This window comes from Coffea arabica, chromosome 7e, assembly GCF_036785885.1.
Source record: "Coffea arabica cultivar ET-39 chromosome 7e, Coffea Arabica ET-39 HiFi, whole genome shotgun sequence".
Classification (NCBI taxonomy): domain Eukaryota; kingdom Viridiplantae; phylum Streptophyta; class Magnoliopsida; order Gentianales; family Rubiaceae; genus Coffea; species Coffea arabica.
In genome coordinates, this window is record NC_092323.1 from 12,445,479 (window position 1) to 12,514,814 (window position 69,336).

The 69,336-nt window shown below is 35.2% G+C and overlaps 8 protein-coding genes, 1 long non-coding RNA gene and 3 other non-coding genes across 16 annotated transcripts; 7 read left to right on the top strand and 5 right to left on the bottom strand.

The window, feature by feature from the left end:
• Window positions 1-548: 548 nt before the first annotated feature.
• Window positions 549-2,797, top strand: LOC113701603 (uncharacterized). The gene is made up of 4 exons (XM_027222348.2): window positions 549-827; window positions 1,002-1,100; window positions 2,137-2,250; window positions 2,338-2,797. The coding sequence occupies exons 1-4, from the start codon at window positions 728-730 to the stop codon at window positions 2,622-2,624; spliced, it is 600 nt and encodes a 199-aa protein (XP_027078149.1). The 5' UTR covers window positions 549-727; the 3' UTR covers window positions 2,625-2,797.
• A 1,503-nt stretch (window positions 2,798-4,300) lies between these two features.
• On the bottom strand, window positions 4,301-7,253 carry LOC113701356 (uncharacterized). Of its 3 annotated transcripts, XR_011818419.1 has the most exons (7): window positions 6,763-7,251; window positions 6,621-6,662; window positions 6,361-6,476; window positions 6,025-6,130; window positions 5,815-5,868; window positions 5,324-5,571; window positions 4,301-4,650 (listed from the first exon to the last, which is right to left on the bottom strand). XR_011818419.1 is itself a non-coding variant. In XM_072059633.1 (6 exons), the coding sequence occupies exons 1-6, from the start codon at window positions 7,099-7,101 to the stop codon at window positions 5,413-5,415; spliced, it is 816 nt and encodes a 271-aa protein (XP_071915734.1). In that variant the 5' UTR covers window positions 7,102-7,253; the 3' UTR covers window positions 4,301-5,412. The 3 variants fall into 3 exon arrangements, 1 of the variants encoding a protein (XP_071915734.1); XR_003450897.2 differs by lacking the exon at window positions 6,621-6,662 and having other exon boundaries at window positions 6,763-7,252; XM_072059633.1 differs by having other exon boundaries at window positions 4,301-5,571; window positions 6,763-7,253.
• A 1,044-nt stretch (window positions 7,254-8,297) lies between these two features.
• Window positions 8,298-8,379, top strand: TRNAS-GCU (transfer RNA serine (anticodon GCU)). Its single transcript has one exon. It is a non-coding gene; the product is annotated as a tRNA-Ser (tRNA).
• A 4,399-nt stretch (window positions 8,380-12,778) lies between these two features.
• On the top strand, window positions 12,779-14,244 carry LOC113702204 (mitochondrial uncoupling protein 5-like). Its single transcript, XM_027223274.2, has one exon. The coding sequence runs from the start codon at window positions 13,109-13,111 to the stop codon at window positions 14,090-14,092; it is 984 nt and encodes a 327-aa protein (XP_027079075.1). The 5' UTR covers window positions 12,779-13,108; the 3' UTR covers window positions 14,093-14,244.
• Window positions 14,245-19,908: 5,664 nt separating this feature from the next.
• Window positions 19,909-21,049, top strand: LOC140011156 (uncharacterized). The gene is made up of 2 exons (XR_011818418.1): window positions 19,909-20,459; window positions 20,691-21,049. It is a non-coding gene; the product is annotated as an uncharacterized lncRNA (long non-coding RNA).
• A 76-nt stretch (window positions 21,050-21,125) lies between these two features.
• Window positions 21,126-31,495, bottom strand: LOC113701788 (uncharacterized). Of its 3 annotated transcripts, XM_027222587.2 has the most exons (23): window positions 31,254-31,493; window positions 30,460-30,761; window positions 30,227-30,369; window positions 29,753-29,982; window positions 29,570-29,626; window positions 29,310-29,444; window positions 28,715-28,833; window positions 28,321-28,626; window positions 27,274-27,361; window positions 27,090-27,195; window positions 26,895-27,005; window positions 25,971-26,134; window positions 25,753-25,873; window positions 25,172-25,396; window positions 24,914-25,104; window positions 24,496-24,663; window positions 24,316-24,421; window positions 23,321-23,458; window positions 22,799-22,960; window positions 22,509-22,709; window positions 22,040-22,234; window positions 21,855-21,926; window positions 21,126-21,511 (listed from the first exon to the last, which is right to left on the bottom strand). In XM_027222587.2, exons 2-23 carry the CDS (start codon window positions 30,719-30,721, stop codon window positions 21,398-21,400), a joined length of 3,414 nt encoding a protein of 1,137 aa, XP_027078388.1. In that variant the 5' UTR covers window positions 30,722-30,761; window positions 31,254-31,493; the 3' UTR covers window positions 21,126-21,397. The 3 variants fall into 3 exon arrangements, with proteins under 3 accessions (XP_027078388.1, XP_071915732.1, XP_071915733.1); XM_072059631.1 differs by having other exon boundaries at window positions 30,227-30,761; window positions 31,254-31,495; XM_072059632.1 differs by lacking the exon at window positions 31,254-31,493 and adding an exon at window positions 30,848-31,183 and having other exon boundaries at window positions 30,227-30,761.
• Window positions 31,496-33,405: 1,910 nt separating this feature from the next.
• Window positions 33,406-37,373, bottom strand: LOC113702456 (uncharacterized). Its single transcript, XM_027223675.2, has 5 exons — window positions 37,081-37,373; window positions 35,825-36,129; window positions 33,925-34,029; window positions 33,756-33,827; window positions 33,406-33,666 (listed from the first exon to the last, which is right to left on the bottom strand). The coding sequence occupies exons 1-5, from the start codon at window positions 37,223-37,225 to the stop codon at window positions 33,595-33,597; spliced, it is 699 nt and encodes a 232-aa protein (XP_027079476.1). The 5' UTR covers window positions 37,226-37,373; the 3' UTR covers window positions 33,406-33,594.
• LOC113702550 (small nucleolar RNA snoR128) lies at window positions 34,763-34,859 on the bottom strand. Its single transcript, XR_003451188.1, has one exon. It is a non-coding gene; the product is annotated as a small nucleolar RNA snoR128 (small nucleolar RNA).
• On the bottom strand, window positions 35,007-35,092 carry LOC113702548 (small nucleolar RNA snoR128). Its single transcript, XR_003451186.1, has one exon. It is a non-coding gene; the product is annotated as a small nucleolar RNA snoR128 (small nucleolar RNA).
• Window positions 37,374-38,143: 770 nt separating the features above from the next.
• LOC113700526 (14-3-3-like protein G-BOX factor 14 kappa) lies at window positions 38,144-39,976 on the top strand. Its single transcript, XM_027221005.1, has 3 exons — window positions 38,144-38,608; window positions 39,207-39,329; window positions 39,863-39,976. The coding sequence occupies exons 1-3, from the start codon at window positions 38,144-38,146 to the stop codon at window positions 39,974-39,976; spliced, it is 702 nt and encodes a 233-aa protein (XP_027076806.1).
• A 10,276-nt stretch (window positions 39,977-50,252) lies between these two features.
• On the top strand, window positions 50,253-53,172 carry LOC113698310 (cyclin-D4-2). Its single transcript, XM_027218093.2, has 6 exons — window positions 50,253-50,816; window positions 51,386-51,472; window positions 51,582-51,680; window positions 51,790-52,012; window positions 52,115-52,239; window positions 52,387-53,172. Exons 1-6 carry the CDS (start codon window positions 50,526-50,528, stop codon window positions 52,654-52,656), a joined length of 1,095 nt encoding a protein of 364 aa, XP_027073894.2. The 5' UTR covers window positions 50,253-50,525; the 3' UTR covers window positions 52,657-53,172.
• Window positions 53,173-68,680: 15,508 nt separating this feature from the next.
• On the top strand, window positions 68,681-69,256 carry LOC113723462 (uncharacterized). The gene has a single exon (XM_027246542.2). It carries the CDS (start codon window positions 68,681-68,683, stop codon window positions 69,254-69,256), a length of 576 nt encoding a protein of 191 aa, XP_027102343.2.
• The last annotated feature ends 80 nt before the right edge of the window (window positions 69,257-69,336 follow it).

Genomic DNA, 69,336 nt, shown 5'->3' on the forward strand with positions numbered 1-69,336 from the left:
ATGATATGGTATGCATTTACATAAGTTATTGCACTGAATTTCTTAGCAGATGGAGTGCAAAAGAACAAAACGTACAGAAAAAATAAAATATGGCTCGCATGACGTAAATTTGCATCAAAATATGTAACAAATACAATTGTATAGAACTGCACCTACCGCAATGGGACTTGCCTCATTTCCATTTTATCTGCATCAGAAAGGAGCTATAAAAAATGCTAAACTATTATTAGCAAGTTTCGCAACTCATCCAAAGAAATCCAAACGGATGTACATCATCCTTTGAATTTTTGGTCTTAACTTTCCCATTATGGTATGTGTGTGTTTGAAAAGTAAAAGCTGAAAACAAGAGGGGACTTTGAAGCAGCTGACGAGTTCCATGCGATGTACTGTTACCATTGCGAAATCAGTTTCCAGGTGTACACTACTTTTGCTACCTGTCACCATTTCAGCCCCTTCACCATGAAATTTTTCCAGATCACATGTCAAAAACTCATCTAAAACCTGAGAAACCATAAGTCCAGATTGAGAAAATGCCAAGAACCCACCGCACTGCAATTTTCTACTGATAATCTAGACACCAACGTCATACTCTAATCAATGTATCATGCTCTTCAAGCACAAATCATGAAATCCTTCTGGTTTCCTTCACTATAAATAGAGCTTGAATGAACTAGTATTTTCCTAACATCTTCAGTTTCTCTTTTGTAAGCCAGAAAGCACAGGAAAAATGAAGTCCGGAGCGTTTATTTTGGTTGCACTTCTATGTGCTCTATTTCTTCTCGTTTCTTCCACTATGGCTGTTGATTCACCCAAGGATGGAACAAAGGGTAAGAAAATACTAGTACCAAGTAGCTATGTTTATGTTTTTGCAAGATTTCCATCGGTCATTAACTTGATTTTCTTATTTTTCAATAGATATATCATACGATCTCCGTTAATGAATAGTATGGATAATAGGATGAATTACAAAAGTTTGACTGGTTGACAATTTTTGTTTGCAGAGGACAAGGCAAAGGAACCCGAACAATATGGAGGTCGGTGTAGGTTTGGCTGCTGTGGTCGTTTGGGCCCCTATGGTTGTAGTAGGTGTTGCAGAACAGGTAATAGTTGTACCATTTAAAGAAACAGGATTTAAATGGATATAAAATCGCACCTAGCTAACACAATCATACCCAGTCCCATTTGATTGACATCAAAAAAGAGCTATTGAAAAGCCTGAACTATTATTAGCTATTTCACTACTCATCCAAATAAACCCGAACGGATGTACTTTTGTCTCAACTTTTCCCGTTATACGGTTATAGTATGTGTGTGTTTCAAAAGTAAAAGCTGAAAACGAGAGTTGACTTCGAAGCACCTGACAAGTTCCATGCGTGCAGTTGCTAAGACAACCTCGTAATATAGTGTTACCACTGCGAAATCAGTTTCCTGGTGTACGCTACGCTATTCTTGCCACCTGTCGCAATTTAAGCCCTTTAACTATATATTTCTTCCAGATCACATCTTGAAAACTCATCTAAGAACTTAGAAACTGCATTCCAGATTGAGAAAAGTCCAAGAACCCAGCGTACTGCATTTTGTACGCACTGATAATATAGAACAACGTCGTATCCTCATCAAAGTATCTTGCTCTCATGCACGTATCATTATATCCCTCTAGTTTCATTCACTATAAATAGTGCTTAAAATGGACTAGCATTGCCACAACGTCTACAGTTTCTCTTGTGTAAACCAGAAGCTTAAAAAAAATGAAGTCCAGAGCGTTTATATTAGTTGCTCTTCTATGTGCTCTATCTCTTCTTGTTTTTGCTACTATGGTCTGCTGATAACCCAAAAGATGAAACAAAGGGGTAAGTGCATCCCAATATTTAGTAGCTATTGCATGTGGCCTTGCTATGCCTGTATATACTTCTGTTGTATTTCCTTAAACTTTTGCCTATACTATCATTTCAATCATTAAATGTTACTTGATTTTCTTATTTTAGAACCACGATTCAATTATTTATATTCACTTTTAATTACAAAATTGAATTTTATTGTCTTTCAATGGAATTATCATCTGATATATGTAAGTTATTAGTGTAAATTATGGGATGAATTACAAAAATTTGTGTGGTTGACGGCCGTTGTTTGCAGAGAACGACGCGAAGGAGAACGAGGCTAAGGAACCCGAACAATATGGAGGTCCGTGTAGATATGGCTGCTGTGGTCGTCGGGGCCCCTATGGTTGTAGTAGGTGTTGCAGAACAGGTAATAGTTGCACCATTCAAAGAAACAGGATTTAAATGCATGAACAGTACTTGTAACTTAAAAAGTTGTGTTGTCCACTCCATGTAGCTAATGAAGCTGAAGCAACCCAAGTAAACGCTGACATCAATAGCAATGAAGGCGGTGGACATGGTGGTGGCGGCGGCTATGGAGGTGGTGGTGGCGGCCATGGAGGTGGCTATGGAGGCGGCGGCGGTGGTGGCTATGGAGGTGGTCATGGTGGGGGAGGTGGTCATGGTGGTGGAGGTGGATATGGTGGGCACTGCAGCTACGGCTGTTGTGGTGGCTATGGCAAATATTGCAGGTGCTGCTACAACCCTGAAGAAGCTCAAGCTTTGGTACAAAATGAGAACTGAGCCAAGCCATAAATCAAGGAAACTTCCATGTACAACTTAGTTTGCATGAATAACTACATGGTTGAATGTTGATCTTATGACAAAAATAAAATACTTAGTACATGTGCTTCTGTACTTAGCACATATGCAAGGAATAAAAAGTTTCAGTCATCATTTGATGATGTGAATTTCAAGTGTCCTTCAATCCCATGCCTGGATTTCTTTTCTTTTTTTTTAATTTGACATCTGCTACTTGTCATGTTCGTCTTTGCTCTTAACATTTGCACTTTGCACTTGAATGCTCCAATCAAAATTTAAGTAACTTTGCGAAATAAATAAAACAATTCATAAAATTATGCCAAAAGAACTAACTTAAGAAGGCACATCAAGAAGAGAATGTTTTGAGTTCCAAACACACAGTTAGTTATAGACAAACATTTTCACAAATCCATGCACAATTTAAAGTTTAAATTGCTCAACATCTCAATTATGTGTCAGTTAGGGATAGGAAGGGCATTGTGTAGAATAATCTCTTTTGACTCTGTTAACAAAATAAATGGCTTGATTTGCATGACAAATCATGTTCATATGCAATACAAAACACTACTACAAATTGGCCATTAAGATTATTTTATTAACAACAGCAAACCATTCAAAAACCAAACCTATTATTAGGAAGCTTCATAAAGTCATCCCAAGGAAAAACAACCAAACGAGTCTACTTCATCTAATGGAATTTTTTGTTTTGTTTTGTTTTGGGTGACATTTCTCGATTTAGTATGTTGAGCATGCAAAACAGAGTGTACCGTTCAAGGATTGACTTCCAAGCAGCTGACACAAGTCCCATGCATGCATTACACGGAAACCCTCGTAACACAAGCCTACCAGAATTTATTTCTAGGTGTTGATTACTCAAGAACCCTGCCAAATTGATATATGCTAGCTGCCACGAATTCAGCCTCTTCTGAATCAAATTGTTTACAAATAGGCCAAATTGATATATATGCTAGCATCAGCATCATCCGGGTTAGTTTTTAGATGGGGGTAGCGAGAAGGAAAGAAATCTTGGCAATTACATGGAATGGTTGGTAAGGAATGGAAAGAATAGCGGTCGGGATGTTAGGCACTTTAGGCAGACAGCAAGGGAGGCAGTGTCAATTTCACAGTTGCAGGCACGTTAGGCATGGATGGCAATGTGCTGGAAAATGCTGGCTCTGTGGGCTTTGGCAGGGTACGTATTCATGCCACTGATGGAGGCAATGTAGTTGCAGGAATTGCGGGCTTTGTGGGCTATAACCATATAGAGTTGTAAGTAATTTCTCACAGTAAATGTTCTGCTTGTTCGTGGAAACAAGAGAACTAAAGCATCATCAGGTTTGACAAATGCAAGTGCACATCTTTGGACTTGGGAGTTGGGAGGACTCGGGAGCTAATACCTACATAGAAAATGGGCGATGGATGAAGAAAGGTGCAACGGACTTTTTATGTCCTCCAATGTGGGTGGCAGAATACACTTTCCTTGAAGTTGATCAGCGAGATTACTTTTGTGATTGCTGAAATTCATGACAAAACGGTTCAACATCTTCAATCACAAATTCGTCGAACTGCAATTATAATCTCATTGGACCAAACTCGAGTAAGCAAATCAAATCAAATCGCTAATGTCACTTCTTCCAAGTAGCGCTGACATTCTAAGATTGACAAGGAAATGCAGGCTTTGACTCATCATTTACTTAAAGCAGGATACAACAGCAAAAGAAATCCAGAAGCAAAGAATATGAAACTAACCTGAAAACAAAGATTTAGTATTTCACATTTAGAACAGTTACACGCAAATCAAAAACATTTTTGCTGCATTGGGTCGGTGAACATCCGTACAAGCATGTGTTACAACAAGATATATACAGTCTCAGGAGTAATGCTACTAAAGTTTGATGCCCGATGCTGTCAGAAGATAAAATGGAACTCAGACACGTCGCTGAAGACTGGAGAGTCACTCATCACTCAAACGGTGGTCTTCTTAGACAAAGAAACACCATTATCACAGCTGTTTAAGTAAAATCCAACAGTCAAAGGCAACCAAAAATAGTTAAAATGAGGCATAAAATAAATAGATTTCACATCAGACTTCAACGACACTACTTGTAAGCTTACATTTCTGCAAAAGTGACTTAAGAAAGGGTGCCGGATGATATGTTTGAGAAACCAAAGATTGCATTAGTTAAATCCACATTCAAATGCACATTATATACTTAGCCAGTCGTATTGACCATCCCAATTAGTCATGAGATACAACTCAAGGCTGATTATCAAATCAAAAGGAGTGGTTTGAAAACACAAAATTTGGAAAAGATGGCCAATGGAAATGTGGTTACAAGTACAATTGAATATGAGAAACATAACGAACTTGATAGATCTTCCTGCTGAAGTTATTTGCTTTTCTTTTAATTAGTTCATAAAATGTTATTCGACTATAATAGTCAGCAGAAAGACATCCAGAAATTTTCTCACTCCATAATTGAATTTAAGAAAAGAAATTTATACTATAAGTTAAGTCTACGCCAATGAACAAGTTGCACAAAAATAGTTCTTAAATAACTGAAACACGGCAAGATATGAAATACACCGGACTTGCAAGTAAGCTTAGTCAAATTTAAACAAGAAGAAGCATCAGATAAACAAAATTGTTTAATAGTAAGAGGCAAAGGAAAGAATATTACCCATGATACGAGCCTTAAGGGTGATAAGGTTGCAGTCTCTTCAGAAAAAGGGTCATACTAAAGAACCAGAAGAGTTCTTAAGCCTTGTCTTAGCGCTTGAAGAAAACAATATCTCTGCTGCAGCTAACTTTGATAGCTTCCTCCAAACTCTCCATCTGATCAAAATCAACTTTAAAAGTTACCATGGTAACACCATCTTTTCCAGTGTCATAATCTTGCTTAATGTCTTCAGCCCGAAATGATTGTAACTGCAAGATACACAAATGGTGTATTTGTGAGACAACTTTTACGATGTTGAGATGCACAAATCACAACCTCATCAAGCAAGTAAATGCATTGATGACATTTAGCAAAATGGTAATACATGAAAAACTGACGTATGCTCCACATGTCAAAATGACAATCGAAACTTGATTCGTCATGATAATATTTGACAGCTAATTAGCCAGCAACACAACCAGAAGAGAACTTATAAATCCTCTGAATCTTACCTGATGGTAGAGAACCCCCAAAAGGTCATATGGAATCTCCAAGCCCATTGGAACCTACAAATCAAGATCCTTGTCACAATATTTAATTCATGAAGCAGATTTCAGTGTGCAAAGTACGAAGTGGAAAAGAAACTTATAGAATTAGACTACTATTGATTCAATAGGCACATGTTTTAGAGAATGTAAAAGCCAGCAAGGATGAGTTGTTACTTTGGACTTGACAAGACAAGTGGGGGCATTTCTCAAACAATCAGCGGCAACCCCTCCATAAGCCCTGACTAAACCTCCAGTGCCAAGTTTAATACCTCCGAAGTACCTAAATTATGAAATGCAAAAAGATGAACATCTTGAATAGCTTCTCTCCCTAGATAGAAAAGCCAAATGACAGATTAATGAATGTCAAAAACTTAATGCATGTATCAAACAATGAAAATGGTTACGTAAAAAACAACATTCTCTACATTTCATTCACAAAAGAAACATTTGAATCAGAACCAAAGGGAAAAAAGCAATAGCATGGCCCCAAAAATGTGCAACATTGTCTACCTGATCACGACTACCATAACTCTATCAATCCCAGAAGATTCAATTGCAGAAAGTATTGGCTTGCCAGCAGTACCAGATGGTTCACCGTCATCATTACTCCGAAACTGATCCCCAACCTAGAATTCACAAATAACTGCATTTGCATCGAAAACAACCAAAAAAAAAAATGGGGCAAAAAGAAATAAAAGCCTCATAATTGATTCAAAGTACTCCAAGAATCACTAATAACTATCATACCGGAAAAATATCAAATTTTGTACCTTATATGCCCAACAATTATGTGTAGCCTTGGGGTCACGAACCTTATTTCCAAACAAAACAAAAAATCAGTCTTTAATGGCAAAAAAAAAAAAACAGAAGCAAAATGCAAGAAAGAAGAGGGACAGGAGTGATTATTAATACCTCAGTGAGGAAGGCCTGAGCAGAGCGTTCATTAGAGATGGTGCCAGCAATGGCGATAAATTTACTCTTCTTTATCTCTTTCTGAAATGTGACCCTTTCTTTAATTGTGGTAAAGGCACCACCTTTATGATTATTATTGGGATTAGAATCAGAAGCAGTGATGCTATTGCTGCTAATGGTGGCCATTGGCGTCAGATAAATACAGGGTTTTGTCAGAATTACGGAGAATGAGGGAAGAAAAGGGTGATACTTATTATGGAGATTGTGATGGAGAAGAAGGGATTTGTTCAGATTTTTCAAAGGGGTTGAGAGAATCAGCATAGAAGCAGCCACCTGCATCAGCAAAAACCTTCCATCTAAAACGTTGTCGTGAATGGTGGAATTCGATTAAGGTTTCGTTCTTTGTTTTTTATGCTCAATTTTGAGGACAGAAAAATATGCGAGCAACAAAATAGTCTTTAGGATTATATAGCACACTTTTAAAATATGCAAGCAACAAAATATTCCTTAGAAACATTGGAGGCGTGGAACTCTAGGGTATTATATAGCACGCTTTAGAGGGTGCAAAAAGATGGGAGCCTTTCAACTGAACAGAAAGACAAAAGAAAAGGGGAAAAAAAAAAAAAGTTACCCCACATTTGTGATTTGGTACAAAAAATGACTCCAGTAGACAAATTTTGGAAAATGCATTTCCATCCATTAAAAAGTAATTTTAAGAAGTTAGCCTAGAGTGACATTTGCATAATTTGGCTTAAATACCTACATTTTGAGAAAAAGTATAACATATTTTCCTTGAAAAATGTTGTTCGCACCATAATATCTATTAATTACACTCCTATTATTATTTTAATCATATAATTTTTCGATTGTTAGAGTATATAATAAAATAAATTATGATAGTGCAAGTAACAAAAAAAGAAGTACAAATAACATTTCTCTTCTCCTTTTGCTCAAGTTATGCAAGTAGTACTATTTCCTCTGTCAACGAGCAATTCTTAGGTTTTTTAATGAAGGACAACAAAAGTATGAAAATACATATTCAAATGATGTCCATGCCAAAATAAGAAGACCACCATGCAAAGAAATATGTTATTGTGAAATTTAATATTAAATTATCAAGGTTACTGCAAAATAAAATGTAAAAGATCAATATGATGTTAAGAGATGTGATTCGCTAACTAAGGTTTTTTCATGATTAAATTGGATTGGCACTCCTCAAAAATGCCCTTTTTCAATCCAAAAGTCTCATACTAAATATGAAAATCAAATAAACAAACTAAGATGGCCTTTTCATTCGAACCTTCATTTTGTACTAAACATAGAACTAGAAATAAGTTATAAAAACATGATCTATTCAAGTTTATGTGAAAAAAGTAAATTTTTCACAAAAAAGATTTGCACGTACTGATGAGCAAATATAAGCAAAATACCACACTTTCCTAGTAAATCAAGCACAAATGCAAGGAATTGTTTTTGCTTTCTAATACTATGGAAAACTATAATTTTTTATTCGCTTCGCTTTCACCATCCCCAACGTCGCTTTGGCCGAGTGGTTAAGGCGTGTGCCTGCTAAGTACATGGGGTTTCCCCGCGAGAGTTCGAATCTCTCAGGCGACGACTTTTACCTTTTCGGCACAGAACTTCCGTTTGCTCTTACAATCTCACCTACTACTTTCTAGTAGTTCTTCACTTTTGACTGTTAAACAGTTGTTCTTTCTCCGGCTTTCAAGTCTAGACAACTTTTCGTCCACATTAATCGGAGAACCTGAAATGGGAACTGGAAGGGGACCTCACCGGAGAAAGTCAATGACCTCCTCTCCCTCTGTCCCCCTCCCCCATATATATGCCTCTTCTGACTTTTGAATTGTCTCAAGACCGACCCTAACGCGGTGACTCGGTCGTCCCTCCGACCAGTTTGGTGAACTGGGCAATCCAGCCAACAACAACTCACCAAACAATAAGTCCAATGCATTAGGTCCACCTCTTGACACGTAGCATTTTCTTTTTTTTTTTTTTCTAGAAAAATGTTTGGGTAGATTCAGCTCCAATCAACACTGGTGTGTACCTCCGCGACCATAGATCGCTTACAGAAATTCTTACAGATAGCCCACCAACACAGTTTTCACATTGGCGGCGGGATTCGCATACATAATCTTTTGTAAAAAAGTGATTCATTCTTATTAATTGAACAACTTGTGTTGACATAGCCTTTGTTGTTCATGAAAAAGGTTGCATTTCCTTTCCAGTCTGGAGTAGTGACTTATGGGAATTGGAAAATAAGGGTGCATTTAATAAAATTGAAATTTGAGATTTGAAATCTAAAATCTAAATTTAGCAAATTACTAAATTATTAAGTACCAAAATTAATAGTACATTTGAGTGTATGCCACCACATTAAGTGATAAGTGAATAGTTTATCACTTATTTTTTTATACAAATTTTGTCTTAAAAAATTCAGTGTCATTTAATTAGTTCAAATATTTTATTTTTAATTATCAAACGTGTCGGAATAAGTTAAAATTTGAATACACTGAATTTAAGTGATGAATTAGATTACCAAACACGGTTGAGTCAAGCTTAACATTTGGCTGCAATCAAAGGGTTAACGGCCCCGTCAGTCTATGACCATATTTAATTTCAATGATAATGTGAACGACTAATATATTTTATCAGCCTCATTTTTTCTCAAACTTTTTGACAGTTGCTATTAGCCTCATCTACCTGATGGAATTGGTGTCCTTTAACGTGGTCAAGTGACGTTTTCTTCTTCCATGGGCCAATACTTGGAATTTTTTCCTTTAATTATATGATTAAAATTAACACACAATAATGACAACAATACTGAACACACGCAGATTAAAACTGATCAACAACATTACAACTAATAACATTAGAAAATGTGGGATGGTAACTAATAAATTCACATTCAGTGAGATTTAAACCCAAGATTTGTTTATTTACATGATTTATAAACCGTCTCTATTAAATTACCCTTATTAAGTTAGCATGGCAAATAATCAATCATCAAGCGATCTGTTATCTACATGAGCAGAAATTTTACAAAACCCTTATTTGAATTACTCTATATGCATATGTTTTGATGCCCTCAAATTGTTCAGAATACTTCAATAAACAACCTATTCAGTCGACACATTTTCATGTTCGTGAACTATTTTTCAGTATTCAGTATTTCCAATCCTTGTGATAAAGTGGTTAACTGAAGGGTAGATATTAAAGTTCTCTTGATTACTATTGATTAAGTGCATAAGCATATTATTCTTTCATCAAATCCAATAAAATTCCTTAATCACGCACGCGTTATAGTGACATTAGGGTACAAAACAAAAAAAAAAAATCGAATATTGAAGCTGTTGATTTGCAGCATGGACTCCTTGAGGTTAGGTCGGAGGTTTGCTTAAGGGAGGTAATATCTTAGCCTTAGGTAGTGGTTGGAGGACCGGGCGCATCATCTAGATGCAAGAGTTGAGAAACTTTAAATCAGTGATGGAAATTTGATGCTTGATCATGCCAAATAATGGCCTTAGTCCTCTTCATGGTGCTCAGTATATTTTTCATCCATAACGAACATATTCACATGCCTGAATTTAATTATGATGCGACTTTAGGCAGTCTTTCATGGATTGCCTGCTATCATAAATAGTGTAATTAGTTATTGAACAGGAATTGGACTAGGACTTTTACATCCGAAACTTGTACTATTTTTTTTTTTTTTGGTCGACACAGGGGTGTCCAGGCGGGTCAATCCTTACAGGATCCGACTAATCCCCTGCGGCCCGGGCTCGACGCCCCAATCCGGCCCGAACACGTTAAGTGCGCGGAGGAATCCAGTGGAGTGGAGACTCGAATTTGGGACCTCAAGGGTCACCGGTGAGAGGCGCTACCGCTGGACCATTCACGCGGGGGCTCCGAAACTTGTACTAGAGAAATGCTTTTAAGACGTTATTGTTTTCAGGTTCAGATATATATTGTAGAGAAGATTACTTGACGAAAAGAAAATTCACTATCTAGTAATTAACTGATTTTAAGAAAAAAAATTAAAAAAAAAAAAGATCAGCTAGCTACTATAAATGGTGAAATTTAAAAAGCACGGAGAAAAAAGAAAAATTTAAATTCAATAACTCTAAATCCTGAAATCTCAACTTTAATCATTAAAATGATACTTGCTCAGCATTGAAAATAATTGTCCGAGAAATTATTACGCGTAAAACATACATTCAAAAGTCAGAAACTCGATCGTGTTGGTCATGCAAATAATCTCAACTGGTCAAAAATATATGTTACAACTTTTGAAAGGCAAAAGATTGGGTCTCAATTTGAAATCGTTTCTAGTTGCAATGCTTGGTAATAGGGCCATCTTTAGGGCAGGTCAGAAGAACATGCTGTTGACTCTTGGCTTTTCTATTTTGATTGAGCCAAAGTGGGAATCCGATATTATTCCGCTCTCTGTTCTTTCCTTTTGGCAAAGAATCATATGATATGCATGATAACCGAGTATGCAGGCTTTTTTGGGTCTGGGGAGGAAAGAAAAGGTGAAAAATATAAGAAGAATGCGTCACGCTGGACACCATAGCTCTGACTTGGTTCCCAAAGGCATCCATTCAATTGGAACTCTGGTCAAATTTGCGCTGTGTAGACTACGCAGTATTGTTCCAACTATTCCAAGTCGTAATAAGGCAACTTGTTGGACAACAATTTCTATTTTGTGGACGTAATTCATCATGTAATCATTAGCAACCTTTCCACAATACGGAGAGCCCAGGTTGGTTTGCTAAACTAATTTAAAACTACTCTGAAACTCAGCAAAGAAGTGTTTCATTGGGTTTGTTTATATATTAACTTATTAATAAAAAATTATTTAGTTATATCAAAAATACATATTTCAATTACCTTTTTATCTTTCAAACTATTATTTTTTATTTCACATGCCTTACATAATAATACAACATGTGCTACAACATTTTTTAAAAAAAAAAACATTTCAAATAATCTCCTATCCAAAATTATTAATTTGGATAGAAGAGGGATTTAAAGGTAAGAATGTGCGACACTTTATTCTTTTTTATTCTGGTGTTTAGGAGAGAAATTGAGAATTATATTTACTTTGCTTGGAAGTTAGGATAAGAAAGAGAAATGAAGCATCCAAATTATTCTGACTTTCTCTACCTGTTAAGCAAGAGGTTTACTTATTTTTTTTTCTCTACTTTTTTCAAGTTGACAAACTTGTACATGTCCATAATTATTCGCAAAACTTGCAAGGAAACTATCTTAAAGAAAAAGAGCCAAAATAGGTAAGTTGCCAAAGCAAATGGTGCAAATATTTGCTAATTACCTTTCTAGCTCTCGTTGTATCCACAATTCATGAGTTCCAATAATAATAAAAAAAAATAAAACAACAAAAATTTAAAAAAAAAATGAATACAAAAATGAAGTTTTCTAACCGACATTCATTGAATACTCGATAACACATCTAAATTTCATCTAACATATCGTGTGTGTGTGTATATATATATATTAATAATTATTGCCTTCCCTCCTATTTATATACTTTTTCTAATTAATTTTATTTTTCAAAAAATTTAGCACCTGAATTATATTTTAAAACGTGTCTATTGAGCACCCCTTAGATATATCCTTAAAAAATTGCAAAAAGCAAAAGTTACAAAAGTATTAAAGAAATTAAAGAAAAAACTTTGTTGGCCACAGCCCGCAACAATACAAATTCATGAATTCTCATACAGACCCCCTTATTCTTCTTTAACAGTAACCAATAACCTTAGAACTGCGCCAGTTGGCCAATTTGCAAAGCGCAAGATGTGGTAGCGTTCTACTAGGTCATTAGACAATTAGTCTCTGACCCCATAACCGCGTAAACAAATTTAACCTAAATTCTACCACTACGTAAGAAACTTCCTTCATTTCCCATTTTCATTTTCCTTTCGTTTCCTTTTTCCTAAAAATAGTTCCAATTTCCCCCACTATATATATAAACCTTTCTCCTCCCTTCTCCCTCAAACCATCAATCACTTCAATTTTCTTTCCCCTTTTACCAGCATATGTCTCAGAGACCCAACGTCCCACACTTCTCCTCCGTCGCCTTCGGCCTCCATTCCCATCTCCTGGTTTCCAGTGAGATGTCCTCTAATTCCAACTGGTCTTCTTCTACTTGTACCTTGTAGCTATTCCACCACCTAGTCTTTTTCCTTAAATACCCCACAAAATAAAAATTAAAAAACACACACACACACTAAACCCAAACAAACAAAGAGAAGAAAGGAATCAAGAAAAACGCTACTCATTTTTTCTGAGTTCAACAAAAGAAGAAAATATGGGTTTGAAAGGCTTTCTTGAAGGAGGCATAGCTTCAATAGTGGCTGGATGCTCCACCCACCCGCTGGACCTCATCAAGGTCCGAATGCAACTTCAGGGAGAATCCCCCGTCCCCAAACCGGCTGCTCAAGCGCTCCGACCAGCTCTAGCCTTCCACCCTGCAGCTGGTCAGGTTTCTCATCATCACATTCACGTCCCTTCTCCATCTCTTCCTCCGCCGCCGCCCCGCGTGGGACCCATTGCCGTGGGAGTCAAGATTGTCCAGCAAGAAGGGGTCGCCGCGCTGTTTTCCGGCGTCTCCGCCACCGTCCTCCGCCAGACTCTTTACTCCACCACCCGCATGGGACTTTATGATGTTCTGAAGCAAAAATGGACCGACCCACATACCAACAAGATGCCTCTGGAAAGAAAAATCGCTGCTGGGCTCATCGCCGGCGCGGTTGGAGCGGCCGTCGGGAACCCCGCTGACGTGGCCATGGTCCGCATGCAAGCCGATGGTCGGCTCCCGGTGGATCTGCGGCGCAATTACAAGAGCGTGGTTGACGCGATTGGTCAAATGGCTAAAACCGAGGGAGTTGGCAGCCTGTGGCGCGGTTCATCCCTTACGGTGAACCGCGCTATGGTGGTGACGGCATCACAGCTGGCATCATATGATCAGATCAAGGAATCGATATTGGAAACGGGTCTGATGAAGGATGGGCTTGGGACCCACGTGACTGCCAGCTTCGCCGCGGGGTTCGTGGCGGCGGTGGCGTCGAATCCGGTGGACGTGATCAAGACTAGGGTGATGAACATGAAGGTTGAACCGGGGATGGCCCCACCTTACAGTGGAGCCCTGGATTGTGCTATGAAAACTATCAGGGCTGAGGGCCCACTGGCCCTTTACAAGGGGTTTATTCCCACAATCTCAAGGCAGGGACCATTTACTGTGGTGCTCTTTGTAACACTGGAACAAGTCCGGAAATTGTTCAAGGAATTTTGATTTTTGAGGATGATGACGAAGAAATTAGAATAAAAAGAAAATTATGTTTCTTCTTTTATGTTCCTGAGATCTGGGAGTTTGAATAGCAAGAAATCTGTCAGATGCTCAGGTCCTTTGATTTATATTAAATGGTTAATTTTTTTTTATTTGAATTATAAGCTTGAAACCAACGCAATTAAAGTATTCTATAATGTTTCATTATTATTTTCAAAGGTGGCAGGAGAACACGTAAATCAATGCAAACTTATTTGTTTCTTGGACGAACGAATTAACTTTTACTTTTGGCCTAATATCGAACAAAGTCGATGCAATTTGTCAAAAGGTGAATTTGAGTGGCTGCAATTAGTACAAATTGTTTATTCATATGAGCTAGGGGCTCTAGCTTCTACTTACCCTTTTTTTCCTTTTTCTAAATGAGCGGTATTAGTCTCATGTTCTTGTTTTTGTACTCGCATAATTACATATAATATCAGCAAAAAGTTATATCCCAAGCTTGATTTTGGTTTCTTTGTTAAGCAAAATTCAGTTCTAAATTAGTAATAGTAGTCTTGTTGAACTCAGTTAAACTTTGCACTCAAGTGGAATATTCGAAGCTCATATGCGATGCTAAAAAGTGCTGGTATATTCTTACAAGATATGTATATATTCTTTAGTAATGGTTAAAGTTGAGACGCCTAGGAATTAAACATTCTGAGTTCTAATTTTCCTTCTCTTCGTCCATTTTTTGAATCCCACCTCTTTCCTGTCAGAGAAAAAAATTCTTTAAGGATCTATATTTTCTCAAGCTAAGAAGTTACTTGAGAATCTATAATTATTCTTTTAAGTTTTCAAACAAACTTTATGAAAAGCGAATGCATTTAACTTAAGGTAATTTCTTTCTCAATAAATGAAGAAGAAAATAACCAAAAAAAGTATTAAAAAAAAGGGGGGGGGTTACATGATCTTCACATGCAATGAAGGTATTATCAAACAGAGACGTTAAATGGAACTTTTTTTACATGAATATTTGGCGTTTACGTAGGACAACATGAAAGGTTGTGGACATGGTTTTTTTTGGCATGTGACTATGTAGGATGTTATGCAATTTCTAGTCAAGATGAGAATGTGAATGGCCAATAGGCCAAACGATGAATGTCGAAATGCTGCCGACCTGTCAAGATGAGATAATCATATGAACCATGGAATTATTTCTTTTTATTGTTTATGAAAGTGGAGATGTGGAACCTAGCACCTTCAACGGGCAGCAACTCCTGGAATTGGCTGTAATCGTGACTGTGACAAACCATGTTGGAGGATCAATTGGTCCAGCACTGGAAGTAATTCAATTCTCACTTTGGGTGGTGTTAAATTGAAGGTATTATTCTTATATATAAGAATTTGGTAAATAGTAGCTATGTTAAGTTTTCCTGGACTTGTCACTCACAAAAAGTAATACGTACTAATTTTGAGGAGAAGAATGAGTTCCATCGTACGGAAGAAGAAGACGGTGTAAGTGAGAGGTTTCGAGTTTCGAGACTTCCCACTTAAACTTTGAAAATATAAAGAAAAAGCAATAGGAAATCAAACCAATGAAATTCCGGCCCTCAGGAATCAAACCTTCATTCCAATGAAATTCCGAGGGGTGCCATAGGAAATTTCTGAGATAATTTTTGGTTATTTGGGATAATTTTTTGAATGATGTGATATATGTGAGATAAAAGGGTGGTTGAAAATGTGTTAATGATACAAGCAAATAAATGTTAATAAATAATTGGCTATCCAAACATGTTAGGAGAGGGCTGGCCAAAGGTGTTCAATAATTACATTTTGTATTAAGGTTTAAAATAACTTTGTAATTGGGCACTATAAGAGCGAATGAGTAACATTCTGTGCAACAATACATACAAACTATTTGTGAAAGTGAAAATTTTCAAATGTATGTGTTATACCAAATTAACATATCAATGCACATGCTGATATGTATTGTGTTGCCTTATATTTAAATAATTTTCCTATTTAACTTTAATTGTTTACAAAATCGATATTGATCTCTCTTAATTAGTACTCGTTAGACACTTGTCAAACAGACCATTTATATATTAAAAAAAAAATTTTGAGCTTCACATTTAATATATAGTTTACTATTTTTGGGAAATTTTTTTTATAGTTATTTTCTTTGTCTTAACGGCACATCGAATCTAACTTAACCTACTCCTACAGTCCTACTCCTACTTTGGGGAAGGGGGAACCTACTCTAGGAGGTGGCCCAACTGAATCGAGGGAACCTGATGAGAACTGAACCACCATCAGTCCAGACGGGTGCACCACGCACCCGTATGAATTTAAAGCAATTTTCGTATAGAGGCGCATTGATGGGAGATAAGGTTCTCCCACCTCACAATTATTGTGGTGGCTAACTTTTTTTAGAGGGAGTTGGTTTTTTATAATTGTTCTTTAATAGGAATTCTATGCTGTTCAAAAGTAGTTTGGACAAGTAACATGAAATGAGCGTAGGGATTGTAGCGGACGGAGCGCAGAGGATTTATTCTATGGAAATGGAACTTTTGTGCATAAGACAGCCCCATGAATTCATGGAGGAAATGGCTCCCGGGAGCTGCCTTAATTCCCAGAGCAATCATTCACCTAAGAATACATGTCATGCACGATATTAGATGCATGTACCTGCCTGGATCCTGAAAACTAACATTCAAAGAATTCCTTTGTCTTTTTCCTTTTATAATTTCAACCAGTCAAATGATTGTCCCATCATCTTTTTCTGTCTAGAAAAAAAATTGTATGCTGTTATCGGATGTTTGGTTTGTACCCAGAAACTAGAATGAAAACCAAATTCCACTTAGAAAGGTTGTCAACTAGCTAGGAGCCACCAAGCCACTAGCAGTCTAATGCCTAAAATAGGCTACTATTCAACTGCAACATTTTAGTTTAACACCAATGCTTCAACTCAAAAGGAAATTTTATATACGAAATGAGGAAATAAAACCAAGGTGATTTTGAGCAAAATAAAAAATTTCAATTAATGTAATACAATCTTGTGGTTACACTTAACAAAATTGTAAACCATGAAAGCACTTCATGGAGATCATCAAAGGTCAAGAGGTGGCCTAAAAGCAACAGCGAAGTTGCTACAACAGGCATTGATTCTTTTAAACAAAACATCATGGTTACTGATTGTTAAGAGACACAAAACAAAAAATGCTATAATACTTTTTTCACAAAATTATCTCAAATAATTTACGATCCAAACACAATAGTTTCATTAGAGAAAACATTTGCTCCAGGTTGATAAACACCATTTACGGCATTCCTTTCTTAGTTGGAAAACATTTAGCGTATCCATTTAATGGAGTAATTTCATAAACCTCCCTTGAGGTTTTTGATAATTTCACTTAGCACCCTTAAAATTTTAAAAATATCATTTACTTCTCTTATTTTCAAATTTTGTAGCATTCTCAAACCAATTCAAACTATATGATTAAAATACTCATCTTAGGAAAGAGAAAATAATTTCTTTCCAATAATGCCCTTTCATTTTTTAATTTTTTTAATTGTAAGTATAATAATCATATGTTAAAATTAAGGACAAAAAATGAAAATGTTCTTTTTTTTAAAGGAACAACATATAATAATTGCAACCATAAAAAATATACTTTTTTAAAGTACAAACAAATAATAAAATTTTGTTTAATATGTTTTCAAATTATAAAGTAATTTTTTTTCCTTTAATGTTTGTCTATTTGGTATTCTAAAGTCACATGGTAAGAAATATGATCCATTTGGATTAGCTATTTTTAGAAGTGTTTTTGAAATATTTTACTGTAACAATGTAGTTGAAAAAACATTTATTATAGATGTTTTTAATGGTGTTTTTGAAAATATATTTTGAAATATTTTTAAAATTTAAATTTTTAATGGGATATTTATAAAATTTTATAATCACCCACCACTATTCCACCACCCCTTCTCTTCTCCCTTATCCTCCTTCTCCTTCTCCCTCCTTCCTCCTTCTCCCTCTTCCCCTCCTCTTTTTCATCTCTTTCTTTCTCCTCCCTTCTCCTTCCTCTTTCTCCTCTACCCCTCCCCTCCTCCCTCCTCCCCACCCTCTCCCACCACCCCCCTCTCTAGTCATGAGTTGCGACTAGAAAATGGACGCTGCTTGCGACCAAATTTGGTTGCAATTGGAAGGGGGAAGGGGGCAATGAGAGAGACGTGGGGAGGAAGGAGGAGGAAGGAGGAGGAAGAAGGCAGGGGAGGGAGAAGGAAGAAAGGGGAAGGGAAGAGGGAGGATAAGGAAAAAGGAGAGAGATAAGAGAAGGAGAAGGGACAGCGGGTGGTGGTGTGTTTTTATTAATTGTTGTTGTTGGTGGTGGTAGTGGTAGTGGTAGTGGTATATATATATATATATATATGTGTGTGTGTGTGTGTATATATTTGAAATTGTTTTTGATATATTGTTATTTTTGTTTGTGTATTATTATAACATAGTATATGAAAAACTTGTTTTTGAAAAAATGAGGAATCCAAATGGAGTTATTGTTATTGTTTTTTTGACAAAAATATAGATTTCTTCTACAAAAGTGTTGTAATTTAGGAGACTATTTATAATTTTAAAACTTCAGTGCTTGTTCAACCTTATTTATCCATATGTTTATCACATGCTCTTAGGTTATCGAATGAGAAAAATCTTTCTTTTTATGTAAAATGGTTTGATTGAATCTAATAAATTTTATGAACTATTTAGAATCTTTAATTTTTATTTATTTGAATCAATGGCTTGAAAATTTACAAAAGGGAAAAATTTTTAAATTACATTTAGAATTTATTTGAGTTGTTTAGAAGATAAAAAAAAGTTATTTTTCACATATTTACAATATTTCAAATAATTTTTACATACTTTGTTAATTATTTATGATTTTTCAATTTAAAATTTTGCCTCCAAATTGTTGATAAGATTTGTTAAAGATTTCTCAACTCTAAACTTATAATTTTTTTTACTAAAAAACACATCCATCAAGTTTTCAAATATAAAAGGATTTTAAATTGATTTGTCATTACAGCTAAGGGATCACAATAAAAGAGCAACTTTAGAATAAAATAACTTTCTCTTTCCTAAACATAGTATTTTAATGATATAATTAGAACTGGGTTGAGAATGTGATAAAAATTTCAAAATAAGGGGGAAAAGTGATATTTTTAAAACTTTAAGGGTACTCAGTGAAACTATAAAAAACTTCAAGGGAAATTTCTGAAATTATCCCCCATTTGATCCTCTTGTTTGCGGCTGATATTTACTTGAAGAAATTAGAGGCGTCAAAATGGTTGATTTGGACGGGTTTGGACGAGTTGAAATGGATAATGGGTATAAGTGAGTTAATCCATTTATACCCATTTAATTAGATAGGTATAAATGGATAAGTCAAAAATGAATTGGGTAATTCAATTACCATTTATAACTCATTTATTTTAACTTTTTGTAAACTCATTTAAATTCATTTTTGCAAACTAAATTATCAATTGATACCACTCTTTGCATCCATCATTATCAATAAGCCTAATTACTAAAAGAAAATAAAAATTTGAACTAACTACCATGAAAGTTAATATAAAAACTTAATCTAAAAACTTTGAACCCCTTACAATTTTTTCGTGTGTAAATTTAAAATTTCATTTTAGAATGGTAGGAAAGGAGACTAAAACTTGTCATAAATTGGTAATGCTAAAAAATGAACAAATTAACAATCTATAAAAAAAAAAAAAAGGTAAGATAAAACCAACAAATCTTTACATATATAAAACGGGAATCTTTACCTATGGTCCGGTTATGCTGTGATTTTTGTGAGCCTGATGGGTGTTATGGTCTTTTGGAGTCGAGTGGGAGTGGTTTTGCTGGAAATTCACCGTTCCCCACGTGTTGTTCTCGGACGGCAACAAGTGTAGCGGTGAGTTGAGCTGGATGCAACAAGCACTGCTTCAAAGTTTTGCAATCTTCATTACTTTTTCTTATTGTTTTCTTAGCCTTGTCTCCGTTACTTTCTCTTGTTCTTTTCTTGACTTTCTCTACCCAGCGTTTTTTCCGTTCCTCATTCTCCTATCTTTTTTCTCTATATTCTTTTCTTAGCTTCTCTGCCCAGTGTTTTGTCCTTTCCTCGTTTTCCTATTGAGTTCTCTACTAGACCGCAAATAATTGCGCATCAGAGCATAGGTGCTTTGCAGATGTTTAATGTCAGTTATGCTCTATTTTATTGGTTTGCATAGCCATTCATGCAGAGCAACAAATCAAAGTAAGGCTCATGTATCCACGCTCTTGATGTCTGACTCAGAAGTTTGGCAATGAATATATGAGAAGGAGCTGTTGATTGTGTTGGGTAGGGTGAGTTAGTCTTTTTTTTTCGCTTTGTTTTTTTTTTTTTATTGTGTTGGGCCAGGTGAGTTGAGATTTGTTTATTGTTTGCATGTATGGATGAATGACGACAATTATTCCTGATAGTTAGTCTTGCTGTAATTGCGTCTTCTGTTGCTGCCATTTCTTTGCTTTTGTCAATGCAGTATCTTCTGCAGTGTAAATAAGTTCCAGCAAAACTAACAAACTAACCCATTGCAGAAACAATGTCTGGGCAACCTTAAGCGAAGGGCGAGGCGCACATCAACTAGTAGTTAACAAGAAGTTGAAAAAAAAAATTATATAGGATATCTATTTACGTCAGAAATGCATCAAATATTTGTATGTAGATATGCCGTGGAGACGCCGTCGCCTCGATCGTGGCGGGGGCAGCGCGCGCCATCGGCGTGCTTCGGCATCTGCGCGCTCCCGGTGCTGGCCTGCGGGCACCCCATTCGGCCCGTCTTGAAACACGGACCAAGGAGTCTGACATGTGTGCGAGTCAACGGACGAGTAAACCCGTAAGACGCAAGGAAGCTTGAAAAATAAAACATTCCAATATATACAAGGTTTCAGCAATATTAATGCATGAAAGTCTCCAACAATAAGTTCAATAATTAAAAGCAGGCTCAAATTTCTTCTAAATGGGTGGGAGGCTTGAAAAAGATAATTCTAAATGAATTAATTGGATTTAATAATAAAGGGATATTATTACCATTTATACCCAAATGCCAAAATTTAAAGATACCCATATATAACTATTCATAGGTGGGTGTGGGTAAATTTAGCTAAATGCGTTTGTTTGTTTGCCACCTATAGCTGCAACGAAGCAGCCATTCCTCAATTCTTCTATCGTTATCGGTGTATGAGAACTCCAAGTTTTCCCTCTATGTCTATGTGTGTTTCTTTACAATTCTAGTAGAAGCATCCTAGGATAGCATCGACCGCACTTCCATAATCGATCCGGGAGGTTCCACGTCTTTTTGTTGTAGTGCATTCCCGAGCAATTGTTGCATCCGTGAGGCAAAAATATCATCTAAAACCTGCAAATCAGAATCTTTGTTGTCATGGTAGTATTTATCATATTACTGGATCTTATTAAAGACGATTTGGCCAGCCAAAGTTTAACTCGAGCCAAGTTACCAAGTCAGCCTGCATTTTTCACTCCCTTGCAAACATCTCTAACTATTTCAAGGATGAAAGACTTACATCACATAGAAGATTCAAAGGATGATCAGATTATCCCTCTTTCCTTCTTTAACACTCTACTTCGTATAAGGTGAATTTCAGTTAAAAACGTCATGCTTTTAATCTTTTCAACATTTGCAAATAATGGCTGCTGCTTAAAGTGACTATCTGAATCCTGGAAGAATTAGCTCAACTTACAGATACTGCAACCCGTGAAGCTTTGTACCATGACCGATTTTCCTTCCTCTCTGCCAGAAATCTAAGCACATCCTGTCACAAAACATCAAACAATAATAAGGAAAAAAAAGAAGAAGAAAATAAAAGATACGTAATGAAAAAATAATTATGAGACATTTTGCTGAACATTCTACCAAGAAACTTACCTGTGCCATCCTATCCCAAATACCTCTTGATACGATTATGAACACCTGAGGGTCCAATAAATTGTAAAGTTGATCAATCATTTTTTCAAGCAAATCCTTCAAGGGCTGCATCCTACTTCGAACATCAGATTCTACAACATTTTCCTTTGCATCCTGAATTATTTTCTTCAACTTTGTAGAGGGTTGCAATCTTGTCTGAATCCAGAAAAGCAGTATAAAAAACGAAATCAATACTTGATAGTGCATATCCAAATGTCATTAAGAACACCACAAAGTATAGTTGTAATGGTGATCATAATGACTTTTTCTGCAACTTGTAACCTTGCATTAATAAATGACCAAGAGATGAAAAAAAAAGCATGCTTTCCATCCAAATGCATCTTGCTGGATAATCAGCACAACACAATGCAGGAAGAATTTTTTTTTTTTAAAAGGACCAAATTCATAACCTAAATGTTAGTACACCTACATTTTCCACAAGCTTTTCTGTAACTCCTTGCAAATAAGTTCTCAATTTGGCTCTGAGCATAACCGTTACTTCACTCAGATGCTCGCCTGGGATGGTACTCCCACCATCAGGGATGCAAGAACCCCATACCTTTATCTGTGCTTCTATTGGGGGCCGCAAAACATCAAGAATCCTTTTCACGGAATTAAGAAAAATTCCCAACTGAAAAATTAGAGCAAAAATATTAATTTATGGTCAAAAGAAGGGAGATACCAAGTTCACAAAAATCCAAAGATAGCAAACAATCTGACCTCTCTGCAAACGGAATAGGCAGATACAGTGCCCTTAGCAAATTTCTGAACATACTTGAGGCCCAATTTAATTGGAATTGAGTTCTCCTTCAGTGCATATAAAACATCTGCATAATGTTTTTCCATAGTCTCTATAACTGTCTTTTCCACATCTGTTATGGCCTGTATCCAAACAAGAATTAGATGTCAAGCATTGTGTGTATTACTCCATAAAGTTAGAAAATACACTAGCTACCATGATCCGTTGGGTCCTACTGTGTCACCAAGAAGTACCATTATCACACAAACTAATCATTAAATGTCTATCCATTGATGCAGTAATACCAAATGAAGACCTTCTAATCGAATCATAGCAGAAGATTGGGATTCTATACCCCACTTAGCTAAAACCTTTCCCAAATGCATACAAGGAAAATTTCAAACTGGAAAGTAACATATAGAATACTAGCCGGTTTCTGCCAACCCCAATAAGAGTTAAAATGATGAAGGCAATAGAAATTAAAAAATTCAGACTTTACTTACACTTTCCAACTGGATGGTATACTCTGGCCAATGACTTATAATGACATCATATTCCTTTAGTGTCTCCTTCAGTTGATCGTATATATCATCCACGAAAGGGGTTGTGAGATCCAGTGCTTGGAAGCTGGACCATTTTACCTGGAGGCATGTAAATTCTACTAATCAGCAATAGGGAAATTATAAACACACCAGCAAATGCTGACAAATTCATCCAAAGCATCAGTTTTTGGCCAAACATAAAATGAAGCAAGAAGAACAGATATGTCAAATCATATTAATTATGTATATATGTACTACAAACAAACAGTAAAACCTACACAGATGACTAACCTGATGTTTTTTGAAATAAGAGTTTCTTGTTCCCTATTTTAATTCCATAGGAACAATTTTACCTTTCTATATCAATATAAGATGCCTTAAGAGCCAGTTATTTTATCAGCCTCCAATGCAACCCACTCTTATCAAGTAATGTCTAAGATGCAAGTGCCACATTATAAAAGGTTCAATGGTCCATAGATATATTATTGAAACAAAGAAAAAACTTAAGGTAAAGTATCTCTTTCTATTGCTTTGCTCAGCGTTTAAGCTGCGGTTGAGCAGACAAATAAGGTGAAATCTTGTTGAACCTAAAGCTTCTATTTAGAAAAGTAAGGATCAGGCTTCTCATCTACAAAGGTAAGGGTAGTAAAACTGGGACAGATCAGATATTAGTCGCAGAAAAGCTACGACCTACGTTGTATTTTGAAGTCAAATAAACTTTCTTCCCATTGGAATGATCTCCTCAAGAGATCAACTGAGGCAACTACCAAATAAGTTATCATGTGCACATAACCAGTTCAGCCTAATAGCTCAGAAGAATTCAGACCAGGTAATTTTATGTGCATATCCAACACAAGATGGTGTTGACTTCCAGTGAACAATGCTTGATGGAAATTGAAGAAATATAACATAGGCCATGAACTTGACCCAGTGAGTCCATGTAGACAAAAGAGTACCTTATCAGGTTTGCATAGTTCCAGCAAGGTAAGACGCTTTTCCTGGATCCAGAAGGTTATATATGAGTGGAACAATTGTTTTGAATCAACTCCACCTTTAACAGCTCTGCAAAAGGTCATGATATGATTAAGGCATGCTAGAAAAGACTAAAGTGTAAACTAAGCACATATCAGACTTACTTAATATTCCAGGAGGCAAGATCCCTTTGAAAATCAGCTGTTGCAACAACGAGTTCTGTCACAGGTGGCAATGGACTAGGAGGTGGACAAGCAACAAGAAATGTCTGCAATCTACTGTTGAGTTCGGTGCTATATATGGATGAGGATAGATTTGGAAGGTCTATGAAACTATGCAAAGACAGATAAGAGAAAAACCAGAGTTAGAGACTTCTATGAACAAAAATCCTATCCTTGGAAGAGATCATGCTCAGATAAATAACAGAGAAGCCATTGCATGAAATGAATGCAAATAAGACTTGAATAAATCAGATTATAGGAACTACAAACATCTCTAATTATCTAATATGGCAGAATCAAGCTATCTACACTTCAGCAAAAATGGGTCCTTTTTTTTTCATTTTCTTCCTTTCCTTTTTACCTGGGGAGTACATGCTGATCGTGAATTTCTATGTCTGTGAAGATTTCTCGTCTGATGTTCAAACAAAGAGATTTTATTTTCTGATATGCTGCAGAAATAGTTACTGGGTCCATTAGTACGTTCCCATTATTGTTAGAAACAATCTCATCTGTTTCTGACATATGCCTCTTGGATCTCTTCTTCACTGCAGTCTGCCAAAAAGAAATGGTTAATGAAATGGAGTGCAGCAGGGAAAGAAAGTATGTATGCGTTCAATACCTGAAAATATCTGCAAAGCTTCAACTGTGCCTCAGAAGAGAGAATATCATGCAAAAGTTTGTACAGCTTTAGGGCTGGTACCAGAGCAGAAGCAGCAAATCCAGTAGCTGGTGTAAACACATCAGCGACCCCTGATGGAGATGACTCATCAAGTGACTTGTAATTCTCAAAAACCACCGCAATGGTCTGCTCAATTTGATCAGAAACATCTCCCAGCATACGATTCTGGTGGGGAATGCATAAGAAAGAACATTATGTTAGTTGAAAATTTGGTATAAAAACTTCAAAGAATCGTAACAGAAGAAAGCACTAAATGCATATGAAGCTAATGGAAGATGCTAGATGAAAAGGCGCAAGATGTGTACAACACGACCTCAGCATAACTGAAAAAGTCAAAAAAAAGTCCATGAAACATGGTATCATTGAATATAACTGCTGAAGGACAAGTGCAGATAAATCAAATAAGATTCTCCATGTTAAAGGTGGGATACTTTTACTGTCTCATTTTTATGCATAAGATACTGTGTAAAATTGAGCAGGACAATAACTGTTCACGTTTTTTTAAGTTAAATCCCTCCTACCTCTTGGTGACTCAATGCCTCTTTACTTTTGCCTTTCATCACAACAGGAAAGAGCAGATCATGCACCAAATCTAGACAATCTGCAGTTGGTGTAGCAACATCCATAACATAGGAAAGATATCTGCAAAGTAATCAAACATTATAGACCTACACAGTAATTTCACACCACATCTTGAAACAATTTATCTGTAAATAGGCATTTAAACGAATTTGAATACCTCAGCTTAGTGTATGCATCTGAAACTCCATAGTATGAAGCAAATTGAGTCACTAGCCACTTCCATGAACCATGCAGCAAAAGCTTTCTCTGTTGAAACTGTTGAGCTTTCATTGCAGTCTCCAAAACGAAGTCATATGCAACAGTCTCAGCAACAGAACCATACTGAAATAAAGAACAAAATAAGGATACACCTTACCATGAAACTACCTCATTTTAACATTTAAATGGATAAATGTTACATAGAAATGAAAAGTAGAACTAAAGTCATTCAATAAACCGATGAAGTCTGAATTCACAATGCATAGCAGAGTTCATATGATAGTCAAAATAATATAAAATCCCTTTTTTTCCTTTGTTCACCATTATTGTATTGCACATCTACTGAACCACAAAGAACAACATTTTCCTTAAGCTTACATGATAGCTGAAAATACCATCAGATGATCTTTAGAAAGAAAGCGAGACATTAAATATGTAGCTAAAACTACTCATCCCTTTTCTGATTCTACATCAAAGGACAATTAATGTGGGGAAAAAATGAAGAAAATGGAGAAGAAAGAACCGATAACAATTCAAATCATAAAACATTAAAAGATTCAAATAGTATCACTTAAACATCTATTGAAAGCTAGTGAACAGCCAAAAAACCAGTTATGGCAAACTGGCTGCTCTCACATTTGAACATAGAACCTTAAGATTGTAATTTCTAACACTATGACAATGCACGCCTGCAACTTAGAGTTAAGTTGTGGACATGAAAAATTAAAAGACATGTCACAACTAAACAACAGAGTTCAACCATTTCAGTCAAAATTAAAATAAAAAAAATCTTTTGCCGGACTAAGACTGCACCAGAATGTTGGTGTATCAACAGTGAGATAACAAAAATTTAGAAAAGATCTATTGCAAGGATCTTACTGACCTTAAGATGACTATTCTCTTCTTGATTTGAATAATTGATATACAATTGTATTCTCCCCACAAGTTCATGCTCTGGCTCTTGATATATAGACCACCAGCGAAGCTTGTCAGCCTGCATCCAACCAATACTTCATGTATCTAGCAAAGAAATCTGTATCTAGAATTTGAGAAACAAGTAGTAATCTGAATATCCTACCGGATTATCAGCAATTTCAGCCACCTGAGCCATTGCCCTCCCACAATACTTCCCCTTTGAATCATGGACTTCAATAATTAGATCATCTCCTAACCCATCCGGCAAGCTATACTCCAGAAGCAATAGAATCAGTTTATTCTTCTATTCGATAGGAGACTGAGAAAAGAAGAACACAAAAACTTACAACACATGAGTCTCTCCAGATCCAGGCTGCATTTTAACTGTGTCCTCTTCAGATGAATTTTTCAATCTCAATGAACAAGAATATGTTTCTGTAGATGGATAATGAATCATTTCAGTAATATGTCTGAACAGAATGTTTCAATGTATCTACTGCAGTCTGAGGATGCAATCACTGACAAAAAGTTTACCTTAGCAAGCAAACTAAATACACTTATAAACACTGAAACTAAAGTATCCAAAAGGGTATTGTACCATGTTTGCTAGAGTTCAACTTTTCTAGCTTAATTTTCACTATCTAATGGAAAAACTAAATGTAGTGAGAACATAGCAACATTAAGATCTCTCAAAGATTTTAGTGATGGGTAATGTGGTTGCTTTTCAGTTATAAGTGGTTTTTCAAGTTTCGGAGCTCCACTTTTTAGCTATCACTAAAAGTATTTACAGCCGAGAATTTCACAACCATCAAAGTTGCTATTTCAGTTTAGACCAAACATCTTCAGAAGAACTTCCAAGAGAATTTCCTACTAACTTATTCCTTGAATAGGATCACAGTCTAAAACAGAACACACTAAGCAATTAGCATTTTAAGACCTTGAGGTGCTAGAAGCTTCCTATGGGTGTCTTAGCTATGCCTAGCCAAGCACCTGTGGTAAGTTGTATCCTCTTGCACAAAGGTTACAAAACAACCTGATTAATAATGTGGTTAGTGACAAAAGACAAAATAAGTACGAGGACCAGAAAGAAGTTGCAGTGTGCTAAAAATGAGTTTCAGGTACTGGATTCAATTTGGTAAATGTGGTGTCATGTTTCTTTTACGATTCCTAGCAAATAATTAACAATAAAAGGTTCAACAACCTTTAACATTCTTATATGTGTCCGTTCAAGTATCTTGATGAACAGTATAAGTGACATGTAGTATGCATGACACTATAATGAGGAACTGATTTTGGTAAATTAAGGGAAAGAATATGCAAAATTAAGAAGGTAAACCAAATGTACAACTTTTGATTTTAACATTTTTTTTAAAACACTGTGAGGGCATACATACCTTGCACCATTTCATAGGATGTCGAATGGTTGCGCAAAGCAGTAATGCCAATTTTTACCAATTCAGGCAATTCTTTTACATACTGAGTTCCAGCATTAACATAAGCCAAGCTCTGGCGTGAAAGAGATCCATTTGATGGCATACGTGGGCTCACACGTACTTTTTTGTAAGTTTCCCACTCAGACGAGAGAGCTGATTTTATGCTGGACAACCGTACTCGAAAAGGCTCCAGCTTCTTTAGGGGTGGTTTCAAAGATGAAAGGCTACAGCCTGTTGGTGGCTCCAGAACCATTTTTACTTTACGAACTGTAATTGGAAAAATCTAGGTAGATTTAATATTCAAACATATTTCTGAGATAGAGAACCTACTGTGGACAAGGATCAAGAAGAATACCTTGCACTTTCATCTTGCCAATAATTTTCTTAGGTTTTACACAAGCTCCCTCGCTGATTAGTTCTGCTGACCTTTTCCTCAAGAGCTCTTCTTCCGATTGTAACAGCACATGCTTCAATCTACAACAAAACAGTGGTCATGTCATACGTGGTTTGTTGCATAATAAACAAAAATCATTAGTCAACAGGTCACTGCATTGGGCATACTCACAATAAAAGGACAGTAATCACATTATTACACTAATTTTGATTGAATTGTGTGTTAATGCTTCTGCAAAACCACCAGGACACAATTCAGTTCACTAAAACAGCCATGAACTTCTCTTGCTTGCTGATCTAATTAAAAACTTGTTTCTGATCATTACCACGCCACGTGGAGACTAAATATGTAGTTGCCCACAAAATATACACTCTTTTAGCATCAATTAAATTACTCCTCATACATTTGTTTTTCGTGAACAACGAATTAGAAAAAAATTACACACGTCCACATAAAGTCCTCAATTTTGGATGTAAAATGTATCAGAATGCATGGAACTAACACAACAGAGATACAACTACATGCATAAAGGGAAAGGAGTTTTACAATATCTTACCCAAAAGCATCTCTCAGAACTGCACACTCATTCTCTAGGAAGATGGGAGCTTCCATGCATTCGCTGGCCCAAGCGTGAAGGCATAGCCGAATACATGCATCATAAGAAATGAAAGCATTCCAAGAGCCTAGACCACTGTATTGTTTCAGATAACAGACCGAAAAGGTTCAATGGTGTTACAATTTTTATTGTCACCACAAGAGTTATAAACATAGATGTATCAGGGAAAATAAATGTAAAAACTTGCAGATTTCAGCTACCTTGCATGGAAAGTAGGGATTTTTGCAGGTAAGGAATGCAAAGACACACCAGCAGCCCTGTCATCAATTACATATATAACCATCACACTTGAAATTCTCCCATGAATTTACATAGAGATAATTTAAAACACATGCAGTTGCACAAACAGCTCACCAAAAACAAAACTTGCCAAAATAATATACCTAAGAGATGCATCACAAGCTGTCTTGGCAGTAGAGTTTAATGGGGTTCCATTGCCAGTATTTGGCATATCTGCGGTTGCAGAACCATCCAATTTTGTAGAGTGAGGGAAAAAATCTGCTCTAGGTTGCCCCGAAACTTGGTTTGTTTCTGAGACAGAACCAGCCAGTGGTGGTGCACTTGGAACATCATCCGGTAACTTATAATTCTGGACTCCTGCACCTTGAAGAACCTGTAAGAGAAAAATAGTAGCATATAAAATTTGATTCATAAAAGGAAAATAACAATCGCAGCACATAGCAGCACTAAAAGCAGTTTTGTGCACTACTACCACTAGATAGACATCAATTATTGCAGGTGCCTCTTGAGCATGGAGGAGGAAAAGGCAACGTAGGTAGCTGACTGCGCTAGGACTTAATTTAGCAGCCATCCAACGGCTTTAATGTAGCATACAGAGGTAAGTTCAGACGAAAAACCTGTCTTGGTGTCTTAGCATTTGGTTGTAGATTTCCATTGAAGTAGTAAACCTCTGAAGTTTCATTCCTGAGGTCTGGCACACTAGCATCGATACTTCTGATACCTTGTGCTCCTAAACTTCGAAAATTACTCTGACGTTTGCCTGCAAAATGTACAATATTCAGAATGAAAGCACCAACAGTTACATTATCTTCTCCGTAAAAAGAATTCACTGCTTTTGAAAACAACACACCGTTCACAAATTTATCATCTTGGGGCGATGTTTCAACCGAATAACGTCCACCGTAAGCCTCACTATCCGAGTCAGAGCTGGTATCCATGTCTGACTCTGAACCGATTCCAGCGCCATTTTTGACAGGCATGCCTCTGGACACCGGGATAATCCCAGATGGCAGGTGTCCACTTTGAAATCTAGTTGCAGAAGGCAATCCAAAGCCTCGACCTCCCCGGCTTTGGTTCCTCAAACCGACAACATGATCAGCCTGAGTCGGCATTGATGAAATCAACTCTTCCCCTTCCTTGCAGTATAATATCCTAATCCATCAAAAAAAAAAAAAATCAGAACATCAGTTGCCTAAAAACCAACAAGAAAAATTAAGGGAAAAAAAAAAGAACCTTACTTGAATTCAATGGTGTGAGAGATTAATATAGCAGAAGGCCCACTATTAATACACAATGCAGCAGGAAGATAGCAAATGAAACACCCTTTTCCTTATTGGGATTAATTTGGAAATCAAATTAGAAAGATTCCACTTTTATTTTCTTTCAATATTTTCCTAAATTGTCTTTTTTCAAGAATCTGAGAAATCAAAGATTGTAATCAGCTTCAATTTTTTTTCCATCCCAATTCAATGCAACCAGAAAGATACGATTTTGATCCAATAATTCGTTAAAGAGAACAAAAAAAGATCACTTTCCATATACATTGAACCCACAAATGAAACAAGGAAAAAGAAAAGGAATTCTTGGCAACTTTTGCTATGCAACAGTAGTGACACACGCTACCAAATGTAAAAATGCACTTACCAGTGTGTGAGAAGAAGCTGTAGAGGCTGCACTTTTTCTGCAGTCTTCTCAATGGGTTTTCACAGTTACTTGGCTTAAACTAGCCTTAGTTTCCTTAATCTGGATTATAGTCCCAAACATGCTAGTTAACAAATGTGGTTTAGCATTTTGGGGAAATTAATATAGTATGGAGTTCTTGAATTCGGGTTTGGAGGTTTTTTTTTTTTTTTTAAGGTTTAATGAGCAAAGGATGGATTAGCACTAAAAAGGAGACGTTAAAAATCAAATGTTCGCATGGCAGAAATTAACGGAGACGTGGGGGTAAATTAACGCGAGGGGATGACGTGGCACCCGCATGTTCTGTCTTTTGATAACGGCCGGTCGTTAGTGGCGCGTCTTTGGGGCGTTTCTTTTTGGATTACCAGTTGGTGCACACTCATTTTGTTGCCTCCTTTCTGCCTTTGCTTCGTTGCTTGTAGTTGTAGGGAGCCTCTCTCTCTCTCACACACACACACTAGACACGTTTGTATGTGAGTGAGAAAATTGTTTGTGTGCCATCTTGGAAATCTAACCTAAGTGGGAGCCTGCTGTGTTCTTTGTTAATTGCACTGCTTAATCACTGAGAAAGTGATGTGTAAGGTGCAAAAAAGGGGCAAAAAATATGTTAATCTTGAAATGGAAAGATTTGGTATTGTACTATAATATATATTCACTTCCATCCTTGATTTGGTTAAACAAGATTTTGGTGTGCAAAAGCCTTTCTCAGAGAATATTGATATCAGAGTCGCATGTCATTCATTCAACCGTGATATGATAGTGTATATACTGACAATAATATATATAAGATTTATTCGTACTTTAATTGCTTCATTTTGATTTTGTATTTTACTTCTGTATATGAGCAATTTATAGCTTGAGGGCTAAGTTAATGATCAAAGCAGATTCTTTGAATTTCTTCTCACTTGACAATCTAATCTTCTAAACAATACCGAGTAAAAGTTTTGATACCTGGGATGAAATTGCCTTTTTAAAGTAAACAATTGATGAAGTGCATGAACTTCTATTAAATGTAAGCCTTCCTTAAAAATTTTCATAATTACTTAGTAGTGTTTTTGGTCAAATGACGATGTCAAAATCTAATCGGCTTTGCTTTTGGCCCAGTAGCCGGTCTCCGAGGTGCTAGTTAACACTTTTTGACCGTGATAGTTCCCAAAAGTGCACCATATCATATGACTTTGACAACATTGAAAAAGGGTTTATTTTCTTGTCTTTGGGGGTCTAAAGTAGAACCCCTAGAATTCTAAAGCGTTAGCTGTTAAGTAGTAGACTGGTAGTTGTTTACAACTAGCATCTCTTTCCACTGGCTGACAAAATTGTCCACCGCCATCTTCCAAATGAACATGTTGAAGGGTACTCGAAGCAAAGCAAAAGCAAAAGCAAACACAACAAAACAGAGGAGCATGTGAAAATAATTCAAGAAACAGATCATTATTAGTATAATAAATAACAGTAATCTATCACCATCCAAGCAGGCAAATGCTTAACACAATTAGCAAATGTGGGCCACTCCCACTTGAACAAGAAGACAGGATAATTGATTCAATTAGCTTGTCTACCGTGTGCACCTATGGGGCGAGTTTTGCATCGCCGCAGAGAAATTAGTCTGACATAATTCAGGAATATGACATAATTCAGGATATTCCTTGCGTGAACCCAAAAAAAAAAGACAGGGATCATCATGAGGGTAATTGATTCAATTGAGGACTACAAAAAGATTTGGTTAACAGTTTATGATAGTAAACTATATTGGTTAAAAAGATACTTGGGCGCATCATCCTTCAATTAGAGGACAAAAAAAATCTCGGGGGAATTATGCTAAAAGATGTTAAACAGTCTCCTTTCTCATTGGAATCATTTCACTGGAGCAGCTGTACACGGCTGCCAAACAGCACGCACCATGCTGGTCTTCGGACACAAAACAGTTCTTCAGGAATGAATCCTTTTGTGAATATAAAACCGTGCGAGAAACCAAATCAGGCTTAAAGGGTATCTTCAATATTCTGTTGGAAGAGCGCCAACAGCTTCTATATTGCTTTCTTTAGTTAAGTTTCAAAAGGGCAGATTCATCTAGGCCACATCTGCTTAAACAAATGAAAGTCCAAAAACTAGCAAGTAGGAAAATATTATCAGTAAATAAAGATTTTGATCTTCTATTTCAGATTATACATCGACCTAAGATCCTACTATCCACATATTGACAACCAAAACTGAGTCATTAAACTTTGACCATCTCTTCTGACAAACCTTACTCAATTTATATATCTAATTGCAACAAAATCATAGCGATATCCTTGAGTCCACATCAATCATCATCTGAACCAAGGACTTGTTGCTTAATATCTTCAATTTTAGCAGCCAACTGCTCCCTGCTTTTCTGCAGAAACCAAGGTAAACAAAAATAATTTATGATTGCTAACTAGGAAGGTAATGAATAATGGGGCGCCAATTTGACAGGGAAACTACCTTGAAAAGTAGATAGCGGGTACCGAACCATACTGTGTAGGAAAGTCCCACGACTTGCATCAACTTTGGAACCTGAAATGATAGAGAGTCCCTTGTGTCAGTAATAAAGCCCCAAACGATTCCCAAAACATGACTAAATGAGTTTGAGAAAATTAACGCTCGTACATACCAAAGGAATCGAATCAATTGCGCCAACCACTGCAGTTGCTATATAGACAGCAACCAGGGCACCACCGCCTAATAAGAGGATTGGGTATTTATCGTCCGAATCAAACTGCAAAATAATCAACAAACAATTCCAATAAGAAAGAACTACATCTGGAGAATTCATTCTTAATTTCTTGTTACCTTTCATTCACGAGACTTTGTTCCCTTTTTTATTTTTGTATTGACCTCTTTTAGCATATTTAAGCTTTTTTGTTTTTTTCAGGTGGGCGAAGAACTCTTCTGATAAAAGTGCTCGCCACGTTCAAAAGAAACAGTACATATTAATCAGTTCACTCTTCTTCCTCGCAGATGAACACAAGTAACTTTTTGACAGGCCACCCCACTTAATTACCAGTGTCAACAAATCACGAAACAAGAAATCAGGAACAAAAATTAGATCACCATCAGCACACAAACCTTCAGTGAGAAAAAAAAAAAAAAGTAAACAGAGAAAGTTCTTCAAAACGAATACAGCAAAAAGACGGAGCAAAAGGAAAAGGAACCAAAATAATGCAGAAACTTTATTTTATCATGATAACAAAAGTTTCTGACTCGGTCAAAACCACTGACACAACAATTCTACCTCTCACCTCTTTCAAAACTGCATTACTACCCCCATACACCCAGCTACCTTGGACTACACTAAAGCTTGAAACTTAAACCAAAGGCACGGAAAGGCCACAGAAAGGAAAATTAGCAAAGAGAACTTCAATTGGAGCATCATAAGATATACCATGGGATTCATAAGATAGAGACAGTGAGAAAGTAGAAGAATGCAAATCAAAGTTACAAGATTGAGGTTGCTCAGGTAACCGCTCAGGATCGACGTAATTGCCGACGTATCATCAAGCATCTATAACTTTCCAAATATCATAACAAAAAAAGTCATCATAGCAACCTGCTTAGTTATTGATTGTTCCTTGATGAAAAAGAAAAATGCACAGAAAAAATTAGGAAGAGTTGGAAAACAGAATATTCACAAAAACATTTACTAAGAACAGGAAAATACGGGTGTTGGACAAAATTGATTTAAAAGATGAAAGGCTGCTCAGGTAACCGCTCAGGATCGACACAAATTGTCGAAGTCTCATCAAGAAACTTTCAATAAGTTTTGATTTTCATCATAGCAACCAAGTTATTCTTGCAAAATAAAAGATGTAAGATAATTACAAAAAGCAAGTTCATACTGCTGATGCGTATAAAACTTGGCTGAGCACCAAGGAAGATGGATCATCCATAAAGGAAAGGAAAAAGTTTGCAGCTGGTGTCACATGAAGAAGAAACCACCTGTTTCAGTCCTCTGTATTCAGGTCTAGAAGAATAAAAAATGCTAAGGTAAAAAAATTCAAACTAATAAAGGTGGAAATTTGTCAACATTTGGACAGAAATTTCCAATTCACGCAGACCACGAGTTATTAGATCAAAAGAATGGACAAAATTAGGTGAATCCTCATTTAAACAAAAAGGGTCCTTTATTCTCCAAACGGAAATGGCTTAAAATAGGATGACACTCCAAGCAATCAGCATCCTATCTTTCAAACTGACCAAGTAAAAAATTTGTAAATAGCCTTCTGACATGGCTTCAGCCTCTAAACTACAGATAAACAGTTTGGCAGAATTTGTCCTGAAAAAGAATTAAGACTAAAAGAGAGGGCAACACTAAAAATGTAAGCTGCTAGGAGCAAAACTATCTATGGAGTCATAGTGGAGTTCTTCACTTTCAATTGAGTTCATTAAAGATAGTTATTTGTGCAACAAAGACCACATAATATTATTGTTTACAAGAACATCCTAAAAGGAAAATGAGGATGATCAAAAGCAGCTCAAACACAATAAGCAAATACAAAGAACTAGACACAAACCTTTATGTTGAGCTTCTCTAAAAACTCAAATGCCAGCACTTGATTTTCTTCAGGAGAATCTTCTTTTGGTTCTTCGTTTGGAAATTTTTCTCCATACTCAAATGCCTGCACTTGTTTTTCTTCAGGAGAATCTTCTTTTGGTGCTTCGTTCGGAAATTTTTCTCCATACACATTCTTTTCAACTGACCTGGACTCTTCCAACGTCACCACACCATCTGGTCCATCTTTGGTATATTTACTAGCCCCAGTTGAAATTTCATCAGAGAGTGATGATCTGAGAGACAAGTTGGTGCAATATCGCAATCCTGAGGCGAACACATATAAAAATCAGTCGCAACTGTTCCTGAATTTCTTTCTTTCTCTTTCTTTAACCCTTACAAAAAATTTCTAAATAAGTTTCCTAATGCTACTATAGGAAGTGTTTACAAAAACACATTCCATTTAACTATTCACGTTATAATAAAAGGGTAAACAGACATCACATAGGTGTTATTTTCAACACCATTTCTAATCAACTTATTGAATCTTTAAAGCAACCAATCACAGTTCAGCTAAACCATATCCGTACTGACCAAACCAGAAAAAACAACGGGGTTATTTACATAAATATTGAAGGTTTTTTTCACGATATTAAATAAATTTTAATACTTTAATTTGGATTCAAAGCATAGAAAATCAATTTCTTGACTTCTTCTTTATTTTCTCGCCTCTTGTCAAGGTTCCTGCTCTTCCTACGTTCTTCCATATGAAAGTTACTGTACCCTTCTCTCCTCCAGTCTTGTAGTGGTCACGCTCACAAGTCAGTGGGGAGAAGGTGGTCACTAATATTTATAAGGTGATGGCGGCAGTACTTTCAGGCCTACCATGAATTTTGCTGCTGCAAATCGCCTCCCTATTTTTTTTAAGGATTCAATTTCTCGATTTTTCAAATTCCCATTAAATCATCAATGTTGTGTATTTTTTATGAAAAAGTTTAATAATTTTATTATCAGTAACCCATAAACAATGAACTCAACCTGCCCAAATCCCCTGATAACATGGTTTATAATCTCATTTCTTATTCTAAATCCAACCCCATGCCATTGCACAACAACAAAACAAACAAAATCTCCTCATTGCTGAGAAACCCATTGCACCAAGCTAATCCCAATAATCCCATTGTTCCACTCACAAAAAACGCCTGATAAATTCACAATAAACATCGAGAAATGATCCACGGATTAACAATAAATAAGACTTGGGATTGAAACAATTACCTGAAGGGTTGAAATGGGACGGAGAGATTCTTGAAGCAGGGAATTTGGGATTAAGTTTCTGAAATCGACTTATTGGGGAAGCACCGGCAGTGAAGAGCCTACAATATGGATGATTCGAGATTGATCGAGCTGTGCAAAGCTCCATTTTTTTCCCTTTTTCAGCTAATTTAACTCGATTAAGCCCTAGAAATGACTAGGGATTTCAGACTGAGGGAATTTATGGAGGAATGTTAGTGAAAATGTGAAACGCTAGGGTTTAGCGGCGGGGAAGAACATATCAACACGTGTTACCTAATTGGTGGACTGTTGGTTTACTAGATAATAAAGAGGGGAGAATAAAATAATAAATGGTGTGGGTTTTTTTTTTTTTTTTTTAAAAGTAAGTTTGTCGTTAAAGGAAAACAAAAACGAAAATGAGTTGGATTTGAAAGATATTACTATATGTTTTCTTCCATAATTCTGAGGACAAAAAAAAAAAGGAAAAAGGGACCATGGAAGGGAGTCCTTCAAAAAGATTGAAAATATCTATTTTTGTGGTTTTGAAAATTCATTGATTCTCAAATTTCAATCACTAACTCCCTTCAACCCCTTGTGTATATATATATATATATATATATATATATATATATATATGTGTATGTGTAGAGGCTTCTAATTGAAGAGAGTGAATAGATCAATAGATACTTGGATTCTCAACAATTTTTTGAATTAAATATGAATAAATATGTAAAAGTGTCATATTGATATTTCTTTCTTGGAATATATATATCCCCTGGCTTATAACTAATCCAAATTTTGAAAAAAAAAAAAAAAATCATGTACTAATGCACGGGCTAAAAGCCCAAAACCAATAATTAATCACTTTGTGAATTCTTTTTCTAAATTTCAAAGCCCAAAAGTTTTGCAATAGACCTCCTTCCGTAACAAATTCCAAACTTCCAAATTTCAATCCAAATACGACAACTGTCAACCCTCAAAAACCTTGTTAATTTATACCCTGCATACCTGAAACTCTCGAGACAATTTTTGTGTACGAGCTTAGCTTACTTTAATTGCAACAAAAATGGCTGATTCCCAAATTTTAACTCGAAAGCAAAACCTGTACATGGCAAAACTAGCCCATGAATCCGAGCGTTACAATGATATGATGAATTACATGAAAAATCTTGCATGTACAGAGGTTTCTCCATCTTCCGATTTAACCCTGGAGGAGCGAAGGCTACTTTTCGTGGCTTGCACGAAGGTGATTGGCTCCCTTCGTTCTGCATGGCGATCTGTGGCTTCCGTAGAAGAGAAGGAACTGGTTGAACAGTATCGAGTCAGCATTGAAGCCGAAATTTCGAAGTTTTGTGATGGGATTTTGGAGTTGTTGGATAAATCCTTGATTCCTTCAGCCTCCTCGAGTGAGTCGCAGGTTTTTTACCTCACAAAGAAGGGAGATTACGAGAGGTACTTGGCTGAAATTAAGGATGGTGATGATTTTAACTTGGCTTCTGAAAAAGCCATGGAATCTTACAATGCTGCAGAGGTGGTTTTCACAAACTTATGCATGCAAAAATTACTTATGTCCGAATTAATTAAGAACTCGCAAAGTTGTCTAATTTTTCATACATACATATCTTTTTTGGTAATATTAAAAGGCAAGCTAAATAGTGCAGGTCCCTTTTTCTTGATGTTTTTGTTTAGGGAATGAGATTATTAGGGTTTGACTTGTGTCCCCTAGTAACTTTTTCTTATTATTAAGAGAATTAGAATTGGCATCCCTTCCCTATATAGATTTTTTTTTCGCTAGAGAAAAAAAAAAAAAGATTATTAGGGTTGCATGCCTTTTCATGGCAGACTTGATTGCTCGCCGGAGTCCAAATTACTGGGCTTAAGTTTTAAACAAGTAAATTATCTCCCAATCGATCAAGACAATGTGGAGGCTGACATGCACAATGTTGCTCATATGGATGTTTCTTATGTTTATGTTCTGCACTATTTTCAATTAGAGTAGTAAAAGAGGGCAAATTGTATGAAAAGATTTAAGCATTTAATGTATCATTTTTATGGGCCTAATTATTGTTTATAATAATATTTTCAAGTTGATGAATTGCTTTATTCACTTTTTTCGTTCTTTGGAACAGAGAACTGCGTTGGCTGGCATTCGTCCATCGCATCCTGTAAGGTTGGGTCTGGCTATCAACTTGTCGGTTTTCTACTATGATGTCCTGGAGTCATCGCAAGCTGCTCTTGGCACGGCCAGTTTGGTAAGTTTATTCCCCACTGTTCCAATAATATGCAGCCATTGGAAGTACCATAAAAGAGTTACTTAAGACCTTTTTTTCGATAAAAGTTTGCTTTAGTTTTTAGAGCTAAATATGCAATCCGATCCAAAAACATATAACATTGCAATCTTTTAAATTTACTGTTTATAAATTGTTGCTCAAAAAAATTTCTGAAAAATAAAGGTCAGTTTAATCTCAGTGTTTGTGATGGAAGCGTCCAAGAGGTCTTGATTATAACCATATGCAGTCGATGAAATTGCTGGATATCTGTATTTGATCTCTTCTTGAACAAACTAATATCATAACTCTACCTGCAGGTAATCATACATAGCAAAATATCAAATATGCACAAGTAACTGGTAGAAAATAAGCCGTGTCTTCTTAAATGCAATAATACACACTTGAGTTTTGAGAATGTGACATGCATTTACTTGCTCTTTTTAGGCTTCTATACATATTGAACGTACTTGCTTCTTCACATGAGCTAGTTGAATTTGTTCGCTCTTTTTATGCAGGCCTTAAGGGATGCTCTTGCAGACATAAATTCATTGCCTGAAGAACTCTACCAGGAAAGCACACATATGATGCAACAACTCCAAGATAATCTCGATCTTTGGAAGGAGCCTTGAACTTCTTCTTAGATATTGAGGATTGTGAGTTATTGTTATTCAGTTTTTTTAATAGGAAGAGTTAACAACAAAGCTTTTTTTCTTTCATTTTCACACTTTTTTCTTTATTTTTTCCTTTTGAGACAAGGCAGTTCAATTGCAGTAACGAATTTCTCAGCAATGGTATATGCTGCCATGAAGGAAATTAAACCAAGTTATTTTAGTATTTAGTTTCCTAATTCTTTTAATTTCTTGTTTTGGTATCTTCTTTGTTTAGTTTCCATATTAATTTAAGAAATTTTAAATCAATTTCAAGTAAGTTTTGATTTACAATTGTTTCTATTTAGGAAGTTTTGCAATCTATAAATATTAGGAGTCTAGTACATTATTTTTTGAAGAGTTGAGTGGAGTTTCCAAGAATTGAGTTGAGTCTTGTTAAGTTGAGTTGAGAGAAAAGTCTCTAAGTTGAGAGTTGTGAATTGTCTTAAACGAAATTGTCTTAAGCGAAAGGTAACGACTTGATATTATTATTATTGAGTTTTGAGTTAATAAAATTATTAAGTACTTGTTTGTGTGTTTATTCTCCTCCTCTTCTCACATATTTTTATATGTGTTAGAATTGTTTTCACTATGCATGTTTTTTTGAGCCAACAAGTGATATCAATATTCTAGACTTTGGTCCTAATGTTTGTTCATGAAATTAAAGTATGGGTTCGTATTATTTACAATGTTCTGACGTTTTTATCTTTAATAATAAAATGATTTTGATGTTTGGGGTTGAATGATGAAGATGTTTTTTCAAACTATTGGACTTTGTGATATTATCCAAAAAGGGATTCATGGAACCTGTAGAAAGCACTTTGAAAGGAATAGACAGTTGGATTACAAAACATTTCACTATCTCAGCACCCAAGTCCAGTTGCATATGATGAAAAAAATTCATGCATGCAAAGACGGCAAAGAAGGCTTGAAAATTTTTGATAAATTATTATTGTGGTCATGATAGGAAGAAATTTGTAATGAGGAAGAAGAAAATGAATTTTTTGATGAGTCAAAGAAAGAAAAAAAATAAAAAATTGTAGGTGCACATGAAGATGAGAAATTTGTTCAAAAAAAAATTTGCAAGTAAATGAGGAAGAAACAAATTTACTCGTGAAATTGAAATTGTGAGAAGATCGTGGCAAGGTAAAAAAATATTGACTGGAATTGATAATTTGTTTGAAAAGACAAATCAAACATTGGAGTTGGTTGAGATTAATTGTAGAGTGGATAAATCAATTGAAAATTGTGACACTACTTTAAGTGATAGGATTGTTCATGTCAACAAGTTTGGGAATTTTAAAAATATTAGTGGTGGCAATTATGATTTTGTGATTTTGGGAGATTTTATTAGTGATATGGATCAATTGAATTATAGAGAATTGGATGAAGAAAGGGTGGATATGTTTGAATTTTTCGACAGAAGTGATCAATCCAAGAATTGTTTGAGAACTATAAGTTTCGTCTATTGCCACGTGTGAAGATGAAGTTGAAGACCAATCATAAGTTCATATTGAATATTGTGTTTACTGTGATAGATTCAAACTTGATATGATATTGGAAGTGACCATAATAACGATCTTGATTTAAAGGAGATAATAAAGGAAATTAAACCAATCTATCTTAATATTTAGTTTCCAAATTCTTTTAATTTCTTGTTTTGGTCTTGTTTATTTAGTTTCTATATTAGTTTAGGAAATTTCAAATCAATTTCAAGAAAGTTTCGATTTACAATTGTGTCTATTTAGAAAGTTTTGTAATCTATAAATACTATTAGTCTAGTACATTATTTTTGGAAAGAGTTGAGTGGAGTTTTGAAGAGTTGAATCAAGTTTTAGAGAGTTGAGCTGAGTCGACTCTTGTTGAGTTGAGGAAAAGTCTCTAAGTTGAGTGTTGTGAGTTACCGTATGTGAAAGGTTACAATTTGAAATTATTATTGTTCAGTTTTGTATTAATAAAATTGTTGAGTATTTATTTGTATGTTTATTTTCCTTCTCTTTGCATACATTTTTATATATGTTGGAATTGCTTCTGTTGTGCATGATTTTCGTGCCAAGATTGCATAAATTGGTATTTGAAGGGATGACAAGTTACAACAAACAATATTTGCATGAAAAAAGTTTCCGCCAACAATTTCTGTAGCACTACTAAGTAAACAAGTACAATAGACAGATGGAAATTGAATAAAACCAGCAGCAGATAAACACAAGCTTGAATTCCAACAAAGAGAACAAATTCCACAGACTAGATTTTGGCAATCTACAGAAAATATTTAAGCAAGTATTGTGGGCTATAAAAGAGAAGGTTACCATTCTGACTATCATGGAGTCGTCGATAGGGGTGGGCACGGGTCGGGTACCCGCCCCTAACATGATTTGGCTGACCCGACCCTAATATATCGGATCAACCATTTTGCGACCCTAACCCGCTCCTAATATTTTCGGGTACCCGAATAGCGGGTACCCGAAAAAAAGGGGCGGGTCATAGGGTACCCGCCCCTAAAAAAAACTATTTTTCAATAAAAAAAATTTATTTTCTACTTAATATCAACATGTTTTTCAATAAAAAAACATGCTTTTCCAATTAATATTGGTAGAGATATTGTAATTAAAGTCCATACATCACCATTTTCACACATTTCATCCAATAATCAAATCAATCTCATAAATTTAGTACATATTAGAATATCTAATGGACAAAACGAAGTTTCATAATAATTTTGAGTACATCACCATTTTCACACATTTCATACTTCTACAACACAACAAACACAAGGATAATAAGTATTTGGTAACTTCCCCAAGGATATTATGGTACAAGACCGCATCTCAAATAAGTCAATTGTGAAATCAAGTTCGGAAAAGAATTGAATAGAACTAATTATTTTTGAAAAAAATATAACCAAAATAATGTTAAAAATCTTCCCCAACTTCTTTACATCTTTGGAATAGACCTTATGGTATTAAGGTGATGAAAAAGAAAAATAAATTTCTTACACTAAATAAAAGAGACAAATTTAAGACATATAATTGCAAACGAATGACACAAATATTTTAATTATCTAGCTAACAGAAAATTGAGACTCCAAACAAAAATCTTTGATTGAATTGATGCAAGATTTGCAGGAAAGATCGATGGAGGTAGAATAAAAATAAAAAAGATGAAAGGGATGAACAATTTTTATAACAGAGTTTCACAAATTTTTTTTTTCATTTTGTTCATGTTTCACCGAGAATATTCACTTTCTTCAAAAAAAATGAGAAGAGTAGATCATATAGGATTAGAATATGAGGCTGCGAGCCACTTCACTTGCACTTAGGATTAAAAATTACAAAATTATAAAATGATCCCTACTTTTTTAATATTTATAAAATATACCCTGCGGGTCGGGTACCCGCGGGTTTTTATTTTTCTGATCCGTATCCGTACCCGATTTTTCGGGTACCCGACCCTCATCTGCCCCGCTAAGAAAAATCGGATCGGGTATCCTATTTTTCGGATCGGATCGGATCGGGTTCATCGGATTTTCGGATCGGCGGATTTTTTTGCCCACCCCTAGTCGTCGATGGAAGCTCCATGATCTAGTTTTACAAAAATGGCTGTGCAATGACATTTCAGGTCGACGCATCTCTTGATCTTGATGACAAAAGATCTTAATTGCCAATGTCACTTTATATTTGAAACAATGTCACCCTAGTATTCATGGCAGTGACTTGTCAAAATATGACAATTTGATCTATGTATGGATGCAGGCTTTTGGCGGTTGGGGAATTTCAAAGTGCTTTTTAACACACCCCTACTATCCAAGGAGTTAACGACGAACATATCACAGGAATTCAAGTCAATGGCACAGCAATAGGTTAGAGAGGTCCTCATCAAAGTGATTACAGGATGGAGCTGATACGATCACGAATCTGTGCAGTTCGATTCAATTATTGTTCATGATAGACATATAGTTGCATTGTTTTATTGCATTCGTAAAAAAAAAATAATGTATATAAGTAAAATATTTCACATATACTCAATACAAGATTAAAATGTAATTGTATATAAAAAATTTGAACACTTAAAATAATCGGACTGAGCCACACGCAGCACAGACTGTATCAGTAGCCAGTCTGTGATTATTAAATTAGATGGCCTCAACAGAGGGAAAAGCACGACCGTATCAGCAGTAGCCAGTCTGTGATTACCAAATTAGATGGCCTCAACAGAGGGAGGGAGGGGAATGGGATATGATCTCTCCTAGCAAGGTCTTCTCTCTACAGCTTTGCATGAGTCCTTACAAAGTACATATAATTTCCCTTACTTCAGCCACGTAGCAAGGAGGTTGAGAAGTCACGGAATGCTTAACTAAGAGTACATTGTACCTTAGGGATGGGAAATTGTTGCAGAGGACAAGCGGGAATCTTGAATTCCACAGGGAATGGGATGTGATGATAGGTAGAACGATGACAAAAAGCAGTGGTGCCGATGTATAATATCAGCTGACATTAACATTCTAATACCAACCTTGATTCATGGACCCAGAATTAAAAAAGTAAATAAATTCTTGGGTGATCATTGCCTGGATACCACACACTTCTGTATGGACAAAACAGGCGTACTTTGCTTTCTAGAAAACAAAAAGTGTTTTATTATGATATTTTGGCTTCTACCTTATGTAAAAATATCAGATGCAGAGATTCCAATTTGTAGGATTAAGTTTCTGTTAATCTTGCTGCTGGACATTGTATATACGATTGTAGAGTTGATCAGAGTTACTTGTTGAACTTTTGATAGCCCAAAAAAGAAAAGAAAATAAAAGAAATGCTTAAGCTTTCGGGTTGTGCAGAATAGTTAAATTTATGCAAACCTGAGAGTTCTGAAAACTTAAAACACATATATTAGAGAGAAGCAGAAAGGTTTTCCAAGATTGAGACCCTAATACCCTTTTTGAGTTAATCTTCTTCATATTTTCTAATTATTCACGGGAATACTATGGAGTTTGTTTACTTTATCATCAGTTTGATGAAGAAAATAGTGAAAATCACCAATCCATGTTTCCAAGTGACAGTAGGCGCTTGTAGAATTTTTCAGGCAACAATGGGGATGCGGGGAATAATTGGCTGTAACACTAATCTTCTGCCAAGTTATCATGGCGAAGGTCGACCTTAAATCTGGATCCTAAATTTAGTTGGCCCAAGTACCAAGAAATTAACAAAATATGAATAGTCAAATGCTAAAAACCAGAAAAAAAAAAGGCATTGCCAAAACTCCTCAAAAAGGCAAATGTAACTGAAACATTACAAAGCCCTGTCATGGTCCAAGTCCAACATTTCCTCTAACAAGCAACTAACAAGCAATCATGTTTTGACCATGAGCTCATGACTATAGATGCCATTGAGGTTTGCCCATCAAGGACCATCAACCAAGTCCTAAAGCCACAACACTTATGCAATTCCTCCATGCACGCTTTGAAGTACAATCTTTAAAAGTAAATTTTACATATAACGACAGTGCATATATTATCACGATTGAATGTATGATATATGAGCAAAATTTAGATTTTAGTTTTAAATTCAAATGAGTTGTCATACATCCAATGGTGATAGTGTATACGCTGTTAGTGTAGAAAAGATTAATCCTATTCTTAATTGCTTTTTATTTTTGGGTAATTCATAGTTTACATCATTTTTGTTATCGCAACATTTGCCGCCAAATTAATAATATATTTTCCCATACAAACTAGTTTGTAATGTGAGACTAGGAAAACAAAACGAAAAATCAAAATAATACAATTAATGTTCTAATTACTAAATTTGCTCAAGTACCACAGCTAATTTCTTCTAAATGACATCGAAAAATTACTTCTCTTCCTAACCAATTTCTTTTCTTTTTTAAAGAACAACAGCCCAACTAGCAAGAAATAGAAATATATATACAGATCGAGTGTTTGAATGAAGCAAAGTTGCTAGAAATCTGTACTTCTGAGTACTTGACCGTGCACAAACACCAATGGTCACAACAAAATATTTTTGGACTCAAAGAGTATCTATGCCGAATTGTGAGGGAGACAAATGGAGCCAGAAAAGCTCAGGAAGAGACATATTTCAGTATTATATAAGTACTATATATATACTACACGCAAAAATATCAGCGCTTAATGTGGAGTCGCAGAGACCGTGGCTGATGTTCTGGATGCTTTTGATGCCGAGGCACGGCGTTGAATGGAGATACATAAATGTTTTATAGACACTAAAATAAATTTGATTTGTTGGGTGGGAACTGGGAACGGATAGGGAGAGAAAAGGGGCTTCCTTCAAGAGCTCGAATCTCGACCCAGAAATGCGTATAAAAGAATATGGTCTTATTTTCTTCTTGTTTGGTCTCTGATTAAAAATTTCAAGAGTTGGTTTGGACCACTGCAATTCAGGTTAATGCATGCACGTCCATGCAGAGCTTTTTTCTTTTGTGTATGCACCCAAGACAAGAAACCATTTATAAGAATATGCACCCAAGACAAGAAACCATTTATTTGCTACAACACAAAGCTGAGAGAAGGCTGCTGTTGATTCTTTGCTCTCTTTTTTTTTTTTTTCCTTTTTCTTTGGGTTGATCTGCACGTGATAAACTGGTAATGCCATGTTTGTAGCAAAAGTGATCAAACATGTTAATATTCTATTTTCTGGTCTTACCAGAATTTTTGGGGCTAACCCTTAATTGGAATGTAAAAGCTGGTGGTGGAAAGGTGAATGTAGATTTGCTTGTGGTGTTGTAATCCTGCTTGCAGATGGCATCTATCAATGGGAGACTAAAAAGAGTTCGAAATTTGTGGTGCCAAAATCTATGAAAAGGAAGAAGGATAAGTCCTTTAAATCGTGTTTACGAAATTTAACTTTTCTTCCACATGGAAGATTGAACTCCTATGTACCATCGTCCCTTCTTTTTTTTTTTTGATTGGTTGGTTTTATCTTTCAATCTTAGGATTTGGAGGTGCTTAAAGGTACCTTATGGCTTACTTTTACTAGTTATGTCATCCAATTTAGGAGGTAAGAAATTGATGTCAATTTCCTCTAACTCAATCTGTATGCTTTTCTCAATTTTGCCAGCTCTAATTTTAGATCTGACGAGATAAAAGGGAACGAATGATATGGAATCTATGAATAACAGAATAAGATACTTTAGTTTTGCGATTCAATATGAGAATAATTGATATTTATAAAAACCTATTTTAGTGAGTATTCGTTCTGATAGTGGTCAACTTAACAATTAATTTTTATACATTGACATACTCTATGAAAATGGAACCATTGTATATGCATGTGACATATTTACATATATTTTAGATAAATTTTCAAAATAACATGATAAGTATCTCTAAAGATGAAACATTAGAATTAATGCCAGTTTTTGGCTTATTTACCGAAAAGAATAGTACATTGAGCAACTAAAGTTTTTTTTTTTTTTTTTATCGTAGCAACTAAAGTTACATCACATGGTTTCCATCTATCAAAAGAAGCTTATATGCTTGCTGTTCTAGTTGTATGTTTATTTAGTAAACGTAGTATCAACTAGGGCTGATGCTGGACCGAATAGCTTGACTCGAACTCGCAAGGTACTCAGTAAGTAGTTTGGCTTGAGATCGTTTTGACCGAGCTCGAGCTCAAGTTCGAGCTGTTTGATAGAAGCAGCGAGTGGAGCTCGATTTCAATATTTTGCACTCGAAAGCTGGACGAGCTTAATCGAGCTTTTTATAATACATATTTTAAGTTTTATTATTGTGAAATGTCAATAATATTCTTTATTTAAAATTATATGTAAAATATTAATTTTTAGTACATGAGGTCGATTAGGCTTGATTGAACTCGAATAAACTCGATTGAGTTTGATTTGAATTGATTAGTTTAATTAAACTAGAGCTCGAGTTTGAGCTTGAGTAACGTAAATTGACGTCGAGTTCGAGCCCGAGCTCAAATTCTAAAAGCTCGACGATCTCGAGTTTAGTTATTTTACCTCACTACTCGAGCTCGACTCGACTCAAACGCACCTCTAGTATCAACATGCAACAATCTCATTAATCACATAGATTCAATTCAAGTAGATTAAACATTGGATGTCTAGATGATAAACTATGCTTTATGTCTAGAAATCAAGTAGCTTAGTCTTTGGATGTCTAGATAATAAACTATTTTCTATGGAAAATTTATCTCTTCTATAATGTAAATACCATAATTGTGGTTCTTCTGCCTTTTTTTTTTTTTTTTCTTTTTTGCTACAAATACAATTCTTTTTTTGAACAAAAACCGGCAAGAAGATATTATTTTATTTTTTGTGATACATTTCTTGATATGATCTATGTTGCAATTAAGAAAATGCTAACTAAGTCTATCTAGAGTACCATCAATAGAGAAAATTAAATTTATTAGTCCCCTAATAATTTTTGCTACAATGTCTAATTGTAATCAACAATTAAGTAGTTCGGACAATAAAACGACAACAAAATATTTATTCATCTTTCTCGTTGCTTTTAGATATTTCTAACACTATAAATAAGAAAATTGATCATTAATAAGTGTATCTACAACGTAAATTTACAAAATTAAATATTTTGACTGTTCCTTGTTATTGTAGTTAATATACCCAAATAAAATGGGTAAATAAGTCTTATTGGACTATAAACCGACAAAAAAGAATATAAAATTAACCAAATTAAGCATTTGTTTTTCTTATTACTTCCTGATACGCCCAAATAAAATTTATAACTAAGTTTGTCTAGTCCATAACTTGATAAAATGAAATTAATCTGTTTCCTAGTTCATATGGAATTTTCCTACAATTATTATTAGGAAAAGTGATCGGTAATTATGATTGTTTAGCCAATAAATCGACACATGAAATTTATTACTCGACTGATTACTTTTCAATATTGTCGCACCTATTATTGAGAGAAAATCATTATTGAACCCTATTTGGACCATAAATCAACAAAAAGTTTATTATTTTCCCTCACTATTTTTGAAAATGCTCGCACTATTGTTAAGGATAAAACGATTGATAACTAATTAGTCACAATAATTAGTCTAAGTTTTCTCAACAATTAATGCTTCAACGATAATGGTATTATATTTATATTTTGACATGTAATAAGAAGATTTTTTTTAATAAACTCATAATTAAACTAATATAGGTTTTTTAGGTATAGAGAATCAACAATTAAATATTTTCTTAATAGATTTTTTACATTCTTTAAAGTTACTTGTTATTCATGTAAAAAATTTCATCTATAATGTTAAAATCCAATCAAAGCGTGACTAAAATTTTTTTAAAAAAACAAATATTAACAAAAATATATAATAAAAAATGTAGAAGTATTTTTATAATGTACAATCCAATAATCAATATAAATCTGAAGATTTTTTTTAATAAACTCATAATTAAACTAATATAGGTTTTTTAGGTATAGAGAATCAACAATTAAATATTTTCTTAATAGATTTTTTACATTCTTTAAAGTTACTTGTTATTCATGTAAAAAATTTCATCTATAATGTTAAAATCCAATCAAAGCGTGACTAAAATTTTTTTAAAAAAACAAATATTAACAAAAATATATAATAAAAAATGTAGAAGTATTTTTATAATGTACAATCCAATAATCAATATAAATCCTGATAATACAAAATACAAAATACAAAATACAAATGTAAACTTATTAGGACACTTGCAAATTTATTGCAAAACAATAACTCTTAATTGTCATAAAAGTTACTTGACTTTAGTGTTTAGTAAATAAGATTGTGCAGTAATTTTCTCAAACAAACTTTTTGGTAAGGCTGCAATTTAAGCAAACATATGAAGACAGAATCCATCGATTAAATCATTATTGCATCATCTCTGTCCTCAGTCCTCGCTGTGCTGTGGGCAATACCTTTCCATATAATCACCTTTGACTGTCCCACAAATTGACCAAAATCTTCCCAAATTACAAAAGGGTTTAATGTTGGCGTTATGATCTTTATTTTTCCACACATTTTGTGCCAATCCATTCAGAGTGCGCTCATCACTTTGCTTCTTCCTTTGCGATTTCTCAGAAGAATATCACTAATTTCCTTCCCAAAAATTACAATAAAATCTCTAATACATCGGTTTCATACCAGGATAAGGTCTGAATTAATTTTTTCTGTTGTTTGTCTTTTTTTTTTTTTTAAATTTTTAATTTTTTTTTGCTAATAGACCACAGGGCCGCCAGCCACAGCCTCCTCCCTCTTTCTCCCTTTTACCCTAGGCACTGATGGAGCCTTCCTACATAAAGCCCCTCTCTCGGGCACAGTTTCTCCAACACAAGAACCCCTCGTCCTCTCCCTCCCTAGACAGTCTGTCAATCTTTTTCTACAAAGGGTTTTTAATAAAAATCTAGATGGTACTATATACAATCAACAACCAGCAATGCTTTCTTGCCTAAAAATCCCATTTTTTTGAGATAAAAATCCATTCTTTATGAGGTCTTGACTCATTTATCAACCAAAGTACGTTCTTTGTTGCTTTGAGAATGGCTGATAACAGCTTTGACTCTTCAGAGGGCAATGGCTTGTCCATTGATGATCCTGAAATTGCCTCTGTACTTACAGAGGAAATGGACCATCCATGGAATGATGAAGCTTTAAGCTTTGGCTATCGCAGATCAGTACCTATTGATTTGCCTTGCCTGACTGAAGAGAACTTTGTTTTGATGGTTGAGGAAGAAAATTCCCATTTGCCAAAAGATGATTATCTCGTGAGATTGAGGACAGGGGAGTTGGATATGAGTGTGAGAAGACTGGCCCTTGATTGGATTTTGAAGGTCTATGAATTAATTTCTTCAAATGGTGTTTTTGGGTTTTTGCTTTTTAAATAGTTGGAAAAAGAATTTTTTTCCCTCATTTTCAGAAAAAAGGATAAAGAGTTGCTCTGATTTTCCTATGATTGTAATATCTTTTAAGATTTCATATTGTTTTGATCAGCATTCTTATTTTAAATCGTTTTTCTTAATTATCCTGCTCTTTTTTGGGAAATGTTGGTCTTCGGCATCGAGTCGTAATCAATTCCTTAAATGTTTTTCCTTCATTTGACCTTCTTAAATTAGCTTTTTTCTTGTCTGAATAGTTTTAATGACTTCGACTGTGTTGCCATAATTGAAGGTATCAGTAGGCATTGATGGTGTCTTTGGTCATTCAAAGCCTCATTTCTGGAGTGGTTAACCGGAATCTTATTTCCTTCTTTGGCTTGTCTTCATCCATTCCCTTTTAATGATGATTCCTTAACGATCATGCGTTTATAGAAGCTTAATCAATTTCATTCTTTTCTTCGTCTTTATTTTTTTTTCTTTTTCTGCTGTGCTGATTTCTGATACATTGTTTTTGTCATTAACAGGCTCATTCCCATTATGGTTTTGGAGAACTTACAATTTATCTGGCTATGAATTATTTGGATCGCTTCCTTTCCCTGTTTGATTTGCCTGTAAGTCCACTACAGGGGCCAAGTGATATTCATATGCATCAGCATTTGTTTTTCTAGTGTTGTTATGACATTTCTGTAACTGATCTCATTTTTGCCATTGGATATGCAGGAAGGCACTACTTGGGCAGCGCAGTTGTTAGCTGTAGCTTGCTTCTCAATAGGAGCAAAAATGGCCGAAATCAGACTCCCTCCAATTGAGTATTTACAGGTGGAAGGGGGGAAGACTGGTTATGTTAATTCATTTGTTAATCATTGGTTGTTTCTCATTTAGATGTTAACCAAACCTTGTAAAATTTTTGTTAAAACTAAAAATATAGGTTGGAGACCCCAAATATGTTTTTGAAGCCAATACTATAGAAAGAATGGAGCTTATTGTGTTGACCACTCTGAACTGGAGGATGCATTCTTATACTCCTTATGCATACATAGACTATTTTCTTAGGAAGATAAATGTTGGTGGTGGTGATGGTAATGATCAAGAGCTTGCCTTTGATGCTTTGATTGGAAAAGCAGTCAAACTCATCTTGAGCACCATAAAAGGTCTATCTTTTGTTCTGCTGTGGAATTGATTCTCTTGTACCTTCATTGGTCCTAAAATCTTTAGAGGGTTTGATTCAGTTCTGGTGGGGGAATTGAATGCAGGCATTGACTTCTTGGAATTCAAGCCTTCTGAGATTGCTGCAGCAGTGGCAATATTTGTTGCAGAAGAAAACATACAAGCAATAGATACTGAGAAGGCAATGTCTGGTTTGATCCTAATAGAGAAGGTATTATTTGTGGTGCCCACCAGAAAAAAAAAAACAAGAATCTGCTATAATTTATAAATTTATAATATTGCACCTGTCAACTCAGTTCAAATTTTTGCATCATTGATATTTACTATTAATTATTTGTTTGCTGGTGAAAATTTGCAGGAAAGAGTGCTCAAGTGCCATAAACTGCTGAAAGATTTGACATTGATGATGATGATGAGTGGGTCTACAGATACTAATATGGCTAATGCCTCTGTTTCATTAGTGCCCCACAGCCCAAATGGGGTACTTGAAGCTGCTTCCTTGAACTTTAGAAGTGATGAAGGAACAGTTGGGTCATGTCCAAGTTCTTCAAATAATACTCCAGATGATGCTAATAGGATAAAATTGGACACAGAAACTTCTCCTTTTGGCAACAACTCTCAAAAGTGAAAGAAAAAAAAAGTCATGAAATGTGAATTTTGGCTTCACATCCAAGTCCCTTCAGTCCAATCAGTTTGGTTGAATGGAAGCTTTGGTGTGTGGGGTCTTATAAAAAAACCCAAAAAAAAAAAGAAAAAGATTTCCATACCAGAGAGAGAGAGAGAGAGAGAGAGAGAGAGAGAGAATATGAGGGAAGAGATGGGAAGAGAAAGGTCCCAACTTTCATCCTTTTAGCATGAAAAGAATAGTCACCAGCTGTGAATTAATCAGGAGCTGTCAACTACTACAGAATAGCAAATGTGGATGAAAAAGTTTTGGAAGGGCAATATAGTAATTGGCAAGGGATAATACATTTTGTTTGTAGCTTCAAAAAAAAAAAAAAAAAAAGAGGAGAGAGAGAGAGATAGAGAGTAGGAGGAGAGCAGCATAGTATACAGATGGCAATATATTTGTTATATTGATATTTATTTATCCAGTAAACTATTGAAATAAAATGTACAATTTGCCCTTCCTAGTAAACCAAGATCTTATGTTACTACCATTCTTAATTGTACATTTATTAATCAGCTTACAAAAACGATTGGGAGCGAAATTGCAATTGTGCCCCTAAATTAACCAAAAAAAGAAAAAAATCATGTTAAGATGAATTTTTATGAGAATTTAATAAAGACCTCAGGCCAATTTACATGATTCAAAGATTTCCATTTCCATCTGAGGTGGAAATTGCCGTTTCTTCAAAGATAATGACAAATGCGGTGTCGTTTATCATGTTCCTGAGTAATAATTACTCGTCTGTCTTCTTTTAAAAAGAATTCGAAACGGTCATTCTGGGCCTCGATGCTAGGTTCATTGTCATATATGATTTTACGTGTGTATGACCAATCAACATATTTGCTTTTGATTCTTAGCTACATAAGCTATCTTGATTTACACCAAAAAAAGAATAGTAATGAAAAGAAATTTCTTGTGGTTCTAAAACACTTGAAAATATAGGAAATTCTACAACACGGTATACCACATCCACATTGCGGTAAATCACATTGTCGGAAAAAAAGAAAAAATTCATGAGATAAGATACCACAGATATAGTATACCACTTGGTAGAAGGATCCCTTGAAAAATATTTTAGGCTCCCGATTACAGGCTGTCAACGGTATGACTTCAGACCCAAGCCCAACTCAAATCCGATCCGTTTTATAAAAGCCGCAAATCAAATGAAAAACTGCAGCACCCTGAGGACAAGCAATTCAATGGCTTTCCAACAAATCCAAATTGATAAACGAAATATTTAATATTTAAAATCCACGAAAGCTATATAATAAACAAACCAATATTTAATTTACCAAATTAAAGTTTGAACGGTAATCAGATATTAGTTTTGAAAAATTAATTTCCAAATTTTTGAAATTTTATACTAAATTCTTTAATTACTGGCTGATGAGTGTTTCATTCCTAACTAGGGGTGAGCAAATTCGGTTCTTACCGAATTCATAACCGATTTCAAATTCAATTTGGTAATTTGAAATCGGGTATTTGGTAATTTGGTACAAATTTGGTACGTACCAAATTCACCGAATTCTAATATGATATGAAATAGGTAATGAGATTATGAATTAGGTAATAACCGATTTCGCATTCAAATTCGGTAATTGAAATCGGGTACCGCATTACCGCATTCGAATTACCAAATTGGTATATAAAATTATATAATATATAGATAAATGCTATTTAGTATTAGTATATACTACTAATACTTTATTATATTATATAGGTAAATGCTATTAATAATAATTAGTATATGGTATTATCAATTTATCATCATATCATGTACTTATAATAATAATAATATATAATAATGTACAATATATTATTTTAGTATTTGTTAATTGTTATATGACTATAATAATACCAATATATAGTAATACATAACAATATAAGATAACTATAATACTTATTATTTTATACATGAGTAACATGACTAGAATTAGATAATAATTAACACATATATGTATAATACTAAATATTAAACAATAAACATAATTAGTAATTAAATTTAGATATTGGTAATTTGATACATCATTCATGTTTGAATTATTGAATATTTGAATGCATAATCTCTAACTTGCAAGTATTAGTGTACTCTACATATTTAACATAAAAATTCATATTATCTATTCACTAATCTTAATTCTTAAGACTTTAAGTATAGATAAGACAACTAAGTAGTTAGCAGTGTAAGTGAATGCATATGAATTGCAAATCAATGTACTAGTGTAAGTGCCCGGTGCAACCTAATGAGTACAAACAAATTCACAATGATGCACAAAGATATATCAAATTTAAGCACAATAAAGAAAACTTAATTAAAGAGAAAGGATAAGAAATGCAAACCAAATATCAAACCAATAGCCTCTTCAATTGATGGCGATGCTAACCAAGATGTACAAGTGAAGGCTCACTCCTTCCTCACCCCAAACACACTTTGGTTGAGCCAAGGAGTTTTACAACTATTCTAGTTAACCCTCAACAACCTACACTTGAAAGATCACTCACCCAATTAAGAACTATTTTATACAAATGAGGCAACCTTCACCAAGGTTTTACCACTTCAAGTGATAGGTTCACCTTCACCAAGGTTTTACTTCTCCTAGAGAGAAACCTTCACTTGAGCAACCTCACAACCCAACTTCCCCAACCCCTTATACAACCAACAAAGAATCTTTCTACTCAAAAATCTCACTTGTAAGCTTGTATTTTGTGTTGGCAAAAGTCATTTGTCTTCTTGTGCTTTGGGGTATTTATAGAAGGTGAGAAATGGCTTCAAAAGGCTCTCTAACGGTCAAATATTAAATGCTGTCAAAACTAGCCGTTGGCCTGTCGGACGTCCGAACCACCTGTCGGACGTCCGAACCCTGCATCCAAACCACCTGTCGGACGTCCGAACCCTGCGTCCGAACGTCGTCAGAGAGTCATCAAATCTTTGCGAAATTTCTCGGACGTCCGATGCGATCGATGTGCGTCCGATCCTTCCGGACGTCCGATGCTTCCTCACGAGCGTCCGACAGAGTTTCCTTCTTGATGTTCTTCATCCTTTCGGACGTCCGATAGCGTCCGACATGAGTGCCCTGTTTTTGCTTCTTCTTTTATGCCACAAGAATCTGTTCTAACAAATTACTCACATAAAAACATTAACCCAAATCTACATATTGGTTTGTTAATCATCAAAACCAAGGATTGATCGACCAAGGTCAACAATCTCCCCCTTTTTGATGATGACAAACAAAATGAAGATTTCTTTTATCAAATAAGTTCAAATAAAACTCCCCCTTAGAAAATGCCAACATGTTCAAATAAAACTCCCCCTTAGAAAATGCCAACATACAAAGAAACTTCAATAAGTCCTACTCCCCCTTTTGGCATCAATCAAAAAGCCAACTTCCCCTTTATTTTTCAAGTCAAGACCATAATAGGGTCCTTGGGAGTTATTACAACATGATCTAGCAATCCACATGGATTTAATACCTTTTCTCATATTTTTCTTTACATAGCAATCATTTTGCATATGTCCAAATTGGCAACAAAAGTGACACATGATAGAAGTATTTTGCACATAGGTGGATTTAATGCAACTAATTTTCTTACTTCTTATCATAGCAAACTTATTTATGCCTTGAAAAGATTTGCTTTCTTTTGTTTGAGAAAACTTTTGTTTTTCATTTTGGAGAAACTCGTTCAAGTCATTAATTCTTTTCTTTAACAATTTTTGTTCCTCCAACATTTTTTCATAAAACTTTGTTTTCTCTTCCAACTTCCTTTTCAAATTATTTTTGCAATCAAAAACACTTTTTTGATTTTTTAAATCATCATTTTTCATTCTCAAACATTTATTTTCTTGAAAAAGTTTGGAATTTTCTTCCAACAAATCATTTATTTTTGTTTTCAAATCTTTATTTTTAGCATAAGATTTTCTCAAACTTTTATGCATTTTAATCATAAGAATTTTCACATCATCATCTTCATTATCTTCATCACAAGAAGAGTGATAAGAACTTACCTCATCTTCTCCAACGGCCATTAGTGCCATTTGGGCCAACTCTTCTTTTTCTCTTTTTGAATTGCATTCATCCCATGTAATTTTGCAATCTCCTCTTGAACATCTCTTGTTGAAGATCTTCTTGAAACTTTTGATGTGAGGAGTTATATCATTATCCACTTCCATGATTTCATTACCCATGAAGGATGGGTTATCCCCCACTTGAGATGCTTTAAAAGCTATGCCTCTCTTATACATTCTTGCATTTTCTTCCTCTTGCACTTTGAATTTCAGCTTTAATTCATAAGAGGTTAGGGTATCCACAAGAGATTCAATGGACATAGAATTTAAATCCTTTGCCTCTTCTATAGCATTTATTTTGTTTTCCCATTCTTTTGGCAAGGCATTCAAAATCTTTCTATTTTTCTCACCCAAAGAATATTCTTTTCCAAGCAATTTAAGATCTTCAATAATGTCACAAAATCTACTACACATCTTATCAACATTTTCAAGAGGATGCATTTTGAAAAATTCATATTGAGAAACAAGCAAAGATTTCTTTTGTTCTTTAATATCTTGGTTACCTTCATGAAATACACACAATTTATCCCAAATATCTTTAGCTGATTTACAACCTTTAATCCTACTAGATTCATTTACATCTAATGCATTGTACAATATACACATGGCCTTGGCATTCAAAGAAAGGTATCTCTTGTCTTTTTCATTCAATTCTTGTCTAGTCTTTAATCTACTCAAATTGGTGGTAGAGTCAACTATTCTAACTTCATAAGGACCATCTTCTACCACATACCATAATTCAATATAAACGGATTGTAAGAAAATCATCATTCTTTGTTTCCACATGCTAAAATGAGAACCATTAAACATAGGTGGTCTATCAATAGATTGCCCTTCTAAAAAAGAAACTTTTATGGTTGCCATGATCTTTACTCTAAGCGGTTAAGCTTGATCAAAAGAGACCAAGCTCTGATACCAATTGTAAGTGCCCGGTGCAACCCAATGAGTACAAACAAATTCACAATGATGCACAAAGATATATCAAATTTAAGCACAATAAAGAAAACTTAATTAAAGAGAAAGGATAAGAAATGCAAACCAAATATCAAACCAATAGCCTCTTCAATTGATGGCGATGCTAACCAAGATGTACAAGTGAAGGCTCACTCATTCCTCACCCCAAACACACTTTGGTTGAGCCAAGGAGTTTTACAACTATTCTAGTTAACCCTCAACAACCTACACTTGAAAGATCACTCACCCAATTAAGAACTATTTTATACAAATGAGGCAACCTTCACCAAGGTTTTACCACTTCAAGTGATAGGTTCACCTTCACCAAGGTTTTACTTCTCCTAGAGAGAAACCTTCACTTGAGCAACCTCACAACCCAACTTCCCCAACCCCTTATACAACCAACAAAGAATCTTTCTACTCAAAAATCTCACTTGTAAGCTTGTATTTTGTGTTGGCAAAAGTCATTTGTCTTCTTGTGCTTTGGGGTATTTATAGAAGGTGAGAAATGGCTTCAAAAGGCTCTCTAACGGTCAAATATTAAATGCTGTCAAAACTAGCCGTTGGCCTGTCGGACGTCCGAACCACCTGTCGGACGTCCGAACCCTGCGTCCGAACGTCGTCAGAGAGTCATCAAATCTTTGCGAAATTTCTCGGACGTCCGATGCGATCGATGTGCATCCGATGCGTGCGTCCGATCCTTCCGGACGTCCGATGCTTCCTCACGAGCGTCCGACAGAGTTTCCTTCTTGATGTTCTTCATCCTTTCGGACGTCCGATAGCGTCCGACATGAGTGCCCTGTTTTTGCTTCTTCTTTTATGCCACAAGAATCTGTTCTAACAAATTACTCACATAAAAACATTAACCCAAATCTACATATTGGTTTGTTAATCATCAAAACCAAGGATTGATCGACCAAGGTCAACAACTAGTGTATTGACTTTCACAATAATATATGTAAGTAAATAAGTTTTATTTTGATTTGAAATAAATTATAAGTTTGTAAGTAATATAACTTATCACTACTCATTGTAATTTGTAAGTTTGTAACTAATATTACTTATTAGTAATCATTGTAAATTATAAATTCATAAATTATCACTAATCGTTGTACAGTCTAAGGTTTATTCTAGTTTAAATTAATCACTTTTTATGTGTTCCTTAAATCATAGACTAATGATTTTACGCATAAGTTATCAAATAAGTTAAAATTCATATTATCTATTTACTAATCTTAAGACTTTAAGTATAGACAAGACAACTAATCAGTGTAAGACTGTAAGTGAATGTATGTGAATTGCAAATCAATGTATTAGTGTATTGACTTTCACAATAACATGTGTAAGTAAATAAGTTTTTATTTTGATTTGAAATAAATTATAAGTTTGTAACTAATATAACTTATCACTAATCATTGTAATTTGTAAGTTTGTAACTAATATTACTTATTATTAATCAGTGTAAATTATAAATTCATTGTAACTACTAACTAATATTGCTTATAATTAATCATTGTAAATTATAAATTCATAAATTATCACCAATCATTGTATAGTCTAAGGTTTATTCTAGTTTAAATTAATCACTTTTTATGTGTTTCTTAAATCATAGACTAAGGATTCTAGGTATAAGTGATCAAATAAATGCCAATTAAACCACAAAATGATTAGAACATAAGTAATGTGTTCAATTATGAATAAATTTAGGGATCAAATCAGTAATAATTTATAAATCATAGATGAATTCGGTTTAACCGAATTCATTACCGTTTTCGAATTTGAAATCGGTTGCGGAATGAATTCGGTTATGCCCAATTCGGAATTGAAAACGGTTTAAATTTTTATAGGTAGAATAACCGAATTCACCGAATTCAGTGCACCGAATTACCGAATTTGCACCGAATGCACACCCCTATTCCTAACATGCAAGAAGGGAGAAAATAATGCAAAATTTTATCATATGTGGCCAAGTGCCATAGTAAAAGTGAGCCATGTGTCTCCGGACAGTAGGACTGTCAATGTACCAGCTTCAGACTCGAACCTAACTCGAACCCGATTCTTTTTTTATTTCTGGATTTAGGATAAATAGTAGACCTGCTCACTCGAATCCATTTTTTATATAAGATAAAACGAGTCGGATATGAATTTATATGTTCTAACCCATTTTGGACTTGGATCTAATTAGCATAAATATTTTAATAAAAATGTATATATCATTAAAATTTATTGATAATATACTTAATTTTAATTTAAAAAGATAATTTAATTGTAGTGTTGATAAAGTTTATGTACAAATAAAACTTCTAAACTATTTAAAAATTTTATCATATTTAATTAATTCTAAAAAATCGATGTACCCGAATTCGATTAGGTCTAAATCTGGATTCGATTGATTGAGACTTGACCAAATTTGGATTCTGACCAAATCTGGATTCAGATCTAGACAGTTTCATGGCATGTCGAGTTTGGGTCTGCAATTACCAATCCTAACCTGGAACCGGTCAGTTTCTGGAATCGAATCTAGGTCCACAATTACCAAATTTAGCCCGAATTCGAACAATTTCCAAATCCGACTATTTTTGGATCCTGTTCCTGGATTAGACCCGTTACAGTAAACAGCTTTCCCGTCTAGGGATGACAATTAGGGCGGGTACTCCCGCGGAGGGCTAATGGGTAGGGCTGTCAATAGTCCGGGTCCAGACCCGGACCCGGACCTGACCCATCAATATTTTTTGAGTACGGGTAGGTATATAGATCCGCGACCCGGATCCGGACCTAGACCCATTTTATTTAATAAATTTACGAGTCGGATACGGAATATACCATTCCGACCCGTATTTGACCCGAACCCGTTTTAATTAATTAATACTTAAAAAATATATACCAATCTATCATAATTATTCATATCAATACTACATTTCTACTTTTTTCATTCCCAAATTTTTCCAACCCTAATACCCACCGCCGCACATCCCTTTTTCCCCTCACTCTATTTTCTCTTTTGCTCTGCCTCCCACCTCCGCCAGTGGCCAGTCCGCCGTGAAACCGGCAACGATCTCTCCATCTCCAGCTCCAAAGAAGCCCAGCTCCAGAGAAGCCCGTTGCCTGCCTCCAGTTCCAGTCTCACTCTCTTCTCTTTTACTCTGCCTCCGCCAGTCCGCCGTGAAGCCGACGAGCTCTCTCCATCTCTGACGCCTGACGGTTGCAGCTCCAGAGAAGCCTAACTCTTCCAAGCTTCTAGCAGCCCAGCTTTCTTTCTCACAGTCACAGGTATTTTTTTTTTATTTTTGAATACCGTAAGAGTTTGTAAAAAGCATGGTGAGGTGAAGGCCGGAATTCTGGTATTTTGTCTTTGTCAAAGACCGTGAATTTAAGGACCGTGAATGTGAGTAGCAGTTTGTTATTTGTGTCTACTAAACTGAGCTAAATATTGAAACTTCAGTGATGGGTTTTGATTCTCCTTCTGAATTGTGAAATTCCTGGGAACAAATGGACGAATTGAGGGAAAATGTCACGGTTGATCAATTCTAGTGTTAAGGCGCAATAAATGTTGAGTGATTTTTCTCTCTTCCATTCATATTGTATGTTATTAAATTCAGCAGAACATATTGCCAAGTGTATGTTTAGGACAGTCTCGGAGTTTCCCCATTTAATTACTCCATTTGAATGTCCTCCTCTTTTTCTCACCTCTGGTGTATTTTATGAACTTTGTCTTTGTTTAAGCACTAGATCTTGACTTTGATATTGTCGTCTGGCTAGGTTGCCTAAAGGTTAAAGGAGCATAATGCATTATACATAAGACATACAACCTTCATTCAACAATATTGCGTGGTAACTGATTTAGATTAGCTTCCCTCTTTCCTATCCTCTCACTATGGAAATGTGTTATTATAAGATGTAATTTGCTCCTTGAAGATGGACTTGAAATTTAGCATAATGGTATCAGGAGATGTTAAGGAGCCTGACCGAGTCAGTTATGGTATGATCCTCTTGGAAAAATAAAATAACAATTTTCTATAGCAACACTTGCTCAACTAATAAGTTGTGGTTGATTGACTAGCGATATCAAGAGTGACTGCTGAGAGATCTCATGGACAGGCTTCATCTGATGAACTCCAAGGCATTGTTATTACAAGTTTGTTTTGTTGAGTTACTCTAGTAAGACTAATCTATTTTCTTTCTCTTTGTTTTCTTAGAGTTATTTGGAGAAGATTTGGGTGATTCTTCTAAAGTTCTCAAGTTAGGGTGATGTATTTGAATAAGGCCAATTTGATTTCTTTTCTTATCTGATTTTTTGTTGTATTACTTAGTAATTAGTTTACAAATATATTGTATCCTTGTTTTTGTTGCAAAAATTGTGAAACTTGAGAGCCATGAAGACTATTGTAATCTACAAGGCAGTGGGACTTCATTTGTTGGTTGATGTATTTGATATTTAATGTTTGATTGGACTTTTTAGAAATTGTAATTTGTTGGATGTCATATTGGCTTTGTTGCTAATATATGACTTTGTAGTTTGTAAATTGATTTGTGGTTGGCTTTAGAATGGTTATTGTGAGTGGTTTGTGATTTAGATTTGTAATTTGTGATTTAAGTTTGTGATTGGCTTTGAATAACTTTGTAATTTACTTCAAAACATCTTTCATTTGTAATTTTTGGCAAGTTAACTAGCTTCTTCGGAAAATTAACTAGCTTCCCTGATTTCGCAAAGGCTTGCGCAGTCCGCAAAATGTGATAAAAATCAGATTGCATTTTCAGGTACTGAAGTTGCAGTAATAACAAGTTTTTGATGGGCCTTTTTTCGGGTAGACCCGACCCGGATCTGGGACCCGTCAGGTGCGGGTCTGGTAGAGAGATTAGGAGACCTATCGGGTATTTGGGTCGGGTTCGAAATTAATACAGTATGACGGGTCCGGATCCGAATTTATTAATTTCGACCCGGACCCGACCCGTTGACAGGCCTACTAATGGGGTAGGAGTTGGGACGGGGTGAGGGAGGGGGGAATTTTTTCTCCCGTTAAGAAACGGAGCTAGGGCACCCTTTAAAATATGTATATAGTTATATTTATATATATTTATATGTATATATATAATATTTAATTCAATTAGTTATACTAAATTTACTAATACATTTATATTAAATTTCTAATTAAACTTAACACAATAACACTTTTTTTCTCAAAAAAATACAATAATAACTTAGTGATTGTATTTATTTCAAAAGTGAAAACTTGATTGCTTTAGTTGTATTTGTTTCATCATGTTGGATTGTATTCAAATGATTTTTATTTGATTATTTTTGTGATTTCAATTATGAAATTATAATGAATAATAATTTGATAATGTGTTGATATTTTAATACTTAATTATTTGCTAAAATTTGACTACAATCAAATTATATGACAAATTTTTATTAATCTCGCAAATGCTCCTGCGAAGAAAGTGGGACGGGGTGGGGGAGGCGGGCCCGTTGCCATTCCTATAAATCCCGTCTTTTCTTTTCCTCTCTCTTTTTGTTTTTTTTCCTTTTTTGAGTCAAAATATTCTCTTCTGCAAGTTTTCCTCTACCCATTTGGCTTTCTTCCAAAGAAGAGATTCTTAGATATTGCGAATCTTGTGATGGTTTTCCAACATATCTATGTTTTAATTCACAACCTTTGGTTTCCATGCCGATAGTTCGTCATCTACTCTCATCTTAACGTTGCTTTACTGCCCTCTCATTCCAACAGTTCATCATCTACTCTCATCTTATAGTATTTGTTTTCCTGCCCTCCATCCAAAATCTTATAATCTCTTCTTATCTCATGGGAGGAAGTTTTTCTTTGGCTTCCATCCAAATAACAATAGAATCTTATGATCTTTGAAAATGCTTCAGCGTTCCGCAAATCCTCCAGCTCCCGAGGTGGTAGGAAATGAACTGTGGATTTTTGTGCACCACTCCCAGACTTCACAGTACCATTTTTTGAGGTTAGATATTTTAATGAAATCAATTATCCACTATCTTTTTTAAGGGAATCTGTATCACTATTATGTAAATATCATTCTATAAAGTGACATTTACGTAGTTTGGATGAATTTGGCCCTCTTACTCGCCCTCCATGCTTTCTTTTGGATTCAGTATTACGATGTATTAGTTTATCTCCTTTTATGTTAAGCTATGTTCCAAGTTATGTTAAAGCCATCTTCAACATGGAAACCTTTTCTTTTCTTTTTTAAATTCATTGAATGGTAAATTCTTGAATGTAATGTAATTTTTTTCAGTTTGTGCTTGCCAAATTGAGCTTCGATAAAGCGTAATTCTTGAATAAACTTAAGGATGTCTTAATTTGAAGGTTTACTGAGGATTGGTGTGTATTGGGATTAAGAAGATGCTAACCGTTAAAAAGAAACTTCTAATAATTTTGATGTGCAACTGGAGAACAAATGTTTCTATAGCAATCCATTGAAGGAAGTGTAAGGTGAAGAAAGGGGAAAAAGAGAGGATTAAACGGCACCTTGCATTTATACTAGTAAAGACTAAGCTTCATTTTCGTTTTATTGGTGTATTTTGAGACCATCAGTTATTTTTTAGTTTTCTTTTATTTTTTAGCTCAAAATAATGTTATTGACCTTCTTGGAACTTGATATTCTGCATTTAATCTCCTAGGCAGATTCTTAGCTTTTTCTAGGTCAATGATTTTAGTGTTGGGAAGCCTCATCAATAGTATTGATTAACTGAGAACTTAAAAAAAATCTACATAGTTGGCCATATTAACTCTCCTCCTTTTACTTTTTTTTTCCCTCTAATAATTCTTTAAATGATCATCAGACTGAGATGGTTAATGGCATTTTGTGGCACCTCCCAAATTGTATTACTCGGGTTGGGAACCAGGGTTAAGCCTCTAGTTGTTGGGTATTCGTGATTGTTGATTTGGTTGCGGCAAAGTATTACTTGAAGAATAGAGTGACCAAAGAATTGATTCCTCTCTCGCATCAACATTTAGTTGACAAGTTAATGGGTTCCAATTTCCCTTGAGAAGAGGATCGCTATGGGGTAGATCGCTCAACTATGAAGACATTAGTTTGTACAGAAACACGGATTGTATCACAATCTGTGTATCCGTACGGGTTTAAGAAGAACCAGAATAGGGAGATAGGTGGTGCAGCTTTCGTTGTTTCGAAGGTCAAAATATCAAAAAATAGAAGTTTTAATCTCGAGAAAGCATATGACATTGTAGGGCAAGAGCTGGTAGCTGGAGTATTGTGTTACGGGAGCGTTTTTGCATGGTGGGAGGGCGAGGTATTCATTTGTTTTAGTTTTACATTTTTAAATTGTTAGCTTAATTCATTAGTTAATTTTTTCGGTAAGATATTATGAAAATTCCTACTGGGACGCGTAAAAAGAAATTGAGGCGTTCGAACTTTCATAGATGGATTATCACATTGTCTTTTTGATAGCATCCGGGGAGCAAGATGGTGTCAGATTTTTGTGGCAAAGAGTTCCTATGGGCCTAATGGGGGTTTCAGGGGTTTTATCGAATTTCAATTAGCTTGTTGGCCGGATTTTGGGTTGTCGTTAGTTCGTACGAGTGTAATGAAGTTGCAAAGGAAAGGGTACGTGATATGGTGATGCATGCAAACTGAATCTTTATAACTGAATCTTTAGAACTGGTTTGATATGGTGGTGCTTGCAGTAGGAAAAAACTTAAAGATTTCTTCATATTGCATACCCTTTGCCTTTGATTTTCTTATTCCTTCTCCAACTTTAAGATGTAAGATTGATCAGGCATAGAAAGAAAGCTAACCTGGGAAAAAGCTATAAAGAACAAATGACTCAAGAATTACGAATTCGCAGTCAGATACTAATCACGTGGAAAAAGTATTAAAGCTGATGATAGGTCAAAAGCTAACTTAGAGTTACAAATTCAAAATCTCACAGCTTTTCTTTTGCAACTTCATTACACTCATATGGATTAGGTGAAATCCAGCCAACAAGGCAACTGAAATTGGATAAAATCCCTGAAACTCTCTCCCATTAGACCTACAGGAACCCTTTGGCACAAAAAATCTGATACTGTCTTACTTCCCAGATGCTACCAAAAGGACAGTGTGATAATTCGTTTGATGAATGTTTGAATGTCTCAATTTCTCCTTACGTTTCCCACTGGGTACATTCATAATATCCTACAAAAAAAATAATAAATTGAATTAACAATTTAAATATGCACAATTATAAAGGACAGGAATACCTCGCCCTCCCACTGTGCGCAAACACTCCCATAACACAATACTCTAGCTACCGGCTCCTGCCCTACAATGTCATATGCTTCCTCAAGGTTAAGACTTCTATATCTTGATGTTTTGACCCTCAAAACAGCGGAAGCCACACCAACTATCTCTCTATTTTGGTCCTTCCTAAACCTGTACGATACACAGATTGTACCTACAATCCATGTTTTTGTACAAACTTAAAGGCATTTTCATAGCTGAGCTATCTACCCCCATAGTGATCCTCTTCCCAAGGGAGATCAAAACCCACCATCTTGTCAACTAAATGTTGACGTGAGAGAAGGACCAATTCTTTGGTCCCTCCATTCTTCAAGTAATACTTTGTTGCGATCAAATCGGCAGTCATAAATGCCCAACAACTAGAGGCATAACCCTAATTCTGCTTTGTAGTATCCTCCCTCTCGCGGGGATATATTCTTTATAACTCGAGGGGTGGTTTTGTTCGATATTTCATTGCAACCTATGCTATATGCAATTTGAATTTTGGGGGTTATGATCTGCTATAATTAATTTTTGGTACAGCATTCTATCTTTGTGGCTTGCATGGTTTTGTTTATTTGTATTATGAAATTGAGATAGTTTTATGTGCCATGAGCAAACCTAACAGTTAACCTTTTTTGCCTTGTAGAAGCAGAATTCTTGGGCTCCTCAACTTTTGACTAGTTTATGTTGGTAGACTAACTCTCTCCCTTACAAATACCATCAGTTCGAGTGTTCTCTTCACTAAATCCTGGCTACTCCTTCTACTGTTAGGAATGTCTCCTTAACACTAGCAATGTAATTGTTGGTTTCGGGCTTTGTTTCATTTTGCCTCAAAGTCCAAATTTATGCACTTGTTGTAGTTTAGTTTTTTCTCTTGGGGGCATGCTTATGCTATCATCTATTTAGGAAATTATCTGATAATTTATAACTCTTTGCATCCATATGGCATCATCCGTTCGGTAAAAGAGCAAAGAAATTTGTAAAATTCAAATAGAAAGAGAGTCGGATGCAAATTCTCACCTTTCCTTTGTATGTTTGTAGTGCTAGCAGTACTTCAGGCTCAATTGTAAAATTTTTAGCTATGGTACCAGATCTATAGTTAGCTGTGACCAACAATTGTTCTTGAAACATATTGAATAAATATTGATAGAGAAATGTTCCTTTCAGTCTATTAGACTTAGTTTATCTCATATCCCATTGTGTTGATTTTTGACTTGAACTGTTGCTTTTTACGGTTAGTGTCTCTGGATAGTTGTGTGTTTTTAAAAAATTGCTTTGAAGTTCTCAAAGATTCATAAGTTACAGTTTGGTTCAAAGTATATTTGGATGAAATTGAAAAGTTGGATATTGCATACTGGAAAAAAGTTTGACAAATGTCATTACACTTATAAATGGTTGTTAGTTTGCCAACGTCTTTTACTGCTTTTTTTCTCATTTTTGTTAAACTTGACAAACTATTTTTGTTTGAACTTGACAAGCAGATCATGGAACAACTTACAGGGTAGTCATTTAGTGAATAAGTTATTTCCTGCAGTTGGTTTAGCCATTTTTGCATTATGAGGTCTTGGGCCACTTATGCAGCAAAGCAGAAATATATTTCTTGACGTATGTACTCATCTCTACTTCCGGTTTCACAATATTCTTTCTTCTATTTGTGCCAGGCTATTGTTAATTATAAATTCCATGATCTTGCAGAAGAGTGATAATAGTCGGCAAAAGAGTAGCACACATTCTGTTTTGACCTCTTATCTTCAACCATTGCTGCTATGGACAGGGGCATTACTAGTTTGCAGGTTAAGATATTCACTTGGAAGATAACTGTCATTTGATGAAATAAACAATCATGTGACCTGCAATATCCTGAAAATATTGACTTTGTCTCCAGAGCATTGGGTCCAGTTGTTCTTCCAACTGAAGCTAGTCAAATTGTCAAGTAACGGCTGTTAATTTTGTAAGATCATTGTCGACAGTTTTGGCATTTGGCTATTGTTTATCAAGGTGAACGATGTTCGTTGTAGCTCTAGTTCATTAAAAAATTTTCTTAATCGTTTTATCATTTGCCTATTGTATCGTGTGCTTTATCCTCTTAGTTTATTATTTTTGTTCAAGGAGATGGAATGAGCTTTTCTGCTGTCTACTTATAATAATTTTTAATGAAAAATACTAGAACCAAAGACAAACGGAAGCATTTGTAGTTGTCTTACTGATGTAAACTAGTTTTTTCACTCAAATGAGGATCTCTTGCTTATTTTCAGATGTTGGTAATAGTTTGTAATGAGAAAGTTGAAATTCATTGTCCCACATTGAAAGAGGGCACCTTGGACCTTGGGGCTTTCTAATTGGGTAGAATATTAATTAATTGTCTAAAATATTTATTTTAGATAATTAATTAGAGGTGGTTAATGACAGTTACATTTAACAGACATACTTGTTAAATGGTTAACTACCTATATACCTATTCAATAAGAATTGCATCATTTGATAGTGTCTTGGATAGGTGATTCAATTCTTTAAAATAGTAGGACTTTGATAGAATTAAATCACTTTTTCATTGATAGTTCTTAGACTTTGTTATATTCTAGAGGTAAATTATCTAATACAGAGGCAAATAATACCTTAAGGAAAGTGTTTTCACACCTCAAAGTCTTTGCATTTGTCTAGTTTAGATTAGTTATTTACTATATTTCCAACAATCTTAAGGTGTTATTCTCAACAATGGAGTCAAGTTCTGAATCCTCTTTCAAAGTGATGAATCAGGACTTCGTCAAGTTGGACAAATTCAACGGCACTAACTACTCCCGTTGGAAGGATAAGATGATGTTTTTCCTGACAGCTTTGAAGATTGCTTATGTTCTGGATCGTTCACTTCCTGAAATTCCAGTGCCTAAAGATGATGATTCTAATGAAGTCAAGGTGCAATGCAAGAAACGCGAAGAGGACGAGTTGCTGTGCAGAGAACACATCATGAATACTCTTTCTGATCGCTTGTATGATATGTATACTACAGTCAAGTCGCCAAAGGAAATCTGGAATGTGCTGGAGTACAAGTATAATACGATGAAACAAGGTGCGGACAAATTTCTGATTATGCAATATTTTGATTTTCGTATCACTGAGAATTCTTCTCTTATGGATCAGATTCATGATCTCCAAGTGATTGTGTCTAAATTACATGATCTGAAAGTAGAGGTATCTGAATCTTTGCAAGTTGGAGCAATAATAGCAAAACTTCCAACCAGTTGGAATGACTATAAGAAAACGTTGCTCCAAACTATGAAACATTCACTATAGATCAGATTTTGAAACATTTGCGTATTGAAGAAGATACCAGAAATCTTCAAAAGAAGCAAACAGAATCTGATATTAAAGTG

Bases quoted from the DNA above. Each gene is read 5' to 3' on its own strand.
- LOC113698310 (XM_027218093.2), top strand. From the start codon at position 50,526: ATGGCTGATAACAGCTTTGACTCTTCAGAGGGCAATGGCTTGTCCATT. The intron at 50,817-51,385 runs GTCTATGAATTA...TGTCATTAACAG, and splicing joins CCCTTGATTGGATTTTGAAG to GCTCATTCCCATTATGGTTT. The intron at 51,473-51,581 runs GTAAGTCCACTA...TTGGATATGCAG, and splicing joins TTTCCCTGTTTGATTTGCCT to GAAGGCACTACTTGGGCAGC.
- LOC113701788 (XM_072059631.1), bottom strand. From the start codon at position 30,721: ATGCCGACTCAGGCTGATCATGTTGTCGGTTTGAGGAACCAAAGCCGG. The intron at 28,627-28,714 runs GTATTCTTCTTG...TTCCAATTACAG, and splicing joins TGGCAAGATGAAAGTGCAAG to TTCGTAAAGTAAAAATGGTT. The intron at 23,459-24,315 runs GTACTCTTTTGT...ACATGCCTCCAG, and splicing joins AACTATGCAAACCTGATAAG to GTAAAATGGTCCAGCTTCCA.
- LOC113701603 (XM_027222348.2), top strand. From the start codon at position 728: ATGAAGTCCGGAGCGTTTATTTTGGTTGCACTTCTATGTGCTCTATTT. The intron at 828-1,001 runs GTAAGAAAATAC...TTTTGTTTGCAG, and splicing joins ACCCAAGGATGGAACAAAGG to AGGACAAGGCAAAGGAACCC. The intron at 1,101-2,136 runs GTAATAGTTGTA...CGTTGTTTGCAG, and splicing joins TAGTAGGTGTTGCAGAACAG to AGAACGACGCGAAGGAGAAC.
- LOC113702204 (XM_027223274.2), top strand. From the start codon at position 13,109: ATGGGTTTGAAAGGCTTTCTTGAAGGAGGCATAGCTTCAATAGTGGCT.
- LOC113723462 (XM_027246542.2), top strand. From the start codon at position 68,681: ATGGAGTCAAGTTCTGAATCCTCTTTCAAAGTGATGAATCAGGACTTC.
- LOC113700526 (XM_027221005.1), top strand. From the start codon at position 38,144: ATGGCTGATTCCCAAATTTTAACTCGAAAGCAAAACCTGTACATGGCA. The intron at 38,609-39,206 runs GTGGTTTTCACA...TCTTTGGAACAG, and splicing joins AATCTTACAATGCTGCAGAG to AGAACTGCGTTGGCTGGCAT. The intron at 39,330-39,862 runs GTAAGTTTATTC...CTTTTTATGCAG, and splicing joins CTCTTGGCACGGCCAGTTTG to GCCTTAAGGGATGCTCTTGC.
- LOC113701356 (XM_072059633.1), bottom strand. From the start codon at position 7,101: ATGCAGGTGGCTGCTTCTATGCTGATTCTCTCAACCCCTTTGAAAAAT. The intron at 6,477-6,620 runs GTACAAAATTTG...TGTGAATTCTAG, and splicing joins ATAATTGTTGGGCATATAAG to GTTGGGGATCAGTTTCGGAG. The intron at 6,131-6,360 runs GTAGACAATGTT...TTCATAATTTAG, and splicing joins GTTATGGTAGTCGTGATCAG to GTACTTCGGAGGTATTAAAC.
- LOC113702456 (XM_027223675.2), bottom strand. From the start codon at position 37,225: ATGGAGCTTTGCACAGCTCGATCAATCTCGAATCATCCATATTGTAGG. The intron at 33,828-33,924 runs GTATGTACGAGC...CTATCATTTCAG, and splicing joins CAATTGATTCGATTCCTTTG to GTTCCAAAGTTGATGCAAGT. The intron at 33,667-33,755 runs GTAGTTTCCCTG...TGGTTTCTGCAG, and splicing joins CCCGCTATCTACTTTTCAAG to AAAAGCAGGGAGCAGTTGGC.